Below are 60,948 nucleotides of genomic sequence, written 5' to 3'. Positions count from 1 at the left end.
AATCATTCAAAGATTACCTGGACGTGTCTTTTCATTTTTTCCCTCTAGTTGATAGATTGTGGAAAGCAAATCCCCGCAAAGGGAAAGACTTTTATGTAGTTTATCATCCTTAATATAGTTACCACCAACAATTTGTTGCAAGTTCATACATGGCTTTATCCTTAGTTGTACGTGTTGTGTTATGGTAGTAATGAGGGTCGTACTCACTTATTCTTACGTAGCTTGGTATAAACTATTTGATTTGCTAGGAGAGTGTTGGATATGCCCATATTCTTAAAAAATTTCATGATTTAAAAACTAAGGATGGGTGGGCTACCAATAACCTGTCCAATTCTATATTCCAACTGTTCCCAACATTAGCCATAGTGATCCTAGCCAATTCTATCCTGCTTGCAAAACAAACACACATGGAGTGAAATCTTAATAAACGATCCTTCTTATGTCTATTGATTTGTAAGTCGTAACCCACTAAATACACATGTAATTAATTACAGGACTTAATGGTGCTAAGTGGAACAAAAAAGGATCCCAGTACAATTTTTTAAATTGCAAATGCTTAACATCACAAACCATTTCGTGATCTAATTATTCTCCAGCTACCATGCGAGAGCCTAACCAAATTGGTATCATGCAGACTTGAGCTCTCTCAAACATGAAGAAAATGGATAACTTACCAAAGCTTAACGATGAGAAGAGAAAATAAGTTTAAAACAAGATTTCTGGAAACTCCATCTAATGTCAAAATTGGCAAAACCTTCCGGTCTCCAGTAGTTATTTTGATTTGCTTTTTCTAAGCACTCTTTTTCTCAATGAGCTTCTCAATGAGATCTGCGGCATCTTGAACAGTTGCGATGCTCTGGGCACTCTCCTCTTCCACACTGATACTGAATTCCTCCTCCAGTCCCATCACGATCTCAACCTTAAGGAGCATCATAACATAGAAACATGTCACTCAATATATAACAGCAGCAACAAACCAAGCATGTGACGAAAAAAAAAAAAAAAAAAGGGCCAGGTGAGGAGGTAAAAGGCAAGAGAAAATATACACAAAAAAGAAAAGTTATGAGATTTGCCTTGCTGAGATCCACATGTAACTAGCATACTACAGCATATACAATCCAAGAGCTTCCTTGTTTTCTTTGATTTTCATTTTTAAGTAAAACAAGAATTTTAAATACACATATACACATACATACACATGAATAGTAATCTTGCTCGCTCTCACATCAGCTACCACAGTGCATTGCACATGCCCTTTGTCAGGAGACCCTACATTTGCTTCTCTAAAGTCAATTAAGACCACATTACAACAGAGCTCTTTTTATCCATAAACTTTGCCATCAAGGCACTGCCCGCCAATCCCCAAGGGATAAAGGCGTAAACAATGAGATTTGAAGATGCCAGAAGCATATCCCAGTTCTTCTACAGGTTATGCTAACCATTTAGAAAATAAAACATACTAATTTTAAGTCATGAAACATCACTTTCTGTTCACAAATCAGGAAAACCAGACAAACAATTAAAATGGTTTTGACACACTTATGGCAAAATGAGGAAAAAAAAAACTGATGCATCCCTATGGAGAGCTAAAAATGGTACCATTGCTGTAAGTACAAAATTAGAAGATATAAATGCAAATGATTAGTGAAAATTTGTGTACCGTATCAAGTGAATCAGCACCAAGAGATGCAAATTTTGATTCACCAGTAACTGGCGAGTCATCTGGTAGAGCCAGTTGTTTCCGAACTATTGCGCACACCTTGTCCACTGTCTCTGGTTTGGCCTGCTCAGAAGCATCTATGGTTATGTCACTACTTGATCAAAGGAATATAACACCCAAAAATGGTTTTAGAAAATACAACCATACAAGACGCACAGAAGTTTGAAAAGACAAGGATTGGCAAGTTACATGACTACCCAATACATTTGCACTGAAAAAAAAAATCTTCAAAAAAAATATATAACTACCTTATATGTGCAAGGATCTAAAAACATGATGATAGAGAAGGTTACATTTGTATATCAATCGCTTATATAAGACTAAGTTATAGGGAGTTGTTTATGCCGGTATATACTACTATACTCTTTGAGACAACAATTTATAGCAAGGAGAATACAAACACAGATATAGCACCCCATATCCTAGTCGTCTCTATCAAAAACTGTTGATCAGAGTATCAATCAATTACTGAGACTCCAGAGAATTGCACATGATTATGCCTTCAATCCAACAAACAATATCAGCAACATTAAACTTCTAATAGGCGTATAATTTTGTATTATTAGACTATAGCTTGGTCCACAAAAACTGAATCTGGGAATGGCTTAACAATTAATATCACAGCCCAAAACTTCCAATAGATCTCATTAGTTAGACAGACATCTTAAGTTGGGTATGGATTAATAATATGTATCAGGCTAAAAAAAAATCTATTCTAATGTGCAGTCCAAATGCAAGTAAAGAGGCAAGCAGGAAAAATAACAACTGATACAAGACAAATAAGGGCATATGGACCAAAAACCTCAACAACAGGCAAAAAGTGGAATTAGCCAACATCCCACCCCCACCCCTGCCTCTTCTTCTCATGTTCAAGGGGCCAACACCATTACATGTCGAGAGAAACAAATGTTTTAAAAAATTTAGACTACTGCCTGACTAGGATAGGCGATAGGCGATAGCTGACCTAGTGGTCACTGATGAGCTAGTATTACACAAATGTATATTTATGTATTATATATTGCAGGAAACAAATTTAATATATTTTTAAATATTAATTATAAGTTTAATCAATATTGAAATTTAATTACCTATTCGAATCAATATTTAATATCATGCTTATGTCAAATGAATATCAGCATGATATTATTACAATGTTGTGGGGTGTGCGCATGCATGCATGTGTGCATAGACACAATTACCACACCTACATGAACAGATACATGAAATTTATAAAAATAATGCCTTTACTGACAATTACAAACATAAATTCCAAGAAAATATGTACCCCATGAAATTTAAATAAAAAAAAAAGTAATATGGAACATAAATACATTTTTTAAGAAGACTGAATAAAAAATTTTCTTATTTAATCAATACTTTTGTTGTAAATAACTAATTATAAAGGTATAAATGAATTCTTTATTTATGGTCAAATCTACTATATCAAATGATTAGGGCCCTGTTTGGTATCATTGCAATTTTCTGCTTTCTATTTCTGTTTCTCCAGTGAAGAAACAGATTATAAAAATATGTTTGTTTATGTTGACCGTTTACTGTTTCTGTTGCCAGTTTTCAGCTGTATGCCAAAAAAACTAAAAACCGGATTTTATTGTTTCAGTTGTTTTGGCAACCTATTGCAAAAACTTTTAATATTAAGAAATAGTTTTTTTGGATTAAATTATTCATTTTATACACTTTTAAATTAAAATCAAAATTAAATGATCATAAGAATTTAAATATAATTAAAATAAAAATATAAATAAATTTTAAAAAATAAAAATAAAACCAATTACAAAATATTTTTACTATTTTTCAATTGTCATGTCCAATACAATTTTTATTGTAAAGTAAATTTTGAAAGTAGAATAATTCAGTAAAATAATTATATTAAATTTTATTGTTATTATAGTAATTCTTTTAATGTGTATTAATTGTATTTTATTATTGTAATCATATTTTTATAATATTATTTGATTTAAAGATGAAAATGATTTTTTAATTAAGTTTTTAATTTGTATTAGTATTATAAATGTAAACCAAAGCTGGTTTCTAGTTTTTAACTTCTGTTTCTGGTTTTTGGTTTTTGTTTCTAGTTTTTGTTTCTTTAATTTTTGACAGCGATACCAAATGACCGCATAACTTTTGTTTGAAAGGATATCAAACTGGTTTTGCGTAAACTGCTATTTTCTTTCTAGTTTTTGTTTCTTTAATTTTTGACAGCGATACCAAATGACCGCATAACTTTTGTTTGAAAGGACATCAAACTTTTGCGTAAACTGCTATTTGATTTTCTTTCTATTATTGGAAATCAGCAGGCTTCTATAAAAATATCATTTGTTTGCACATATCACATGTAGTATGCTGGGGGTGGGTCAGGAAGTTGCCCAAATAATGGGTAGCTGTCATTAAAACCAAGCCAAATACTTTATGAAATGGGTGGAGTAACAGAAAATGCCTTCCTTTCCTTTGGGCAATGTTCAAACCTTCCAAAAAGCATATTTGGGAAACAATTTCCATTTTTTCCTGCTAAGCAAGAGAACAATTTCCTTCGAGATGCCCTATTCAACCTGACCCAACCCACTGGGTAAGTCCAGGTTTGACAGAGTCATCCTGTGTTGCCAGGTTGACTCCAATTTAATGAAAATCCGAGTCAACAAACTGATCCAAACCCCTAAGTCACTGGCCTTGTTGAACTTAATCCAACTGCCCTTATAGCCATCAACATTATTCATACTGCATGTAGACCTAAACCCATGCCTCTGCACATTTAGAACCAATCATCTGCGCAACATTTAATAAATCTACTAACTCATTTAATGAAAGGTGCATTTAGGAGTATACTTTTCAGTTCTCATGCCACTTCTAACTTTTTTTCAGAAGAAAATAAGCATATTATTACAAAGCACATGTCTGAATCTTAAAGTGTGAAAACATATTTCCAAAAGATGTTCAGTGTTGTTAAAAGAGCACCTAAGGCATGCCTAGGCAGTAACATGTAGAGGTGAGCATAATTCAGTTAAAACCAAATTAACTGAGTAAATTTAGTCGGTTCAGTCGGTTTTCATTTTTTTCTAATTTCGGTTTTCGGTTTTCAGTACGATTTTTGGTTTCGGTTAATTCGGTTAACCGAATAGGATAAATTAATAATAAATAATTATACATTATATATTAAAATATTTTATATATTATATATACTAAAAATTTATTTATTTTTTATATATTATATATATTAAAATTTTATATATATTATTTCTATTACATATATATATATTAAAAATCTATAATTTATATATATTAAAATATTAAATCAGTTAACGGATTTAACCGAAATTCGGTTCAGTCTATTTTGAGTTTGGTTAAATATGGAATTTTGGTTCGTTCAGTTATTGAGATTTTTAAATTGAATTTTTTTGGCTAATTCAGTTAATTAACCAAATTAATTGAACCAACTAAATGCTCACCCTTAGTAACATGTGAAGCCCCTGTTGCTTCCAAGGCCCAGTGCAAGCTGCATTGACATATAGGCACTAAAGGCACAAGAGGCTTGTGCCTAGACTGGGAGCTTTAGGCAGAGGGGAAAAAAAAAACCATGCCTTTGTTGATCTTTTTCCCCCTTTACCTCACATGTTTGTTTTCCTAGGGAAGTCTCCTTTTTTTCCCTGGATATTTAAAAAGAAAGCAAGAAAGAAATAACATTATGCAATATATAATAAAAGGCACATTAGTCTTCTGTGTCTTTCATTTCATAATAAAGTCTTCTGTCTGTTTTGAGCACTCAAAAATTACTAATGTGAAATCTTTTTTCTAGCATAATTTTCATATCTATTTAATGAACATTACTGTAGTACCATACATTTTATTTCAAAGATATGCCCTAAATTCAGTCACGAGTGAACCTATACTTTTTGCCTTGCAACTTGGATGCAGGATCCCTTGGTGCTTTAGTGCATCTACTGCTTTTAGAAACAGTTTTTTTCAACCATATTTTATCCTTTCTTTGAAATGGAAGGCAACCAAAATAAACCATAACAAGTCAAATTATGGAAACATAAACAAAAACAAACCAACACAATCCCAAATACACAATATCAATGATCCATCTTGAACAATTTCATACCCTTCACATAGATGCAAATAATAATAGTGAAATGTTTGACCGTATAGTACGTCATTAAGTAAATATCAAACTGCAATATACAGATAATTTATCACCATGTATTACTGCAAACATAAATGAAAAAAGTCTGTTTTAACTTCCAATTTACATAACTATCTGAACAATATCCATATCAACAATTGTTCTGTCAAAATAGCATTTTTTTTTTCAAATATATATATTTTTAAAAATCAAACAAACAATTACAGGTTATGCAATATAATCTAATACATTTCAAAATTGAGAAACATACAGCACAAGAAACCCGAAAGCGAGACACAAGTGGGCGCATCCTAAATGACATGCCTCTTCCTTGATTAGAAAATGAAACTGACTTCGAACCAGATACTGTGGTGCTTGCCTGGTCAAGATGTTGAAGCATGAGAACTTGAGTAAGTAATTGACACAAAAACACAACACAAGCATAAAAAATGGACAAGTTTGCAAGCTACACACAGCATTATATCCATATTCAATACCGCAAACAATCATTGCATGCATAAAATCATATACTAATTGGGATAAATCATTTCATGCATCAAATATGGGGGAAAATCATTTCAAGCACAACATCGTATATTTATAGGGGCAATCAATGATTCTTTCAACAAGCTCACGCATTAACAAAATAGGAGGGCAAAATATTTATAAACACTTAATTATGAGAAAAACTAGTTGTAGTGATTCTCTTTAGAGCCTGATTCACTTTGAAAGAGGATTATCCCATAGTAAATATGGACATTTGTAGGAGGGGTGGAAGTTAGTATAGGATTTTAAAGGTAATCATGATAACTAACTATACTAAATATGGATATCAGTCAAGAAAACTCTTGCAAATATGCTTGTCATACTTCTTTTTTTTTTTTCCCCTTAAGAGTAAGATAAAATATTGATAATAGAAAGGGAGTTCATTTTTGGGAGTATTTGCAGATAGGTGAGTCTTTCTCCCTTTTTAATACTGTCTAATCTTCAAAACACACTTCGGTTGTTGTTTTGGTTTTTGTCCGTCTTTGCTTTTCTTTTTTGTTCTTTTAACTTTCCTTGACATAGGAAGAAAAGTGATTTTAATTCTTTTTCAACTAAACTGGATCTTTCACTTTGTTAGGAAGTTGAATATGAAAGAGAATGTCTTAAAAGGCTCAATTGAGGCTGCTTTGAGTTTCAACCGTGGCTCGCCTTGAGGAATGCCCAAGACATCTTGAGACTCAATCTAAAAAACCAAATTCCAGAAATGTTAACACAGTATGTCTAGTGGTTTATGGATTCACACAAAAGGCACGCCTTTTGTGCCTTTTTAGTTGAGGCTTGCGCATTTTGGGTGTGTGATTCTCAAGTTCAATTTAGCACAAAAATTTTAACATGTCCTATAAAAGGAATGTCACAATATGAGTTGACTTGTAAAACTCTTGAACCTCAATCTTTCCAAAATAATTGAGAGTAGCTCTTGCCATGATATACGTGTAATGAATTTAAGTTAGCAATTTTGAATGGCCAACAAATAGTTTACAAATTACAAATAATTTTTTTAACACTTTGTTTGTGATTTTAATTTTTATTTTTTATTCCTAAATATATGTAATTTCATGTAAAAGTTTTTATCTGGCGGAGAAAGATTCATATAGCTGACCCCACATGGTAGGACTTAAGGTTTATTGTTGTTGTTGTTTTATTTTTATCTAAAAATAAATTTTTCTCATAAGGCTTGCGCCACAACACCTTAAGGCTTAGGCCTCACCTCTTAAGGGTTAAAACTCCTCACCTTAACACACTAAAAGAGATTATTGAGCTTATTGTTTTCTTGTTCAATGTTCTAGATTCTTTCTATTTTCTTATGGCACATGATAGAAAGATATTAAATTTTGGATTCTTCAAGAAATTATTCCTATAGATATTTCTCTACTCTTTTTCTTTCTTTCTTTTTTCTTGGAGACAACAGGATTTCATCAAGTGAATAAACCTTACCCATAGGTAAAGGGAGATCTTTCTCTACTCATTTGATTCAAAATCCCAATTTTGATCCTTTGAATTTGAATTCTTTCATGTGAATTTTCAACTTTGATTTCCTTTTTGATTAACTCCTTTTTTTGACATTTTCTTCTCCCATTCTTAAATATTTTCCATACTCTTAATTATTAATAAACTATATACATCTCACATTAACAATAGAATGTCATGTGGCACAGATCAACAATTCATGGGTTTCTAGAAATTTAACAATACGCTAGTTCAACAAATGGGTAGCATATTGCTCTTATGTATTTTAAGATGTCATTTCGTGAATGTTAAATTGCATCAATACGTTAAAATTGTATTTTTTGACTGCAGTGGGGAAAAAGAATAAAACAAAAATAACCAATGTGTACCAAATTGCAAAGCAAATCATAGGCTAGGATCCTAGTCATCTATAGTTCAATATCAAAACAGAATTATGCATCTTTCATAAACATCAAAAAACAAACCACAAAAAAATGAATTTCTATTACTACCTCTTGAACATTAAAAGTTGATTTTTTTTCCAAAATATCCATAGCATAAATTTTAAAAAAAACTAAGAAATAATTTATGTTGATCAGCTTTTTTGGAGATCAAATATGGTGAATAGGTGGCCTCTACGGTGCAGAACAAGGATTATAAAAAATTAAGGGTCTTTTCAATTGTGGAAAATAATTTTCATTATCCATTTTTAGTATTCCATGGAATTATAAAAAGGTTAGCTAATTTTTTAATTGTACAAAATTTGTATAAAAATGAAAAATAATAAAAAATTTTGGCACCATTCGCATGTAGAAAAAGTTTTATTTTTCATTTCTAATTTTAAAAAAGAATTAAATGACTTTGTGTTCCATTTTTCTAAATTAATATAAGAAAATTGGAAAACATCATTTTGTTGGTTCTAAATTTTTAATTTCTTACCTACATTTGAGAGCATGGAATTCGGATTTTCATTTGGATTTGTGCGGATTAGATAAAATATAACATAAAATTGCATTGAGTTTCTTCCAAATCCAAACTCCAAATTCCATAATCATATAATTGTGGAATATTGAAAAACAGCTTGCATTTCTTGTAATTATTTGAATGCTAGAATAAAAATGAACATTTTTTCGCATAAACAAAAATCCCTTTATTTTCTACTTTTCTAATACGAATTTGGAAAACTAAAAACAATCTGAAATTTTTATATATATTTGAAAAAACTAAAAATGGAAAAATGAAAAATGTTTCCACAATTAAATGGGCCCCAAACACTCCTGCATGTACAAAACAAATGCCAATTTTTTTTAAAAAAAAATAAAGAATTAAAAAAAATGAATTTCAATCGACGAAAACCTCTTCTTCTTTTTTTTGGGAAGATTAAACAGTGTACAGGTATTCAGGTAATCTCGCCTAAAAGTTTAAAACCATCACTATTCACTAATAACAGAAGGGTCATCTTGAATGGAATAGGACATTTTCAAAATACCATCAGAAATAAAAGCAGTAGGTATAAACCATCGGTACAAATCGAGAATAAAACATCAACACTAAATCAGGAAAACCTACAAAAATGCTACAAAATAAATCACTAACACCAACATCATATTGTTCGTATATTTCATATCAGTAACGAAAACATCAACACACATTATACGCTCAAGAGCCTCTGTAAAAGCCAAATAAACAAAGAGATAGCATTAATCGGAATCAGAATTCGAGGTCAGATGCAGAGAGAGAGAGAGAGATAGAGAAAGACCAAGCTCTGATGCGAAGGGCGAGGACGGGAGTGCATTGAGATCGACGAAGCTGAAAAACTCGCCATTGCAGAGAGAGAGAGAGAGAGAGAGAGAGAGAGATCACGAGGCGAATGCACGAGCCGGCTTGGAAGATTACGTTTCAATATTTATAGTGGTGAGTTTGTGATATTGACAAGTAGCGATTATTAAAATCCAAGGCAAGGGCCAAGGCGAACGATGTTTGGCTGTTCGTTTGGCTTTTGTTCTTTTGGTTTAACCTATTTGATAATTTGTTAAAAAATAAATTTATGCATACAACTAAAATTAAATTCAGAAAGGAATGAGATAATAGAAAATTCAAAGAATATAATGAAATCAAGTGATTATATTCTATTTATATGTATCAAACATTAAGTTATAGTGTCTTAAAATTTTAGTTACTTTGTTTAGTAGAAGAATATTTTTCCTCAAAGTTGTGAATTGGAGGTCTTTTAAAATAAGTTTATGTATTTTCTCTTTTATTTTCTACAATGGTTTAGGAGGAGTTCTTAACTTTACTAGTACGAGAATGCAATATTCTCAAACAAATAAGCAGACGCATCCTATCGCATCCTATTGTGTTCTCCTTCAAATTAATTTTTTCCCTAAAAATAATCATATATGATTGATCAACAAAAGCATGGATTCTCCTAAGTTTTCTATTAATGAACATGTGGATATGATCCTAGTCTAATTCTTAAAAATCGTTCATGACAACTGATATATTCCAAATATATCAAAGGCATGTGCTTAGCATTAATGAGGGAAATCACCTACAAAGTTAATCACTCGACCAGAGCCATTGATGTCAGTCATATATTGACTAGAATGATCCATGTCTACGCTATAATGATCAAAGTGATCTACGTCAAGCACTATAAATGACAGATCTACCAAAGTCAAACCTAACCAGTATAAAAGGGGTACTATGGAGAAGTTAAGGTATCTCATTTTAACCAAGTTTTATTGTTGCTTACAACCTCTCTTAAAGCACTCCCTTACTTAGGCATTGAAGAGATTCCCCAGAGTACACTCTGGGTCCTCCAAGTCGTGTTTGTTTTCATCATTTTCAGGTGATCGAGATCGGAAAGCTTGTCGGAGGTCAGATCGACATTTTTGGCAGCAACAGTTGGCGTCGTCTGTGGAACGCTTTTGAGAGGTTTTAAATTTTCGATCCTCGATCCCTGCATCATAACAAAAACCACCAATTCCAGGTCCGACCCTCCTGCGGGTGATCAATCACCCTAGTCTGTTCATTTTGCACCCGAAGACCGTTCAGGAGTGACAAGGGAGGAATTCCTTATCTTCCAAAGGAGAATGGAAGCCTCCCAGAAGAAGATGGAGGACATGTTCAATGTGCTCTTATAGCAAATAAGTCATGGAGAACTTGTGGGGCAAGTAGCAGGTTGATCTTGACTCACAAGAGAAAGTGGAAAACCCGAAGGAGAGTAATGGAAAAACCAACCCCACAAAGAAGGTGGATGACGCAAGCAGCATAGGAGTCCATGAAGAACGATCGAACAAATTGAAGGAGAGGATCAAGAAGATTGAGCAAATAGAAAAGATGATGAAGGAGGCTCATTCCAACTCGTGTTGCAAGGAGACCTCATTGAAGTCTTCAAATACATCATTTATCAAAGAAGTGATGGAGGTCCCATTACCAAGTAAGTTCAAAATTCCTACTTAGAAAGGTATGAAGGCTCGACCGACCCGGTTGATCACCTGGATACCTTTAAGGTGTTAATGCAACTACAAGGGGCACCATATGCTATCATGTGTTGTGCATTTGCTGCCACCTTTAAAGAGAATGTCAGGGCATGGTACCGAACTCTAAAACCAAGATCCATCAAATTCTTCTCTAAGATGGAACAACAATTTTCCGGACACTTCATCAACGGCCGCAAGATGGCAAAGATCGCAACTCATCTGTCGAACCTAGTCCAAGGAGAAAGGGAAACGTTGAAAAATTCATACATCGCTTTGTTGCTTCTACCTTAGAATTTCGCAACTTGGATCATGGGATAGTATTGGCAGCCCTAACCACGACCCTCCAACCTGAGGACTTTTTCTACTCTCTGGGGAAAAGACCTCCAGGCGACATGGGGGAACTAATGGTACAAGCACAGAAGTATATCAATCTAGAATAAGTAATGGACACAAGGAGAGACCGAGTTGATTTGAAAAGAAAGAGCTCGAGTGATACGGGGGAGGCCTCCAAACTAGGGAAGAAGCAAGAGAGTAGCAAGTGGCAAAGCAGCCCTATGGGGTTAGGACATACAAGTAAGTTTTAGTCCTATACTCTCGTAAACGTCTCGCGAACCAATGCCCTTAGGGCCTCTGACCCAACCTAGCATGCCCAGAAAGGATATTGTTTCATAAAATTGCACCTCTGTTAGTCATATCTTCGAACATTTTGTGTGCCTCTATTAAATTATCAAACTTTGCGTACATATCTATAAGTGCGTTCTCTGTCACGCTACCCAATCTCAGCACAAAAGATGAGCACAGTTCATTAGGTAAAAAAAAAATCGACCCAATTGACGAGCAACGCTAGTGAACCCAAAAGACTGCCCAAAAAATGAGTACAGCTCATTAGGCAAAATCGGCCCAACTTATGAGCAACGCTCGTGAGGCCAGAAAATGCCCAACAAATTAGCATAGCTCATTACGAAAATCGGCCCAACTGATGAGCAACGTTCGTGAGGCCAGAAGACTGCCAGAAAAATGAGCACAGCTCATTAGGAAAAATCGGCCCAACTGACGAGCAATGCTCGTGAGGCCAGAAGACTGCCCAACAAATGAGCATAACTCATTAGGAAAAATCGACCCAACTGACAAGCAACGGTGAGACCAAAAGACTACCCAAAAAAATGAGCACAACTCATCCGAAAAAATCGGTCCAATTGACGAGCAACACTCGTGAGGCCAAAAGAGCTATTTGACAAGAATTCCCCACGAAGGACAGTTCGGCAAGAATGCCCCACTAAGAATAGCTAGGTAAAAATTCAACCAGAAGAGCAACTCCACAGCTCGGAAAAGAATGCCCATATAGAGCAACTTGGAAAAAATGCCCATGAAGAGAGGCTCGGTAAGAATTCCCATTTAGAGCAGCTCGATAAGAATGCCCATATAGAGCAGTTCGGCAAGAATGCCAATGTAGAGCAGCTTGGCAAGAATACCCATGAAGAGCAACTCGCAAGAATGCCCATGTAGAGCAACTCAGGAAAAATGTCCATGAAGAGCGGCTCGACAAGAATGCGCATGAAGAGCAGCTTGGCAAGAATGTTCATGTATAGTAGTTCGGCAAGAATGCCCATGTAGAGTAGCTCGGCAAGAATGCCCATGTAGAGCAACTCGGCAAGAATGCCCACGAAGAGCAAATCAGTAAGAATGCCCACGAAGAGCATCTCGGTAAGAATGCCCATGAAGAGCAACTCAGCAAGAATGCCCACGAAGAGCAGCTCAGCAACTCGGCAAGAATTCCAAATAAAAAGCAGTTTGATAGCCCGGTAAGAATGCCCATGAAGAGCAGCTCAGCAGCTCGGCAAGAATGTCCATGAAGAACGACTCAACAAGAATGTGCATGAAGAGCAACTCGACAAGAATGCCAATATAGAGCAGCTCGGCAAGAATGTCCATGTAGAGCAACTCGACAAGAATGCCCATGTAGAGCAACTCGGCAAGAATGCCAATGTAGAGCAGCTCGGCAAGAATGCCCATGAAGAGCAGCTTCACAAGAATGCCCACGAAGAGAAGCTCCACAAAAATGTCCACGAAGAGCAGCTCGGCAAGAATGCCCATGAAAAGCAGCTCGGGAGCTTGGCAAAAATCACCATGAAGAGCAGCCCGGCAGCTCGGTAAGAATGCCCATGAAGAGCAGCTTGGAAACTCAGCAAGAATTTCAAATGAAAAGCAACTCGACAGCTCGGTAAGAATCGCCATGAAGAGCAGCTCGGCTGTAACGACCTAAAATTCCATACCACTTTTTTTCCAAATAATATATAAAATATATTGATAATCATTTTACTCTGATACCCCTAAAATCACCTACACAGCAGAAAGCATAAAGTCATACATCCATAATTACAATCATCCCAGCACCTTCTACCCAACACTCATGAATGCTACTCAAAAATACAATCCCTTGATAACACTTACCCTTCAGACAGGGTAGTGTAGACGACCTATCTACCTGCAAGCCTGATCCGCTCGTTTAGTTGGATCACTTGAAAAATGTTAATTTACTAGGATGAGACAACGCTCAGTAAGAATAAATATGCTATTAATAGTGTGTTGCAATTGAGTCTACATAAATAATTTACTGATAAATAACTAAACTGAGATATCATGAAAATATTGTGCAACTCACACCTACATGGCTTAAAATACAATTGTATTATCTGAGTTTTCTATTTATCCATACTGATAATAATATAGTATATATGATGTTCTTCTGTAAATATGTATATATATAAATAACTGAGAAATATCCTTGGGAATATATATGTCATGATTTAACCCCTCATGACAGGGTTGTGCAGCCTGTAGGCTGGACCTAACTCTAGTTGGCCTACCAGGATAAAGTCACCTGAATACTCTACTTGTAACAACCCGAACAATAATGAGATTTAAATAATAAAGAGGAAGCAAAATGGTAACAGAAACAGAAGGAGGAAGTCGACTTCGTTGATGACAATGCATTTTGGAAATAATAACCAAGGGGAAAATATCAGGGCCTCATCGACGAACACAGGGGATTCATCAACGAGGGTATAAGAGGACATCGTCGACGAAGACAGGATTCGTCAACGAGGAAATACCGAGAGAGGTTTTGAGCAGTCTAAATTTCGTTGACGAGAAGTTGCTTTCGTCGATGAAATTATTGAAGGACTCATCGACGAGAAGACGTGGCTCATCGACGAATCCAGTCCGATAAATATCAAAAATCCGAATTTTAACTTCAGAATTAAGAAACCTCTCACTCTCTCTCTCTCTCCTTACGACTTCTCTCTCTTCACTCTTCGATTTCGGGCCGAATTTTTGCCGGTTCGACGATTTGAAGCCACCACGACGCTCCTGGGGAAGTTCTCTCCAAATCTGCGGGAGCGGATCATCGGTGAAAACAAGTTGGAAATCATCCCTGAATTGAGGTAAGGTTTTTTAAGTCAAATTCGATCTTACGGTAGTTATAGGAAATGATATACACGTGAAAATACTGAAGTTTAGTACTGAGAGTTTTCATTTTCAGGGTAATGATTAGGAAATCCTACGGGTGTGAGACCAGAGTTTATAGGGGCTTTTCTCAGGAGTCAGGTAAGGGAATAAACTAAAGTAGTTATTTTCCATTCAAATTATTATTACGTATGAGTAAATTTACTTTCAAAAAAGCATGTATTATATCTATATATTACGAAGGAAATAGTACATCTGGGAAAAATACTGCTAATATGTTGAAATGAATATGTATGTATGAGATGTCAAAAACTATGATTTTAGAATACAATGTATGGTTTTATACAGCAAATGTGTGGCATGAATATTATTTTACGTGGAAAATATCAGGATATGACAATGATATGAATGAAATATGTTTTGAGAAAATATGAAAGAATACAGTACATTATGATGTTGAAAATACATGATAAATTGATTATTTTCAAAATGATATACATACATGAAATGATTTCGGCCCGAGGCCGTATTTATGTATGATTTTGGCGCGAGGTCGTATGTATGATTTTGGCACGAGGTCGTATTTATGAAAAGATCAGCACGAGACCGTATTTATGAAATGTTTGGCGCGAGGCCATATTTATGAAATTATGAAAGATGCTATATTATCATGTATTGTATGCTATCAGAACCCAGATTTTAGTTTAGTTTAGTTCAGGAACTCGGTACCGTAGCTTATAGATCAGATATCTATGATCAGATTGGTGCTAACCACCCCACGAGGGGGTGGGAGATGGATAGTCGATGTAGCTTTCAGTAGAGTGTGGACGTCCACCTGACAGTCCGGATCAGGGTGTGGCGGGCCCATCGTACTTACAGACATTTTTTTTTACTTGGCAGTGGTTGACTAGCCATTGTCGAGTCCCGCCTTCGAGTTGCACAACTCGTCATGGGAGGTAATACATGACATTAGTTAACTATTCATCTTGGGTATGTTTTCAGTATTACCAGTTATAACAGATGTTTTATGTACGATATGAATTATTAGAAAATATGAAAATATATGATTATTCAGTATGATATGACGAATGTTTACAGAAATATGAAATGTATTATATATGTATAATTCTCTTAAATGTTCATCTTGCCACACATCTGTATTTAGTTTATTTTCCCTTACTGAGAAGTGTCTCACCCTTGAACCTAATTAATTTTTCAGGAGACCCTAAGAAACCGGCGGGTCGTGGGCACCATTGAGCTTATTAAGTTACCCCACTGGGAGGGTAAGATTTTGTACTAGGATTATGATTATTTTTGTTGTATGATCCTAGGGTTATTTTGATGTTTTGGAGATTGTATATAAATACAGTATTCTGATGATGTAGTAAACTCTGGTATTATGATTTATGGTTGGATGATTGAGACTTTATACTTACTGCTGCTTAGGTTTCCGCTATGTTTGACAGGTGTCCCTGTTACCCACGGGTTCAGGTTGACTTTTCTATTTATTATATTTCATTTTCTATTAAGATTTTTTTGAAGTCGTTACACTACCAATCCTCAGTCCGGCCTTTACTGTAATCTCTCCAAAGGCACGATACTGGTATCTACCTTGTCGAACCGACCTCCTCAACCCAGAATACTGAGGAGACTGCAATCCCTCCATAGACACAGTTGACGAAATCCCTACACTATCTGAGATATGTGGTTGCACTCTGATCTGAAAATAGCAATGGTACCGTACTCTACTGACTGAATCTGTCTGAAATAATTCATCAGGGATCTAATACTGCATAATACTAATATGTATAATTATCTTATTGTTTCATCAAGATTCCAAAATAACCATAACACTATAAATCTGATCTGAAATGCTAAAATATCTGACTGAAATAAATATAATATCTGACTAAAATATCTGACTAAATAATCTCTAATATCTAACTAAATAGTTTGTAATGTCTGAGTGTTATGGTTTTGGAAATCATGGAATTCTGTAAATGCTGTAAAATATCTGTCTGTAAAATATCTATAAAATATATGTCTGTAAAATATATATCTATATATATATACTGTAATTTATAATTCTGTAAAATCTGGTACAGCATATTTTTGCGCAAAAAAATACTGTAAATCATAGTATTCTGAGAGACTACATAAATTTTAAACTGTCTTGATATTAACTTATGCCACACAACTAAATAAAAACTCCATGTACATATGTATTTTTTTATAATAAAGATAATTTATACCCCATAAAGCATATCCCAAAGACACGCATACATTACTGATAATATTTCTGAAATTTCTAGCATAGCATATTTCCCTTACTTAGTTTCATGAACTACGTCTATAAGGATCCCAAAATTATACTTGTGGCGCTCATCGGAACTCTGAATTCAATAACCCTAATTTAATCAAATCAACCCTAAATAAAATACTATTTTAACATTTCCTACACCCATAAATTCCAAATAAATAAAATAAAATACTATTTTAACATTTCCTATGCCCATAAATTCCAAATAAATAATTAAACTCCCAAAATAACCAATTTTCTTATTTCCCTAAATCCCACTCTCGCTTTGGAGTGGTGCCTAGGACCCTCAAATTGAAAATTTGCTTTGGTCAAAATGTCGACGATCAAGACTAGGACCCCGTGGTGGTGCCTGATCGTCAATTTAACTGAAGATTTAAAAAAAAAATGAAGAAAGGGAGAGAGGCTACCTTACCCCAGGAGTGGTGCCTACGTCGCTCCTACGACAAATCCATTATGGTAGGAATGTCAGAGGCAAAGATAGGAATCCAATGGTATCTTTCATTCTCCGATCGACCGAATATTGGAGAAGAAATTGAGTAGAGAGGGAAGGAGGAACGGAGAAGTGAGACGAAAGCAGGAGAGAGAGAGAGAGAGAGAGAGAGAGAGAGAGAGAGAGAGAGAGAGAGAGAGAAATGATGGAGATAGAGAGCTTTCTGGGAGGTTTGAGAATCCAATTTCAATTGGATTCAAGTGGCTTCTAAAAGAAGCTTTACTAACATATATATATATATATATATAACTTATTTTATATTAATCTTACACACACACACACATATATATATATATATATATATATATCTTTATTCCAAATTTTTTTCTTTCATACTATTCCTTTTATTTTTTTATTTAATTAATTAATTAATTATTAATAATTAATTTTTTCCCTAGTTACTACATCGGCAGCTCGGTAAAAATGCCCATGAACAGTAGTTTGGCAATAATAGGCTGCCCATGAATGAACACAACTCATTAGGTAAAATCGGCCCAACTGAAGCAAAAGCAGACAAAATTACTATAGAACCGGACCTCTGCCCAATAAATAAGTACAACTTATTAGGCAAAATCAGCCCAACTGACAAGCAACGATTGTGAGACTAGAAAACTACCCAACAAATGAGCATAGCTCATCAAGCAAAATCGGCCCAATTGACGAGCAACACTCGTGAGGCCAAAAGAGTTGTTTGGCAAGAATTCCCCATGAAGGGTAGTTTGGCAAGAATGCCCCATGAAGGGTAGTTCGGCAAGAATGCCCCACTAAGGGCAGCTCGGCAAAAATGCCACCAGAAGAGCAACTCGACAAGAATGTCCGTATAGACCAGCTCGGCAAGAATGCCCATGAAGAGCCACTCGGCAAGAATGCCACCGAATTCCCATGTAGAGCAACTTGGCAAGAATGCCCACGTAGAGCAGCTCGGTAAGAATGTCAATGTAGAGCAGTTCGGCAAGAATGCCCATATAGAGCAACTCGGCAAGAATTTGGAAAGAATGCTCATGCGGAGTAGCTTGGCAAGAATGCCCATATAGAGCAGCTCAGCAAGAATGCCAATGTAGAGCAACTCAACAAGAATGCCCATGAAAAACAGTTCGGTAAGAATGCTCACGAATATCCCGTATCACACTTCCATCCCCGTGTGATTAGACTCACTGCCAACATATAGCTACAGTATCGTGCTCACGATATCACATCACATATCCACAGGGTTCCAGAATCATGTATGGCAATTTACATAAAAATAGGGAAATCATAATTCATTTCTATAAATCTATATAAAACATATGTTGTTTATAATTCTGTCATTTTCTCTACACCTCTATTCTGATACTTTAGGCAATCAATGGTCACAACTGAAGCATATCAGGGCACTTACCTTACTCAATAAGCCCTTAGGTGAAAAAGTAATCTCGTACTCACATAGTTCAAACAATGGTTTACCAGCAAAAGCTCCCGAGAATAAGGAAATTTACCTGCCCATACAAGTAATTTCCCTCTACCCTAATACGTTATGCAGTCTATTGCTACATCTGATACCTACTAGGGCACTCACCTTTCTCAGCAAGCCCTTGGGCAAAGAGTTTGCCCCGCCCATATACATACATATCATACTAGCATGAATACTAATACTACAATAATACATTACTTTGTCTGTCATTTATTTTGTATTTCTCATCTGTTCATGTTCTCAACTTTGACATTTCGTAGCATATCACTTTACATGGCTCTTTCACATTTTACGTTATTCACATTTCATATTTCATTTCCATTCCATTTCCCTTTCATTTTGTTCTTTTCATTTCATTTCGTGCATCCGTACTATAGCTCCCTTTAGTTGTACATCAGTTAGTCCATATAGATATGCGCTAGTCTGCTACTACAACTCCTTTCAGTTGTCATCAGTTAGTCTACAGCTCCTTTCAGTTGTTCATCATTTACATGGTTACATTAACAATAACATGCAACATAACTCATATAACATTTTCATTCTCATTACATTCCTTATATAACATGTATCTCATACATATAACATAATTCAACACATAATTTCCATTTTACTCGTGTCACACAATTTAGCAATATATTTCAACCATTTTTTGTAAAATAAGGCAACCCACATTTATCATTTATATACTAAAAATATACCTTTCATTTCTTACACAATTATCCTGAAGAATATTTCACTTTCATCAGTCTATTTTCACATATACATATCTAATAAAATAGCCCTAGGCACGAAAATTATAATTTAAACGGTTGGCACTTTAAACTCATACGGAAACATATACATATATACATAACATAATCCATTTATCCATTTAATTTATAAAAACTTGGTTTAATATATATTTCCCCTCACCCATGTTCTTGAACTATGCTAACAGGAACCCCAAATGATGCCTATGGCTCTCACTCAAACCCTGAATCAAAAACCCTAGTTTAATCATATATACCCCAAATAATCTGTTATTTCTACATTTCCTTAACCTATAAACCTTAAATAAGCATTCAAAACCCCAAAGCTAAGAATCTTTACCCTTACCTCAACTTTGGAGCGTTTCCCGAAAAGCTCAGTTTAGAAATCTGTTCCGCTAGATGTGTAGAGAATCTTCCCTAAAACACCGTAGTAGTCTCTGTTTGTCAATTCAAGTTAAATTCGGGCCGGATTTGAAGAGAGAAGGGAGAGGAAATGTTTTAGAGAGAGAAAAAATGGAGAAAAATGGATTTCTTTGCGAGGAAGCAACTTTTGATCTTTTTATACATGATGTTGCCACGTGGCCTCGCCGACGAGTCACAGAAGGAACTTCGTCGACGAGAGGATGCGTTCATTGACGAAACTTAAAATTCAAAATTCACTCACTCGGGATCTCTTCGTTGACGAGGGACTGAACTTCGTCGACGATTTCTAAAAGAACACTCGTCGACGAGAGAATGCGTTCATTGACGAAACTTAAAATCCAAAATTCACTCACTCGGGATCTCTTCATTGATGAGGGACTGAACTTCATCGACGATTTCTAAAAGAACACTCGTCCCACTTTTAAGTCTTCCTTTTCCCCTTATTCTTTATTTATCTATTCCACTTATTAACTTCCTAATTATTTTAATCATTAAAATTTTCCAGGTCATTACAATACAACCCAACCAAAATAAAAAAATGTAATCGCTAGTGATTCAACAGCTCTGTCTATCACCTCCAAAAGTCTAATCCCTGCCCCATAGTAAGCTAGGCATGGTTTCCTGAAAGACCTGAAAAATGATTTGTATAATGGGATGAGACACTTTTCAGTAAGATGAATTATATTATTATTAGTGTGGGGATAACATGACTTCCTATGTGAATATAAAACTTCTATTATTTAGCTATATATGAAATGACATTTAAATTGTACTAATCAATAGTACTTGAAATACATAAGTTCTCAATCATAAGTTGTCGACTCAATATAGCCCATTTTATAGTAAATTTGCCCATATATGCATAAAAGACACAACCTGGACTGCTAAATTAGCGTTGTCACGCTATCACATACTCATACGACATGTTTCCCCCCATGACGAGTTGTGTGGCTCAAAGGCTGGACTCAACATATAGCCGGTCGACCATATCTGAGTCAAAAAAAGGTTGTAAGTACGATTGTGCCTACCCTAAAGGGTCACCCGGCACTGCATCGAATGGGCCCCCTAACACTTTCCTCAAGGTAGTACTATGCCTAGATCTCCAATCGACTATCCCGCATCACCCTTCCATCCCCGTGTGATTGCACTCACTGCCAACATATATCGTGCTCACAATATCACATCGCATATCCGCAGGGTTCTAGAATCATATATGGCAATTTACATAATAATATAGAAATCATAATTCATTACTATAAATCTGTATAAAACATATGTTGTTCATAATTTTGTCATTTTCTGGCTTGGTATAAAACCCGCATATCAAATCTCGGCTTATAGTCGTCACATCACATCTCAGCTTATAGCTATCACATCATATCTGAGCATATAGCCATCACATCATATCTCGGCATATAGCTGTCACATCACATATCGGCATATAGCCGTCACATCATATATTGGCATGTAGCTGTCATTTCTTATATCGGCTTATAGCCATCAAATCACAGTAGTTTACAAAGTTTGTTTATTTATGTCAGTTAAACCATACTCATGTCACACAATTTTACACCTGATAAATCATAAATAAAGTAAACTGTCTGAGAAAATATACAATTGCTGAAAACAAGGGTATAAGCATCTCCAGAATTTTATTTAACTCAAACTACATATTTTATTGAAAATATGAGATGTTCAAACCATTCATGTTAGTTTTTTCCAAAAATGTATAACAATCAAAACCACCATGTAATAACCCCAAAAAGGGATATAGAAGATTAGTGGAGTGATTCCAAAAAAAAAAATTTTATTAATTAATTAATTAAATTTTTTTAAAAAAAAATAAAATTTATTTTTATTTTTATTAATAAATATATTATTATTAATATTAATTAAATATTATTATTATTATTATTATTATTATTATTATTATGTATAAACATCTTCCTTCAGGATCATTCCTAGAGGAAGGAAAGAGAAAAAAAAAAAAAGATTTGCAGGAGGCTGCGCAGGAGCCCAGGTTCTCTCTCTCTCTCTCTCTCTCTCTCTCTCTCTCTCTCTCTCTCTCTCTCTCTCTCTCTCTCTCTCTCTCTCCTCTCATTCTCTCTCCCTCTCTCCTTAGTTACGTGGCGGATTCTGGCCCGATCGAGAATTAGAAGATATCGTTGAGCTCCATTCTCCGTTGCCGTCATTTCTACCGGAGCAGATCGATGGTAGGAGTGGCGTAGATGTATCTCTTGAGGTAAGTCAATTTCTCCTTTTTCTTTAATTTCTTACAAATTATAAGCCTGATTGACAAACAGACACCACCACGAGAATCTAGGGACGATTCTCTACAAGTCTAGCGAGATGAAATTCTCGTGGGGTCATTGTGGGCAAAATCCCAAATTTGGGGTACAAGAGTTATTAAGGGGCTTATTTTTAATTAATTATAATTAATTTAGAAATGATAAAATGTTGAGCATCTGGAATTGAAGTAGAATTTTCAAAATTTAGGACCCGAGTGAGTGCCACGAGTGTAATTTTGGGACCCGCAGGTAAAATTTAGAAAATTAAGTAGGGGTGTCAGATATTGGTTTAAATGTTAATTTGGAGTACATGGAGTCTAGGGAAGGCTAGATGGGTATTATTTTGGGGAAATGAATTAATTAATTTGGGAAAAATACAAATTGAAGGAGTTGAGTTTCGGGCGCCAAGGGCGTAGGATCTAGGTGTTAACAAGACTCTCAGTAAGTCAGGTAAGTGGAATAAATTATAACAGTATTTTTAGAATTACTGTTTGAATTAATATATGAAAATGAGCATATTGTATTTTGCTTGAAAATTATTAGGATAAAAATATCAAATAAATTGTGTGACATTTGAGTAATATTAATTTGTGATGCTTTGGAGTCTGAAATTAATATATTATGAATATTAGATGAAAACTGTGTGGCACATGACATGTGTTGAAAAATGTGAAATATAACGATAGGTATTTTCTGAGAAAATATTGAAATGAGAATGATTGATGCGATTAGTGAAAAATAATGAAATATGGTATTTATATGTGAGTGAAAATTATTTGCATGAGAAATGAGTTTGTACAAATTACTAGTATGAGTATTTTGTGAAAATGTGAAAATACGTGAAATATGACATATATTATTAAATGTGCACAGAAAATGATGAGAATATTTATATTGAACTGAATTGTAATATACTGGAATATGATTGATGAAATGCCAATACCGCATAATGATTGCGGGTATGTGGTAGTGAACCCTGATGGATGGTTATGATATTGAGCACGATGCCGTTGCTAGTGGTGTTAATGCAACCACACGGACTCTTGGAGCATGTGGCGTGTCAGTTGACTGAGCCATTTTGTAGGGTTGTTGGGCCCCCTGAGTCCGGATCAGGGTTATAGGCTGGTTAGTCGTACTACAGACGCAATATGTGATATGATACTTTGATCTAACCGGGTTGGCCAACCACCATTAGATCCAGCCTTCGGGCTACACAACCTTGACCATGGGGGGAAGCATGGCGTGGAAAGAAAGATCTTCAGGATGGCCATGAGTTACAGACGCGATGTTGGTATTTGATACCAATGATACTCATGAGCTAGAAAGTAAAATGAAAATGGTAAGTGAAAGAATGATAAAATTGGCTAAAATGAGAAATGAAAGAAAGAATGGAAATTGAGAAATAAAGAATGTTAAATATGAGAAATGAACCGTGTGAGTTAATAACATAAATAATTGAGGCGAAGTGAAACTCTCCGCCTGAGGGCTTACTGAGTAAGGTGAGTGCCCTGATAGGTATCAGATGTGGTCATACCTGGCTGCATAACGTGTTAGGGCAGAGGGAAGCTACCTTTATGGGCGGGTAATCTTCCATATTCTCAGGAACTTTGCAGGTAAAAATGTGTTGGAATGATTGATTTTGAGAAATGATTTTAAAGCATATAAAAGCTTGTGTTGTATATCTATATGACTATGAGAATATATTTAATAGTGTATTTTCTCAAGTGAAATGTGATTTTGAAAAGTAAAGCATATTATAACTGAACTCATATGATCACACACTGTAAATAATTTATTCCTTCTTACTGAGATGTGTCTCACCCAATTTATCTAAATTTTTCAGGGAACAGAGACCAACCGAGTTATAAAGCCGGAACCCTGATATATAGGGTGAGTTTGGACTAGGGAGGTGTGATTCCCTAGGGTTGTATCGTTTTTGGGTATGAGATAGTATTGTGTAAGTATGTATATTAGTACTCTGGATATTGTATTTTGAATGATATGAATATACCGTCTTCCATTGTTAAGTTTTATAAATAAAATAACTTTTTACCCAGTACCTAGTGCGGGTCGGGTCGTATGAAAGGTAGTAGGGTTGTTGACGTGGCCGATTTATGGATGTTGTCGATGACGTGTAATTTATTTATTATTGTTTATGAAAAAAAATTGTACGAAAATCGGGGCATCACACACCATTTCCATATCCCTGATTCATTTAGAAAATCATATATACCGTTTCTGTAAACATAAATTGCAATTTAACCGGTCCATAATTCAAAAACAACTGACATCATATAATCTCCTTACCTATTCCCAAAGAAAATGCATAAACCTTCAAAACCATGAAAATCTAATTGCAAGAATCTGCTGAGGATCGACGGCCTACGTGATAGGAGAAGGGAGAGAGAATCGGAGAGCACTAGCGGAGAGTTCCCGAGCTAGAGAGAGAGAAAGAACCAAAACCCTAATTTTTAGAAAGAAAGCAATTGTGAAATATGAAATAAAAAAACATAACTAAGCCTTTAAGTAAGCAAGCTCGCAGGCAAATCGTCACCAATTTTTCTGGGCTTGGAAAAACTGATGACGGTTTAGCCTTAAAACAGCTCTCAGTTGTTTACCTGCAGTAAAAATGTCGATGGTTTTTTTTATCCTCACAAAACCAACGACAGTTTGGTCCTGGCCAAACCCTTTTTTCCCCTCTTTCCTTTTCTTTCTCTTATCTTTTATTTATTTCTTTATTTTCTTGGTTTGGGTTACTACACCTATTATGATGGAAAACGTTGTTGTCTACAAAGTTATCGGAATGGGGAATATCAGAATCAAGATGTATGATGGTGTGGTAAGGACGTTATGTGGTGTAAGCCATATATTTAATCTACAGAAGAATGTGATATCATTGAGCACTTTGGATTGTAATGGGTATAGTTACAAGTTTGAAAGTGGGACAATGAAGGTATGTAAAGGTGTTTTGATGGTGATGAAGGGACAAAAATTAGTAGGGAATCTCTACACGCTCTGGGTAATACAGTTTTAGATGGAGTTGTAGCTGTTTTGAGTCAAATAATATTGTTTTGTATAAAACAACCACACACAAAACGGAGGGTATTCTTAACTACGTTGTTTTGGATGTTTGGGGACTGGTGAGGGTAGCATCACGAGTTAGACATGGGTACTTCATAAGTTTTGTCAGGTTTAACTTGTGGCTGAGGTGGAGTACTAGACCAAAAGGGAGTTTCTCAGGTCAGACATTGGAGCTGAGTACGTTGGTGTTCAAGGAGTTTTGCAAGCATGACATGTTGTATACAGAGCTTGTAAGGAACTTGTTAGTAAAGTCAGCGAGTATGGCGTGTTTCTCGATTAATTGATCGCCAAGGGTATCACTAAATGGGAGAATTATAGGAGAGGTTTGGACAGGTTATACGGTGTACTTCTCTAGTTTTAGAGAGTTTGGAGGTCCAGCCATACACATTTCAAGTGAGGTGGGATCTAAGCTTAGTGCAATTAGACGGTACATCTTTCTGGGATATTAAAAATATGGGTTCAAGCTGGGTTTTCCAATCACAAATAAAGTGGTGATCGATGGAAACATGGCTTTTGGTGTTAAAGTCATGTTGCAATGTACTTAAATAGATGAAGGAAAACATGTGCCAGAAAGCTGTAGCAGCAACGTGCATGTTGTGCTTGTGGAGTTGGAGACTCAGACCAGAACTGCAGGGAGTTCTAGCTCAGGAGATCTACAGTATCATAGTATAAATTGGAGCAGAAAGGAGATTGTGATGAAGGTGGAGTTACAGACTTAGAGCAAAGAAGACATTGGTCATAATGCAATGAGTTCAAGCTCGGGAGACCAGCAGGATCAAAATGGGCTCAGATTCACTATCAGGCCATCGCTCAGGTATAAATTTGATGATCTAATATCTTATGCATTCATTACTACCAGGAAGGATCCTACTACAATTCAAAAGGCAGTGCACGACTAAGAGAGGGTTGGTGGATAGGTGCTATGGTGGAGGAGATGGAGTTACTATATAAGAATCAAACATGGAGGTTGGTAGAGCTCCCAAAGGGGGAGAGGGAGATAGGATGTAAGAGGGCTATTAGTCTGTTGTTTTATGTGAGTGGCATGTGAATTGCTAGGAAGGTTCTGACTGAGGTAAATCAGTTAGAGACTCTATTGAGAAAGAAATTTGACATGAAGGTTTTGGGTGTTGCCAGGAGTGTTCTTGGGTTGGAGATTCGTAAGGATAAAGTTGCAGGGAGATTGAGGTTATCTTAGAGTGGTTGTGTGGACAAAACTATAAGGAGATTGTGGTTATCTTGGGGTGGTTTTGTGGAGCAGGTGTTGGAGAAGTTTAGCATAGTTAATGTTAAACTAGTCACTGGTATATCGTTGGCGAATTAATGTAAATTGTCTACCGCTCAGTGCTCAAGGACGGACGGTGATTGATGTTTGAGACATGTCAAAGGTTTCCTTTACCAGTGCAGTGGGGTACTTCGGCAGGCAATAGAATGACCTCTCGATTGTGAGATTCGAAAATGCAGACTACACTGGGGACTTGGATGATAGGAGGCCTACAACAGGGTATGTTGTGGTAAGGCCTAATTGTTGGAAGTCTAAGGTACAACCTCAAGTTGCACCAGTTACAACTAGATCAGAGTACGTACTTAGCAGTGGCTGAGGCTATCGAGGTAGCATTGTAATTTAAAATATTGTTTAAGGAGTTGGCACTCAGTTAGGTGGAGTTCCTATTACCATGGACAAGTTCAAGCGTTGCTTGGACTTGGTTTACGTCTCCAGGTGTTAGACGAAAGGCGTTCCCAATCTACTGACCTAGGTGGAGCAGCGGGTTATGCTTTCAGATTTCTCCCAAGTGGTGAATATTCGCCAAGGTGGAGATTGTTGGGTTTGTGGTTCATATTTTGAGTGGAACACATGCACCAAGAAAACATCGTGAAACGAGGAACAAAAGAGAAGTTTGCATGATGAAGGAAACCATCATTGGTTTACTCAACGGTTTAAGGGATACCGTCGATGGTTTGAGTGCAACTGTTGACGATTTCAGGAAGAATGCAAAGGAAGTCTCTTAGCTTCAAACCTTCAACGATTTGCCCTAAACCATCGATGGTTACATTCGGTGTACGTCACAGAATTCAATCAGGAGATCAGTAGATTGGGAGATTTTTTAGGATTTTCCACCAAGAGATTGCTACATAAGTGTTTTAGTTATAGTATAAGTCTTCTGTACGCATAGGATTAGTATATAATCATATTTTGAAACCCTAATTTGATTGATAAGCTTCTTGTAAGCTTCATTGTGATAGTGAAAAACAATCACTACTCCCGTGGACGTAAACAAATTGGCGAATCGCATAAATCTTGTATCTTTGATTATTACTTTCTTTTATTCTCATTGTTAAGTGATTACTTGTTCTGTATTATTCATCATTGAATGCTTGCATTGCTTATTTCCGTGATTGATTTGTGAGTTTGTGTGAGGTTTTCCGCTGCGCATTCGCATCAACACAATCTCCAGTGGCTACAGTATAATAGAGCCAAGTTTGTTTATAAATCAAATAAGTCATACATATACACCTCCTCCATCTCCTTATTTTTTTTCCCAAAATGACCAAAAAAATAGTTTCTAATTGATAACCACAAGGGGGATCAAACTGGCAATATACATGCATTAATTAAGAATGTTCATTGTTCACTTCCTTTCTTCATTCTTTTAATACATATAGATTTAATGTGAATATATTGAAACATAAAGAGAGTGAAAACAAATTGAGATGTGGTGATGATTTTGAACCCACTTTTCATATAGATACTCATCGGTTACACGTTAAATAATGAGAAAGGGCATTTGCTTTATTCAATTATTTATAAAATAGATTTACTTATATTTGGATCCATTTATTTAGCATTCATTAGCTAGCTACCTAATTTATTGATTGATTTTGCCACTCTTACGAGTGAGCAACATTTTAAAGGGGCAAAACTACATAGAAAGTTCTAATTAAAATACAATATAAACATATTAAAATAGATCAAAGAGAGTAAAAAAAAAAAAAATGGCATGGCACAATTACAAGGTAGAATTCAACTCACTTTTTTTTTATGTCTATGCATATTGGCAATGCAGCTCTGGATGAAGATACATATTTTCGGGAGTCCAACAATGGAGTACTAGCTGGATCCATACATCATTATTTTGAAAAGCACATATCTTTGAGCTCCTTAATTAGATTAACATTATTATTGGTATAAAAATATAAACCACAAATTATATATATTTGAATTTTCAGCTTGTCTTCTCCCACACAGCATAGTCTTGCCCCGAGGTTGCAACCTTGTAATTTGCAGGAAGGAGATTGCCAAGGTCCTGTTTGGGTCCAATCTTCATAATGACTTTGTCATCAATGGCGGCCATGTACAAATCTGCTTCTGCTGCCAAAATCTTTACGCTGCTCGTAGCACTAATCCCATGCTTCGACCTAATCGTAGCAACCGCAGTTATTGGCTCCTTCAATCCCCACTCTATCAGATGATCATAGAACTGCACCACAAACCCCAAAATTACACATTAATTATATTCCTCTCTTCTTCGTTTTGTCAATTACGTCGAAGATGATAACCACTAACTAGAGATGGAGATGAAGAAATTTACGTACAATGCATGGGGTCCCTGGATGGGTGAGAATGTAAACGTAGCCGAGCATGACCTTGTCGGACGGGAATGGCGATAGTCTCTGAGACCAAGTGTCGTGATTGTCAATGAAAGTCACAGCCTTTTCTGGCGTTATTCCGATCAGCCCCGGCGGCTTCCCGTTCGCGTCCTTCAGCCTCGACAACTCCCCTTGCACCGCAACGTTTAGAATCTCTTTCGTCGTGAAATCAAACGCCGTGACGCGGCCACCAGCTGCCTCAATCCAACTCGCGATCGCGCTCCGGTGCGCGCTCTGGTCGGCGGCGAGCTTCCCGTCGGCACCCTTGGTCAGGTTCATGTCCCACTTCTCGGCGACGGCGAAATCCGGCGACGTGTTCTGCACGTACGCGCCAACGAACCGCGGCGCGTAGCCCTTAACGAAATCGAAGCGCCAGCCGACGAAGCCGACGTCGGTTTTGAGCCAGTTCATCCAGTCGGAGAGGTCTTTTTGGACCTGGGGGTTGACATGGTCGATGTCGGGGACGCCGCCCCAGGGCTCGCCGGTGTCGGGGTTGCCGGTGCCGTCGGAGAACTCAGTGTCGTCGCTGCATATGAAGTGTGGGCCCCAGTCGAGGCGGCCGTCGGGAGTGCCGCCTTCGAAGAGGCAGAGGATTCCGCTGGCATCTTTACGCTCGGCGCTGCGGTGGTTGAGGACCATGTCGCCTAGGGCTTTGATTCCTCTCTGGTTCAGGGCGGCGATTAATGACTTCAGCTCATCCTTGGTTCCATATTTTGATGCATCTAGATCATACAGCCTTCCGGGCAAGTACCCTGAAATTGGATTTAGATAAAAATAAAATACAAAATTAAAACTACACGCACTTTTCAGTGGTTAGCTTGGACCTAAATTGATAATTAAACAATATAGAAAATGTTAAATATATTAAACGTAGCCGATAATTATATCATCAATTTATAAAATTTATAAATATATAATATTTTAGTTAACTCAGCACATAATAAATCAAGGAAAAAAGAAGAAGAAGAAGAAGAAGAAGAAGAAAATGAAAATCAAGTACTTAGTGAATAGGGGTGCATATATACATACAGCTAGGTACGTACCTTGAGGGGCGGCAGAATGAGAGGGAGGAGGAAGCCAAACATGGGTGATACCAGCGTTGGCGAGGTCAGGAATGTGATTCTTCAGTGAATTGTACCATCCTCCTTTGTCACTTGATGCCCAATTAAAACCCTACGCACATCAATCCAGGTCTCATGGATTAAAATCTCTCTATTATAGAATAATTAATAACTAGATAGTAATGGCAAATACAGTATTTACATCTTAATGTAGAGTTTAAATATATACCAAATCAAAAGGTACATGAGAATAAAAATAAAAAGTTAGGGTTCTTGATATTTTTAAAATCTTGCCGTAAGTTCTTAAGAAAGAGTATTATTACTCACCCACACTTAAAATGTGTGGTGATTTGCAAACCCTTTTACCCGAGAGAGAGAGAGAGAGAGAGAGTACCTGGAAGAGAAGAGCAGGAGTTGCGAAGGAAGGGAAGAGGGAAATCATGGAGAGAGAGAGGAAGCAGCAGAGGGTGCAGGTTAGCAGATTCAAGCCTCCCATGGCTTTGATGATTTTCATCAAGTTTAATTGGATGTGCCTGGCTGGCTACCTCCCCCACTACTGCATGGCCCTTTTATAGCCACGTTAATTTGACTGTAAACAGTACTTGTACACGTATATGACTCCACCTTTTTATGTTTCTTTCTTTTTTCCTTCTTTCTTGCTTGCTGCACGCGGGAGTACGAAGAAGTTAACATGAAGAAAAAAATATCAGAGAGAGAGAGAGCGACAGCGCAGATGAATAGTCTTATTAATCTAGAGATTGCGTGAAAGAGAGATTTTCAAAAATTAGTCTTAGCTGGGAATTTATCAGTTAGGTATGTGTCTCAAGAAAAATCAAAGGATACATAATAATTATCCGCTTCAAATAAGATTCATTTATTTCTATATATATTTGTGTGTAAATTTATGCATGGTTTTATTTATAACTTTTATTAACCAATTATTTTTAAATTTTTTTATTTTAAAATTAAACATTCTTTCTGGGTTTATTAATTTTGAATGATTCAAAAATTTCTCTTCTTATTGTTGAAAATTAAACTTAACTGCAGATGGCCGACAATCCACCTCTGTTGAATTTGGGCTGGAGTCGGCAGCAACCTCACCAAAATCTCACCAACTTCAGCCCACCATTATTGATTATAATTTTCACCTATTGTCAGATGCTTTGCTATAAATAGATGTGTGTGTGTGTGTGTAATGTAATATGTGGTGTAAAGAGAGACATTAACCAATGAGAAAAGAGATTTGTATATTTTGAATTCCTCTGTAATTTTTTAGATTGAAATTAATTGAGTGTTGATTTTGCAAATTAAGTGTAACCCTCACTAAGTTTCAATCTCAACCAGTGATTGAGTGAGTCACCTCCACCCATCAATGATATCAGAGCATCAGGTTTGCTGGAATTCACCAAACAGAGGCGAACTGAGGGGAAATTTAATTTTTTCCTAGATTTGAAGTTACTCTAAATCCAAAATTGAGCATACTATTGTGAAATTCTCGTTGATACAAGTTCAATGGTAAAAATCATGCTTCAAACGAAGTCTGAGAGCCTCCACACGCACTCTCACATGCCACCAGTGAATTCAGCGTCAGCAACACATGCCTCACGTGCCGGCAAGATTACTGACCGGTGAAGTCACACGCTCCACGCGTCCTCACACGTCTTCTCCGCCCGACTGACGTGATGCTACTTATAAAACCCGATCCATGACCCCACCTAGCAACCTGGAACCGGCCCCGCGAGCACGACCTGACCCCGCTGACCGACCCTCGCCCAGTCGCCGACACGTGGCACACGCAAAATCCACCACATGTCCTAACAGTAATATTTGACGCTGTTAAACTCCATTAAGTCAAGCAATTTAAAAAAAAAATGGTTCAAAACTTCTTTTAGCCGGTTCAGTGATTTTTAAACCGGTTTGTTGTAACCTAAAACTGATTTTAAGGTTTTTTGACCTTTTGAACACATTGGTGGCATCAGATTTTCCAAAATCAATCTCTATCACTCTCTTTTTTGATATATTAAACCCCATGGCGAATGGTGCTACCCAAGCGGTCATTCCAAAGTTGACACAAGAGAATTATGACAACTGGTCTATTCAAATGGGAACCCTACTAGGTTCTCAGGATGTCATGGATATCATTGAAGATAGCTATAGAGAAGTCCTATAAAAAAAAAAGATGAAACAACTATGTCTGATGCTCAAAGAACAATCTTGTGGACCGATCGAAAGAAGGATTGCAAGACAAAGTCCATAATCTACTAAGGCCTTGATAAGGCCATGTTTGAAATCATCGCCTCCGCCAAGACGTCTAAAGAAGTTTGGGACTCTCTTCATTGAACACACAAAGGTGTAGACAAAGTGAAAAAAATTCGTTTTCAAACATTGCGACGTGATTTCGAATCTTTAAGAATGAAATCTAGTAAATCAATTGCTGACTACTATACACGAGTTATAGTAGTATCAAATCAATTGAAAATAAATGGAGAGACTCTTAACGACGAGAGAATTTGTGAGAAAATTTTGCGATCTTTGGATCCACAGTTTGATTATATAGCTGTGACCACGGAAGAAATAAAAGATCTAGAAACCATGTTCGTAGAAGAACTTGTGGGCTCACTCCAAACCCATGAACAAAAAATCAACAGAAGGAATGAAGATAAAGCACTTGAGCAAGCCCTCCAAACGAAGTTGTACGTCCCTCACTATAGATAAACATGACAAAGGGGGACGTCACAACGAGGAAAAGGACAAGGTCGAGGATCTCGTGGAAGAAATATTGAAAATTTTGAATCTAGAGAAGACAGCAGAGGGGAAAGAGGTCCCACTAGAGAAGGACGCAATCAAAAGAACTATGTCCTATGAGGCAGAGTACAAGGAAGAAGAGTGGGATACAATAACAGCCCAAACGTAGACAAGAGATACGTCCAGTGCTACAATTTCCACAAGTACGGACACTATAGTAATGAGTATAGAGGTAATCCCCAAAATCATGAAGTAAATGAAAATGCAAACTTTGTAGAAAAAGAGAAAGCTGAAGGAGAATCGTTGATGCTGATGGCACACAATTCAACCCACCAGGACCAAAATGTTTGGTACCTTGACTCTGGAACCAATAATCACATGATTGGAAGAAAGAACCTATTTACTGAACTTGATGAGAAAGTTTAGGAAGAGATATCATTTGGTGATCTTTCTAAAGTCCCAGTTTGAGGAAAAGGAAATGTCCTAATCAAGAGGAAGGATGGAGACCATGCTTTTATCTCAAACGTGCACTATGTGCCAGCTGTAGAGATCAAGAAATTACAATAATTAAATAATAGAGAGAAGGAAATATTTTTATAGGACAAAGCATGGTTCGTCGACGAAGCTCAGTGTTTCATAAATGAAGAAATACCGAGAGGGGGGTAATTCAAACCCATTGGTTCGTTGATGAGTACACATGGCTTGTCGATGAAGCCACGTGTCAAGCCACCTATAAATACATGGAAATTGGGTTTTTAGTGAAGGATTCAACCTTTATCTCATTTTCTCTCTCTAGAAATGGATTCTATGACTTCTCTCTAAGATTACGACCTCGTTTCTCCCCGGTTCGACGATCAGAAGCTACCACGATGATCCAAGAGAGATTCTCTACAACTTAACCGGAACAGAATTTTGATTTGAGAAGTTTGGGCGTCATCCCAAAATTAGGGTAAGTAGTTTGTTTAGGGGTTTTGTAGTTATCAGGATTTTCTGAACCCAGATTTTGGGTTTAATGGATCCCAGCATGTGTTTTCCTAGGAACTCAAGTAATATTGGTAAATAATTAGTAGTTCATAAATTTTATGGATAAAAGATGAATGTGAGTCTGGGGAAAAGGTAGATATGGTTATTTTTCAGAGTTTGGGATAACTGAACTAGGAAACGTATATTATTTCAGGATTTTGTATTTGGCACAGCGGGCGTAGGAATAAAATTGGAGTCAAATCTTCTAGCCAGTTAGGTAAAAAAAATATGTTATGCTAGTAAATTTAAAAATTTTATCAGTAAATTATAGTATTTGATTATGAGATACAAAGTATAAATTATACAGTTATACAAATTTCAGTATATGAGTTTTATTTATTAATTGTGTGGCTTGAGTAAGTATTTGTTCAGTATAGTATTTATATAATTTTCAAAATATCATGATCTACAATATTTATGTACAGAAAGGTATTTTACCAGATTTATAGAATCATGATTTACAGTGTATACACAGACAGATATTTTACAGTATTTAAAGAATACCATGATTCCTAGAATTACAAAACCATAACACTCAAATATTATAGTTTATTCAATTCAAAGATTAAAGATCAGATATTACAGATATTTTAGCTCAGATAATATAGTTTATTCAGATCAGTTTTACAGTGTTATGGTTTTAGAGAATCATGATGAAACATTAGGATATACATATATATATATATATATATATATATATATATATATAATAGTATTATACAGTATCAGACCCTAATGAATCAGATCAGTTATCAGAACATGGTACTGTAGCTATTCAGATCAGAGTGCAACCATATATTTCAGATAGTGTGTGGATTTTATGAGTAGTCGACCATGCCTTGGGAGAGATTGCAGGCTCTCCAATAGGGTAAGTGGTTTTGGGGAGATGTATTTATCAGTAGCTTATAGGAGATCTGGTGGGGGATTTTTAGAAAGATATGTATGTATTGATGTTTCGAGAAGGTACTAAATTCTAGTATTGTAAATATGGGTGTATGGCTTTATGTTTTCCGCTGCATAGGAATGTTATCTTGTGAACAAGAATTTCCTCAATGTTCACCTAGGGCGTGAGATGTTATTATAGATAATACAGGTGTATTAGAGTAATTTTAATTTCTTTTAATATATATTAAGGATGGTATGAATTTTGAGGTCGTTACATTTTGATATCAGAGCCTAAGTTGCTACGTTCTGTAGATTATAGAGTATAGCGGAAAACAATACCAGAATATAGAAATGGATTTTGAGAAGGATAGAAATTGTGCTAGAACAGAATTCAGTGATTTAATGTTGGAAAACTAGGATAAGAATTTAGGGTTTTGTTCTGCTTTTTGGAAGCAGGAATCTCGGGATGGTTTCTGTGATTTTCTTGGGGTGACGATTTCAAGAAAACCATAATAAATTATCTTCGATTTCTATTTTCATATAGTAGGACTAGACCTTAAATTAGTAATAGGAGGAATGAGGGTATCTTAGTTGGATTAATGTAAGAATAGCATTGTGAGGTTTGGATTCTCAAAATAATTTGGTATTAATGCAGGATGGACCCTGAAGGTAGTAGTGCTCACGCTAGCGGCAATGATGGAGTAGGGCCTTCTGGCATTGGAGCAGGGCCTTCTGGCATAAGAGGCAGGGATTCAGATGTTGTATTACGCAGCGTAGCTCAGAAGGTTATGGCTGAAAATGCATGGAACTCCATGGAGCAGGGAGGCCCATCTGTAGTTCAAGGGTGTGCAATAGAAAAGTTTACGAAGATGAATCCTTCAGCATTTTCAGGAGGAGCTGACCCCCCAATTGTAGAGAACTAGATGCAAGAGATTGAGAAAATACTGATGGTGCCTTACTGCATTGATGAGGAGAGAGTTCGCTATGCCATGTACAAGTTGACAGGTGAGGCCGAGAGATGGTGGAGAACCACAAGATTATTAGAAGAGCAGAGGTCTATACCAGTGGCTATGACTTGGAGCCGGTTTAGGAATGTTCTCTTGTGAACAGGAATTTCCTTAATATTCACCTAGGGCCTAAGACGTTATAATAGATAATACAGGCGCATTATAGTAATTTTAATTGATTTTAATATAAAAAAAATGGTATGAATTTTGTGGCCGTTACATGTAACGACCTAGAAAATTTTAACTATTTAAAATAGTAAGGAAGATAATAAAAGGAAAAGGGGGGAATAGAACAAAAGGGAAAAGAAATTTTAAAAAAGGAAACAAGCGAGCACTAGTCGACGAACTTGTTTTTCTCGTCGACAAGCTATCTTTTGAGTCTCGTCGCCAAGTATGCATGTCTCGTCGACGAGGAAAAATCGAGAGAGGTTCTTATATTTCTAAATTTTGTTGACGAGCTCTTGGTTTCATCCATGAACGATGTTCTTGGGTTCGTCTATGAGTCCACGTGTCTCATCGACGAATTCCTGCCTATAAATAACAATTCTTTTCATTTTTCAGCAATATAACGTTGCATGTACTCTCTGTCTCTCTCTCTCTCTCTCTCTCTCTCTCTCTCTCTCTCTCTCTCTCTCTCTCCCTAGAAAACGGCCCTCTCACCTTCTCTCTAGGTTTCTGACCCCGTTTCTCTTTGGCTCGACAATCAGAAGCTACCATGAGACTCTTTAGAAGATTCTCTGCAACATAGGCGTAACAGAATTTCGATTTGGGAAGTTTGGGAAACATCCCAAAGTCAGGGTAAGTGAGATATTTTATGGTTTTATTATTATTTTGAGATATGTGGAACCTAGGATGTAATAAATGAGAGTTTTTCTGAGATTTGAGAAAGTTGCGATTTTTGGAATATAGGGTCTCGTTTTTGTTTGATTTTAGGCAGAATCCCGATGAGCAAGTAAGGGGAAATACTTTATAACAGTCTTTTAATAATTTTAAACTGGTTAATTTTTGGGTATAAAATTCTATATATTTTTTGGTATAATTTTCTGAACCGTGTAGGTAGTGAAAATATTGTTTTTGATTATATATTATATTTGAAAAAAATCGTGTGGTATGAAAACAACTTTGATAATTAAATGGTTGCGAGTACTGCGGAATTATGATTTATTGTGTGATTATGAATACTGTTTGGGTTGCGAATTATGCTTGGTTGAAAATACTTAATGGTTGTGGATACTTTCTAATTGTGTATACTGTGGTAGATGCGTGACATGTTTGACTGATTAGTTTTGATATTGATTTGTGTTGTGGTTCATGTAAATTGCGATATAACGTTGGCAGTGGTATGAGGAGGTCGTTATATTGCACCTGATATAACTGTCATATAACTTTGGCAGTGGTTTGAGGAGGTCGTTATATAGGCATTTATATTGGAGGGTAAACCATTGGCAGTGGTATGAGGAGTTTGTTTTACCTATTTACCATGAATAGGGTGGTATGTGTTGCAATCTGTGTGATGATTAGTCCTATGTGGACCGTGTAACCTATGTGGTTGATAGTCCTGTGTGGACGTGTATGTTGTACGTATGATAGTCCTGTGTGGACGTTGCCTTCTATGTGGATATGGACCCTGTGTGAGTGAGAATGAAGAATGTGTATATCCTATGTGGAATGATTGTGGTATGCATGTATGTGTGGAACTCTGTGAAATGACGACATTGGATATGTGTGACTTTAATTACATGAGTATTTATGGTAAAATTGAACTCTCACCCGAGGGTTTGCTGAGGAAGGCAAGTGCTCTGGTAATTATCTGTGGATACCAGAACAAAGGGGAGCCACTTGTATGGGCGAGTGACCTTCCCTATTCTCAGAGACTTTACCTGGATACATAACTCGAGGGCTTATTGAGAAAGGTGAGTGTAACGACCTTAAAATTTACATCATCATCATCATCATTTTTTCCCTATTTTATATATATATATATTAACTGTTCTGATACCCTTTGCTATGAAACTCGGGCCTTAGCAGGCACTGGGGTAATCCTATATACAATATTTATACCTACGCAGTGGAAACATAAATCATATAACCATATATACAATACAATACCAGAATCTAGTATATGCAGACCATAGTTATACAAAATAATTCCCTCCAGCATCATCTATCCCAAAAATACAAAACTCTGTCAAAAACTCACCCTACAACTAGGGTAATCAAATAAACTCCTTATCCGCAAGCCTAATCTGCTCGCCTATTTGACTCACCTGAAAAATGATAAAGTAATAGGGTGAGACGACGCTCAGTAAGTGGAATTATGCTATTACTAGTGTGTGGCGACCAAGTCGTAAAACTATAATAATAGTATGTAAAACTGCATGATCTGGTAAATCTATAAAACTCATATATCACATGTACAGTAGCTTAAAATATATGTATCATCTGAACTTTCTATCATTCATACTGCTAATATTATACTATATACAACAAAAGCTGTAGAACTGTATACATACACATAACTATGCTTTATCCCTAGAACTTTGTATGTCATGATTTGACCCTTCATGATAGGGTTGTGCGGCCCGTAGGCGGGACTTAACCTGGTCGGCCCTCCAGAAAAGTCATTATACTCTATACTACCTCAGTCCGGCAAAACTGCATACTCTCCTAGGCGCGGGACTGGCTGCTACCTCGTCAAATCAGCCCCCTCAACCTAGCGAACTGGGGAGCTGCATACTCTCCAAGCACGGTTGACAGTACCCACACACTATCTGAGATATGTGGTTGCACTCTATTATGTATATAGTAATGGTATTGTGCTCTGTATTCTTTATCTGTATCTATCTGTAATCATTCCTCAAGGATCTAATACTATATATATACATATATACTCTTTTACTATTTTTCATCATGTTTTCAAAATTACCATAACGCTATCTTTTGTACTATAAATACTGTAATCTCTGAATTTTGTATCTGTAGCATCTTGATGCTATCTATGTATATATGTCTATATACTTAGTCTATATACTCTGTCTGTATACTCTAAATGTTATGGTAATAGGAAACATGACATACTATAAATATTGTATATGTTGTTCTGAATAAAGATGTAATATACTGATCTGAGTAAAACTGTAATATACTATTCTAGATAAATATTTGTGATATACTGATTTGTATAAAACTATAACATACTGATCTGAGTAAAACTGTAATATATTGTTCTGGATAAATATCTGTGATATACCGTAACGACCTGCTATTTATCTGGGTTTTTTTTTATACTATGATATTTAACATGCTCTGATACCATATTGGATTGAACCCAATTATTAACCTAAGCAGCAAGAAGCGGAAATCAAATAAACATATTTATATATAATTATACACAATACCAGAGTGCTAATAGATTTCCCAAAATACACATATTTGATTGTTCCCCCAATATCCTCAACCGGTGAGAGCTATACAAAAATACTCTCAAAAATATACTCACTCTCTCTGACAGGGCAGTACTGTGACCTCTCTATCTACGAGCCTGGTCCGCTCGCCTAACTGGCTCACCTGAAAAATAATTCAACATTGGGATGAGCCAAAGCTCAGTAAGACGAAATATGCTATTACTAGTGTGTGGCAATTGAGCTACAATACTGTGAAAATCTACTACTATATAGTCATGTATCACTAAATCTATAAAGAACAATACTAGAAATATAGTCTTCATCTTTTACTTGTTGCTTAACATTTTTGTACTTTAGGTTTCTATTCAAAATACTGCTAATATATGTATATATTTTCTATTTCTGTAAAGCTGTATAAACATAATAATAACTGTAAACTTCCATGTGGATAACTGTATGTCATGATTTAACCCCTCATGACAGGGTTGTGCAGCTCATAGGCGGGATTTACCCTGACTGGCCAACTAAGAATAAATCACTATACTCCATAATCTGATCGGCCCTCCTCAACCCATATGTGATGGGGAGCTTGTCCACTCGTGGGCTCTATGCGATCGACCTTTATACCACGTATTATCTGAATAGGTGGTTGCACTCTATAAACTGTATGTAGCTACGGTACCGTGCTCTATAACTATATGGTCTAATAGGGTCTGATACTATATAATACATTTCTATATATACAACTATCTGTTTTACCATGATTATGTAATAACTGTATAAACCATGACGTTGTAGAAAACTGTATCTATATCAACTGTATCTCTGTAATTAACTGTAAATCTGTATGTCATGGTACTGTAAAATTGTATAATCATGGTATTTTTGTAATTGCTGTATAATACATTCACTGTATATATGTTCTGTAAAACACATCTCTAAAAATACTGTAAAGCATGTTTCTATACTATATCTATATTCTCAAGCCACACAGTAATTTTAAAACATATTAGTCACATTTGATAAATTGTATAAATCTCTGCTGTAAACAATACTTTGGTGGAACATTTATAATTTCATACTGAAAACATATTCATATATCCTAGCATAGCATATTTCCCTTACTTGTTTCCTGCTAAAAATCTCCTACTATAACGGGTCCAACACCCGCAGGGTTCTCCACTCAACACCCCGAAAACAACGTTTTCTAGAACAAAATATCAGTATTTTTTCACTTACATCATTTCCTATAACTGTCAGAAGGCCAAAAATGGACTAAAAGACCTTACCCTGAATTTGGGATGAAATCCAACTTCGTTTCACCAACGATCCGCTCTGACAGACTTGCAGAGAACTTCACCAGGAGTGTCGTGGTGGCTTCGGATCGTCGATCCGGTGACTGGTGAGGCCGAAATTGAAGAGAAAAAGGAGAGAGATCGTAAGAGAGAGAGAGTGCACTGAAATTTGTTAAAAAATCTGAGTTTGCACTATTTATAGGGCCAGATTCGTCGACGAGACACGTCACCTCATCGATGAGATTCAAAGTAGCTCAAAATCCTCGCTCGGTATTTTCTCGTGGACGAAACAGGACCTCGTCGACGAGATCCTGAAGACATTCGTCAACGAATCCATGTATTCGTTGAAGAACCTCGGAAATTCTTGAGATTATATTCTCAAAAATGCAATGTCGTCGACGATGTCTACTACCTCCTTCTATCTATATTTGTGTATTCTGTATAGTATGATATACTGTAAAAAACTATATAAGCTCTTCAACACATTAATATCTACTCAGGCCACACAAGCTTTTAAAACTCATATTCCGTAAAACTGGATAATAAGCTGGTATATACATATGTGTAAAATCTCTAATAACATTATAAAAATTCCTAGCATAGCATATTTTCCTTACCTTATCTCTGAAAAGTCCCTACTGTACTCTAGCCCTATACCCGTAGGGTTCTTTACTTAACACCCTAAAAACAACATCCCCCAAAACAAAATATCAGTATTTTCTTACCTACAACATTTTCTATAACTACAAAGATGACATAATCTGAATAAAATACCTTACCCTGAATTTGGGACGAATTTCAAACCTCTTCCATCGATGATCCGCTCTGGTAGACTTGCAGAGAACTTCGCCAGGAGCATCGTGGTAGCCTCAGATCTTCAATCCGGCGAGGAACGGAGCGAGGATCAAAGAGAGAAGGAGTGAGGTGCGCTTTAGTGAGAGAAAGGGAGAGTTTGCACTGAAAATTCGTCTAAAAATTTGAGTTTTCACTATTTATAGAGCCGGATTCATCGACAGGACACGTCATCTCGTCGACGAGTCCTTAAGTAATTTCGCTGATGAACTCCCTCCCTTGTCGACGAATTTCAGACTGCCCCAAGAACCCCTCTCGGTACTTTCTCGTCGACGAAACCAGCCCTCGTCGACGAGCTCCTCTTATATCCTCGTTGACGAATCCCCTATGTTTGTCGATGAGGACCCTTCTAATTTTTTCCTAATTATTACATCCAAAGTGCAATGTCATTGACGAACGCTTCGTATTTATCGACAAAGTCTGCTGCCTCCTTCTGTTTCAGTTTCCATTTCCCTCTCTCTTTATTATTTAAATACCATTGTTATTTGGGTCGTTACAATGAGTGCCCTGATGTTAGCACTAGAGGAAAGGGAATCTACTTGTATGGGAGGGAGACTTTCCTATTCTCGAGAATTATCAATAAAAATAATTATGTATGTGTGTATATGATTAGGAGATAGAGAAGTCGACAATGATATGATTATGAATGTGTTTTCGTGGCTGCTATGGCTAGTGAAACACAATTGTATGTATATTTTGTAGTTATATATATATTAAACACTTCAGCCACACACTGTTGTAATTTATTTCTTCCTTACTAAGAGGTGTCTTACCCCGACGAATATTTAATCTTTTCAGGTCTTCCAAGTGATCAAGCTTAGATAGCTCGAGGGTGTGGTTAGTTTTTGTGAGTGGATACTAGAACGGTTATGTGTATAGTTTTATGTTTAATATATTTTATCCTGGTTATGTAATATGAAGATTGAGATTGTATTTTGTAAGTCTGCATATGTAAATATAGAACTCTGGTATTTTATTTGAGGTTATTTAATTAATTCTGCTACATGAATGGTATCGGAGACGTATGATTGGTCTTATAACACTCTAGGCCCCACGTGACGTGTGACGACTTGCTTAATTTCCACATTTTTTTCTATTACAAAATCACAAAATTCTCAATTCAGCAGATCATAATCCACCTGGACCCGTGGGTACCAGGGATACATCAGAACATATAACGGAGCCTAAGTAGTAGGAAACATACAATCACAATATTATAAATACGAAAACATCCATCACATTACCATAAATACCAGAGTCACTATATCCACTATATTTTAGAATATACATCCCAAAAATAAGATTTAGGGACATTTCCCACCAAAATCCAACTGTCCCAACTAAAACTTACCCTTCAAGAGGGCAGATAAATAGCACTAAATCAGCGGGGCTTTTCCCGCTCTCCTATCAGGGGTTCTTGAAAAGTTTATAAAGTTTTGGGGTGAGCACCTCTCAATAAGGGAAATAAACTAATACCAGTATGTGGCAACATGAGTATTCCGTGTTATACATATACCATACAGAATATATTCAGTAACTGTTACGTCAAATCTGGGAAAACATTTATATCATCAAAACATGGCAGAACATACTGCATTTTCATAAACATATTTCATCTTATATAATAATAATACAAAAACATTCCTGGTAGGTTAGCTGTTTGTTGTCATGTATTACCCCCACATGACTGGGTTGTGTGACCCGAAGGCGGGACCTGACAATGGTTGGCCGACCACTGTCAAGTCAAAAGTACAGTTTGTAAATCTGATGGGTCTGCCAGACCTGGTCCGTATACCAGGGGCGCTCACACACTTCTTATAAACCAAATTGACCATTCAATCTCACAACACTCCGTACAGCGGCGTTAACACAAATATCATGATCATGATGACCATGAACACATAGCAACGGTACTGTGCAAGTGCTAGCCTAGACCAAGCCAACCAGTTTCTAATATCATATAATATATACTGAAACTATGATACATGAATATCTCATATCATTAATTATCACATCAATCATATCATTTTGCATATTTACGTATATCATGAAAAATCATCGCCCCGTACACCGATATTTCACATTTTACCATAGCTCGGCCCGTACGCCGGCAAATCATAGCACAACCTCGTACGCTGACAAATCATTTCCATAGCTTAGCCCGTACGCCAGCAAACATATCCATAACTCAACCTGTACGCTGGCAAATCATACACATAACTCGGCCCGTACACCAGAAAATATATCAAAATCTCGGCCCATACGCCGGTTTTTCCATTATAAAAATCCATATCATTCACACATTCCCAGAAAACAGTATTTCATAACAATTTCTACTCATGCCACGTCACCTCGTCGACGAACTTCAACCCTCGTCGACGAATTTCAGGCTTCCAAAAATCCTCTCTCGGTATCTTCTCGTCGACAAACCCTAGCCTCGTCGACGAGTCCCCTGTATTCGTTGATGAGGAATTGAAAAATTCCTCAGAATTTTCCTTTCCAAAATGCAACGTCGTCGACTGCCTCCTTTTGTTTTCGGTTTTCATTTCTCTTTCTTTTTATTATTTAAATACCATTATTCTTCGGGTTGTTACATGGTGGATCCAGGGCGTTACATTACACTAGTTATAAAGACTAATATACTTAGTCTCGGATAGCTTGTGGAGAAAGGCTACCAAATTAGCCTTAAAGATAAGCATATGGTGATAACAGATGCTTGAGCTAAGCTCGTTACTCGAGTACAAATGGCAAAGAATTGAATGTTTCCGCTCACCATTCAACATGATACGCTAAGGTGTTTGAGCGCTATCATCAAAGACTGGCTCTGGCATCTTAGGTATAGACATCTAAATTTTGAAAGTTTGAAACAGTTGGGAAGCAAGAAGATGGTGAAAGGCTTACCCAACATCCACTATACATATATGATATGTGAAAGTTGTGTTCTGAGCAAGCAACACAGAAATAGCTTTGGAAAGTAAGCCGACTGGAGATCTTCCATGCCGCTCTAGCTAGTACACACAAACGTGTGTGGTCCATTGAGGCTATTTTCAAATGGACAGAACCGATACTTCCTCACTTTATTGACAATTACAGCCAGAAGACTTTGGTCTACTTCCTGAAAAGGAAGTCAAAGGTGTTTAACAAGTTCAAAGAGTTCAAAGCTCTTATGGAGAAACAAAATGTCTATCACATCAAGTCACTCCGATCAGACCAAGGAGGAGAGTACAAGGACGAAACTTTCCTGGAATTCCTTAGGCAACAAGGGATTCAAAAATAGTTCACACCGACCTACACTCCCCAATTGAAAGGTGTAGCTGAGAGGAAGAACCGCACAAACTTAACATGGTCAAGAGCATGTTAAAGGATAAGAATGTGCCCAAGGATTTTGGGAACAAGCAGTATCATGTGCAGTTTATCTACTTAATAGGTGCCTTACGAAGATTCTTGATACAAGGACGCCGCATGAAGCCTAGAGTACTCACAAGCCCAATGTGAGTCATCTTAGAGTATTTAGCTCCATTGCCTAAGCCAAGATCCTAGAGGCAAGAAGGACAAAGTTGGAAGATAAAGGAGAGAAATATATCCTTGTTGGATACGGTGACAGCACCATGGGATATCGACTATACAATCCCATCAACAAAAAAGTTATTCACAGTATGGATGTCATTTTTTAAGAAAATGAATCATGGAAGTGGGATCATGTTGAATCTTCCAAAGATGCGGAATTGTCACATGAAAGAGAAGAACCCACACAGACAAGAGAAGTGGCTATCGAGTTACAAGTTCCCGAGCTGCAGACACTTCCACACGGTTCACCACAAAGGAATGAATCTTCATCACCAATTGAGCATTAAATCTCAGACATGAGGCCTAGAGGAGCCCGTAATCTAACTTATTTGGATGAAACTATAGAACCTATAGAAGAGTATGTTACTCTATACTGTCCGTTGTTGACTAGCGACCCATTTAGCTTTGAGGAGTATAATAAAGAAGACAAATGGAGAAAAACGATGGATGAGGAGATTCAATCCATCAAGAAGAACAAAACTTGGGAGTTGAAAAATCTCTCGAAGGGCCCGAAAACTATTGGTGTGAAATTGGTCTACAAGACCAAGAAGAACACTCAAGGAGAAGTTCAGAGATACAAAGTAAGACTTGTCACCAAGGGCTAAAGCAGAAAGAAGGGATTGATTATGGAGAAATCTTTACCCCAGTTGCCAGAATTGAAACCATCAGATTACTAATTTCACTATCAGCATAAAATGGATGTGAAATTAGCATTTTTGAACGGTTTTCTGGAAGAAAAGATCTATATTGATTAGCCACCTAGATATGTAAAGAAGGGCAAAGAAGATAACGTGTACAAACTAAACAAAGTACTCTATGGCTTGAAGCAGACACCTCGTGCGTGGAACATGAGGATTGATGACTATTTCTAGAATAATGGATTTTAGAAGTGTCCCTACGAGCATACGCTATGCATGAAAATGGAGACAGATGTAAGCATGCTGATAGCCTGCCTATATGTTGATGATATGATCTTCACTGGCAACAATCCAAAGATGTTTACCGCTTTCAAAAGGAGCATGGTCAAAAAGTTCGAAATGACGAATATTGGCCAAATAGCTCATTTCCTTGGCATAGAAGATCATGCAAAGTGAGAAGGGAATCTTCATCTCCGAGAGCCACTATGCAAAAGAAATACTGAAGAAATTTGGGATGGACAAATGCAACCATGTGACAACTCCGGTTGAAATAGATTGGAGTTGAGAAAGAATAAGCAAAGAGATGTTGAACCCACATATTTCAAGAATCTAGATGGACGCTTGAGGTATTTAACGTGCAATAGACCAGACATATTCTATGGAGTTGGACTTGTCAGCAAGTACATGGAGACTCCTAACCAGTACCATTTGAATGCAGCGAAGAGGATACTCCGCTATGTCAAGGGTACCATCACTGATGGTATGTTTTATTCATCAAGAGGTGATTACATACTTATTGGCTATTCAGATATCGATTGGGGAAGAGATCTTGATGTAAGAAAGAGCATGACTGGATTCACATTCTTCATGGAAAATACAGCGTTTACATGGTCATCAAAGAAACAACCCATTGTAATGCTATCATCATGTGAAGCCGAGTATGTTGCTGTCAACTCAACTATTTGTTATGATATATGGATCAGGAATGTACTAAAGTATTTGGGATTTCTTCAAAATGACCCCACAAAAGTCTACATCGACAATCGATCAGCGATTGCACTTGCGAAGAATCTAATATTTAATGAAAGAAGTAAGCATATTGATACTCGGTATCATTTTATCAGGGAGCATGTCAAGAAGAAAGAAGTGGAGATGATATCTTGCAGAACGTATGATTAGATTACTGACATTTTTACGAAACCACTCAGGCATGATATTTTTGCAAAATTGAAGACAATACTCAGAATGACAAAACCAGAAGAGTCAAGTTTAAGGGGGGATGTTGAAAATTAAACTTGACTGATGATAGCCGGCAGCCCACCTCTGTTGAATTTGGGCTGGAGTCGGCAGCAACCTTACCAAATCTCACCAATTATTGATTATAATCTTCACTTATCGTCAAATGTTTTGCTATAAATATATATGTGTGTGTGTATGTGCTGTAATGTGTGGTGTAGAGAGAGATATTAACCAGTGAGAAGAGAGATTTGTGTATTTTGAATTCTTCTGTAATTTTTCAAATTGAAATCAATTGAGTGTTTATTTTGCAAATTAAGTGTAATGCTCACTAAGTTTCAATTACAACCAGTGATTGAGTGAGTCACCTCCACCCATCACTTATTCTTTTATTTTTTAGGTGGCTAGCAATATTTAATATTTAATTAGCAATGAAAGAACGTAGTGCAATCGATAATAATCGGTGATTCATGGTTGGAAGTGGCTGGTAGATGGTGGTCATTCTTGGTGTTTGGTGGTAGTGGCCGAGATAGCGAGCGGTGGTTGCTGTATGGTACGGTGGTGATAGATAGAGGTGGAACGATTTAAAACTATCACATAATATACAAAAATATCTCATTTAAAAGGGTCCCGCATAACTTAGTTGTCATGTTAGAATTAGAAGAACAATAACTAAAGGATGCAAAATTAAACATGCTATGCATAAATATATATAATGGAGTAGTGGGACACAAAACATGTGGATGATAAAATATAAAAATGTTAAAAAACTTTAAGATATGATTTTAAAAATAGTTTTATTCAAATAATTAATCAAAAGCATGTGTATGTGAAAATGTAATGCAAACATTATTAATTTTGTCCAAATCCACCCAAATTTATAGTTAAGGTTTGAAATCTATGCCCCTACTGTAGCATTAAGGGTATGTTTGGATCAACGAATTTGGTTTAAAAAAGGAAAGGAAAAAAAACATAAGAATGAAACTTATTTTCACTATATTCTCCTTTTATACTGAACACCGCTAAAAAACAAAAAATTTATTTTAATATGATTAAAATTTAAGAAAAATCAAATGTAAATGACATGTAAAATTATATTTACATTCATTGATTTGGTATATTTCTTGTTTTCTTTCTTAGTTTTCTTAGTAACTAGAAAAAACAAAAAAAAAAACAAAAAAGTAGATTCTTTTATATTTTCCTTTTACTTAAAAATTTTTCAAATTTCAAACAGGACCTAACAAAAATTGAAATAATAGAACCCAAAAAAATAGGATAAAGAGAGGAGCTCATAAAATTTTTAGAAATTAATTCATGAAATACAATATTATGCATTTAACCTTATTCTGAATAAAAATATGTAAATATAAAATATATTGAAACAAATTTTAATAGAAATAATTAAAAATTATTGAATCTGATCTTAATTAATAATAGAAAAAAACATCTTTCCGAACCGTACAAAACTTAACCAAACAGCCTCCAATTACAACCCTACTGCTGCTTTTTAATTTTCAGAATTTGGAATTGACAAGAAATGAATCCGTTAGAAGTCCACCTAAATTAGCGGGATAGTAGACAAATTCAAAATGGAGACTTTAGCATTCACAGGATAATGCCGACGAGGGTCCAACTCACTAGCCGCCCTTGTTTCCCGATAAATGCGCCATTATTATCATACACAGTCAATTTATTAAATTTGAAAAAAAAAAAATAATGACTTTGATTTTAAAAAATTTAAAGACTTTTTTAGAAATTTTAAAAATTTTAAGGACCTTTCCTAAAATTTAATAAAAAAACGATGACATTTCCTAAAGTTTCAAAAAATATCAGAAACTTTTCCTAAGATTTTAAGAATTTTAAGAATCGTTTCTAAAGTTTGACAAAAAGATAAATATATTTTTCTAAAATATAAATTTTTTAAGGGAAGATTTTATTACTTTTTGACAAGTTTGAGAGAAGGTTTGTGATATTTTTGAAATCTTATGAGTGGTTCATGACTATTTTAAAACCTCGAAGACGTCTCTATCTTTTTGTCAAATCTCAAAAGAGGTGAATATTTTTTATCTAATTATATATATAAGCAAATCGAACAACCTTTTATGAAGAATTGTTGGTATTCAAGATTTTTATTAATTTTTCACAACTTTGTTAGAGGCATGAGTTAATTGACTTGACAACTTTTAAGCAAGCATGAGACTTTCTTATCAATTGAATACATAGGTTTTGCGAGAGTCACATATTTATTTTAGATGAAAGACTTATATCGAATGGGCACGTGGCTTTTGAACTTATCAATTGAGCCTTTAAGCTTTACTTTTTTGTACTTGACTCTACTATTTGTAGTAAAACATTTTCTATTGTACTTCAGATAATTTAGAAAAATCAATTTCATAATAACGACCTTCATTGCAATTTTGAATAATTTGTCATGATATCTTTTGGAGTTTATAATATATTTTCGTGAATGTTTATAGTAGTATGGTCATGAGGCTTGAATCTGGGCCTTAACTCATCAAAAATCTTTACTCATCTAAATCTCACCTAAGTTTTAATTCGAGATTTGAAATTTACACTCTGAATATAATATTAAAAAAATAGGGATTAGTCTAAATTCATAGAAAAATTGGAATCTTAATTAAGATAACCATTTATGTTATGTTTTTTTTCTAGATTTATTGGCAAGATCCATGCCACTACAACATAACTGCTCTAGCATTCTAAAATACAAAATTTTGTGCCACTTAATTTTCTTTGCCCTAATTTCGTATTCTAACTTTTAGATCTATATTAATCTAAATAAGTTGTAAAAAAAAAATAAATAAATAAAGAACGTAACGTAGCCTTTGTTGATTTTTTGTTATCTTAAAAAATTTGAAAAAACAAGTTTTCAATTGGTCCATATTTGGACCGACATCTATATACTACCCGTTTGATGAAAAATCAAACAATTTTTTAAGAGATGATGTGGTTATAGATAGGTAGATGGTGAATTGCTTGAGAATGGACTCGTTATATCAATTCTCATAAAAAGTACAAGGATGTCATCAGTAGTAGCCATAGAAATCCTAGAAAAAGATAGAAAAGAGAGAGGTGAAAAGATTCAAATTATAAGACGCAAGGAAAGATAAAGAGGGAAGAGACTAAAGGGAAAAGAAAGTGAGAGAGAAAGAGATAAAGATAAAAGATAAAAGGGAAAAGGCACTATAATTTATTTAGTGCTAGGCTATTGCATAATGTTTGTTAAGTTGAATTGAAGATCCCCTTACAATAACCATTACACGTATTTATACCCTTCTGAGGTCAAACTGGCATTAATTCTACGGCTACAAGCATAAATTCAAAATAATAAATCTTAATGACAAAGGAAAGTTTATAAAACACTTATAAATTAATTATAAATTAGGATTGTTTCATAACATTAAAGGTCCAATTTATTATAGTTGACATCCTTGTCCAATGCTTATCCGCTTTGTCATTTAATTATATATGACCTTCACCTGCTAACTTTGGCAACCATCATCACTAATATATGAAGGGCGAACTTTAATATGTGATAATCCAAAAAATAAAAATAAAATAAAATAAATAATAATAATAATAAATAAATAAATAAAGTACAAAAATTTGAGAGAATTTTTGGGCTAATCTGAATTCCTAATTATGCTTATGAGAGGGGTATTTATAGAAACCTAAAAAAATTTGATCGCTAGGGACACTCTGGGTATTTTTTTAAATTGTTCAATAAAAAATTTAATCACGTTTAAGAGCTGAAAATGGTCAGACCTGAGAGGTTCCGTTGAATGGAGAAGGTGTCGGTCGGCTGGCTTTTATTAAAATTCAAATTTTCAAAGAGTGTCAGTCGACCGCAGAAGGCCCTGGTCGGCTGGCCATTGGCGATTTCCAAACCTTCGTAGGTTCGGTCGACTAGCCTAATGATCTAGTGGGCCGAGTGAACAGCACCGGTCAACTAGGCCTTTTTAAAGTATATAGCTCAGTCGGCTGGGCTTTGGATTTCAGGCCTGAAAGGTATAGCCAGTCGGCTGGGTGTTAATGCATTTCAACAGGTCGGTCGACTGATGCTTTGTAAAATAGGCGAAAGTGTGTGGCCGGTCAGCTAGACCTATGTTTTCTAGCCAAACAAGCTATGGTCAGTCGACTGAGGTGAATAATATGTTCAAGGGCCGATCGACCGAGGTTAATAGAAATTTTAAGTTTAGCCATATTTTTGGCCATAAAAACCTTTATATGAATTTTAAGTTTTATGAAAAAGGTTTTTGATGTAGGTGTTGGTTGTCCTAAGGTCCGTCTATAGTCATTTGAGCTTTTAAATCATATCATGCAAGACATGCATTATTACAAACAGATCTAAATGCAATTACAAATAAAACACATATCTTCTTCTTCTTTTACTCTTCATTATCCCATGAAATATGCCAGGAATATGAGCTTTAAGTCCTCCATTGGCTCCCATTTTCAGTCTCCTTATGTGTGTGTTGAATTTTAAACCTGTCCACATACTAAATATACACATAAAATACTTGTACTTTATCAGCATCAAAATAGGGATTGAACTCAAAAAGTCAACAAATATTAGTTATGGATAATGTGATTTAGTGTATGAATGGTTAATTTTAGAATTAAAATAGTTTATTTAAAATTATGAATTTTAATTTGAATTTGGCATAATTAAATTTTTTTGTATGCAACAAGTTTAATTTATTATTTTAAAAAATTAGCTTGAAATTAAAAAAAAAAAAAAGACATGACTTTAGCAATGTCAAGACAACGATGTTTCTAAAACTAGTTTTCTTGCAACATTTAATAATTAAAACAAACATTTAAACAAGTTTATGGTAACATTAGTTTGACATTACTAAAGGTAAACTTTTAATAATGTCAGGGCCAGATGTTACTAAAAACAACCTATATAAACATCACAACACCTTAAGAAATTAGAAGAGAATGCAAAAAGAATAAAACTCCCAAATTTTAACTAGGGCAGTTAATTGTCCCTAAATAGTCGGTCAATTGTCTATGGGCTTACTCTTACTATATTAAAATTTTCATGCAATTTTTTATTGAATCCATAATACAATCCTACTTTAGATTGATCTTAGATGACACGTTATTACTCAAATTCACAATGTGCATGCATAAGAATTATGTAAAATCAATCATATTAACCCACATTTTCAAATATATAAGAGGGCAAAATGACATGCTAATGAATATAAAATGAAAGATGTAGGACTCGCTTGAAGATTGCTTTTCAATGTAAATCATAGGGGAAGAATTCTCACTCAAAAGTACTGTTAAAAGATGGAATTAATGAGGCCCTCACGGGCATGGCGCGGTGGAAAGGCATCAGCAAGTAAGAAGGAGTATCAGGGGTTCAATTCCAAGTAGATACACTCACGGAGCCAGCAGTAACTATGGATGGTGAGAGTTTACTCTGTGAGTCAGCGGGACCGTAGATGGTGAGAGTTCGCTCTATGAGCCAGGGGGGACTGTGGATGGTGAGAGTTTTCTGTGAGTCGGCAGATATCATGGATAGTAATGGAGATGTGTCCCGGGGGTTGGGTTGGTCGAACGTCCAACTGATGCACATAAGTTGTGTCCGCATTTCAAGTTTTACCCTAATCTGTCACTCCCTAAACCCAGAAATGGGACTCAGGGGTGAAAATGTATAATAACATGTCTCTATATCATACAAATCATCCACGAATACAGTACAAAGGATGAGGGTCCGACCCCCGTGGAGTTCCCAAGCACCCTATACACATCAAAACACAACCATATACGCAGTGGAAAAAGGTCATTCTATATATATGCAGTACCATACCAGAGTCTATACAAGAGCAGAAACAGGTTCTAACATACAACGTACATTTGGGTGCCCAACACATCCCAAAAAGGCAACCCACCAAAACACAGTCCTAGCACTTACCCAAGCACTAACTGCAATACACCGGCCACTACGCTCCCTATACCAGGACGCTAGTTCTGGTTACTCGAAGGACTTGTAAAAATGTACGTACAGTAGGGGTGAGACACCTCTCAGTAAAGAATAACACAGATTATATCGGTGTGTGACATTTGAGTGTTATCATGATACAACATACACGCAGTTAAATGCAGTTCCAGTATTAGTTTTCATAACAGTGCATACATGCACACACACACATGATTAACAATCTCGATGTCGTCACACCCATTAGCTCAAAGCTGGTCCGCGACATACGGCGTTGGCCCGTAGCCAACTCGCGAACACGACGCCACTGACACATGGCTAGTCCCCAACTCCCATGGCATCGTACCGACATTAACTGGTGGATCCACACCCTTCGGCCTATTCTGCCAGAATAGGCTCACGCCCTTGGATATAGAGCTGAACCTCTACCAATCTATGACCAACGATTTCATACGCCCTCGGATATAGAACCGGACACTCTCAGTACCTGGAACAATTCGGAACTGCATTCTTACTAGCATTTAAACCAATCACACACACATATGCATGCTCATATAATCAAACAAACCACACCCATTTGGTAATCTAAAATCATGGTTTTCCAAACACATATAGTTTAAACAAGTCAAGGCATGACCATCCCTATAACAAAGTATAAATCAGCATATACGCTCGGTTTTTCAACAAAACTAGGGATGCAGCTCGTCGCCCCATTTTTCCCAAAACTGTAATAATGAAAAACTCATAATTTTTCCTGTTAGATCCCCCCAAATGAGTAACCAAAACACACAAAGGACCATGAACCACAGTTCAACCTAGTACGATTTCAAAAATAACTAATATAAACACAGTTCCCCTTACCTTTCCCCAAATAGCAAATCCCAAACTCTAAGTCCCCTAAACAGCGAACTGAGTTCCAAAACCTACAATCAACAGTTGTAAGAACCCAAACCGTGATGACTTAGTTTGAATACATAAGAGAGGGGCAAATTGGGAAATTAGCATATTTCGTCGATGAAGCTAGAATTTGTCGACGAAGCCTTTATTCTTCTCTTCGATGAAATTCAAAGACTCGTCGACGAGGAGAAGCCAAGGAGTTTCGGAGATCGGGAATATCATGACTCATCGACGAAGCCATCTATTCGTCGACGAAGTCAGTGAAGGATTCGTAGACGAGAACACCATTTCGTCGACGAAATTGCCTGGGTCAAAGAGCTATAAATAGAAACTTCCTTCACTTCTTCATTAAGAAAACTTCAAATATATATATCTCCCTCTCTCTAACCTCTCCCTACTCTCTCTCTCTAGTTTTCTTCACCGATCGTTGATGGAATCAGGAATCTGAGTTACCACAAGGATCGTGGAAGGATTCTCTACAACTTCTACAGATCGGAATCTCGTTTCAGATATTTTTGGGTTTTGACGCAAAATCGAGGTAAGGCTTAGTTTTCAATTCTGATTCGGTAGTTTTGTAGGTTACAGTTTTGTGAGTATATTCTACACTGTGATTTGTAGGTCTTGGAACTCGGTTCGCTGTTTAGGGACCTTGGAGTTCGATTTTTGTTATTCGGGGAAAAGGTAAGGGGAACTATGTTTATATTGGTTATTTTTGAAATCGGACTCGGTGGAACTGTGGTCCACGGTCCTGTGTATGTTTTGGCTACTCATTTGGAGGGATCTAATGGGAAAAACTAAGGGTTTTTCATTATTACAGTTTTGGGAAAATAGGGTGACGGGCTGCATCCCTGGTTTTGTTGAAAACCGTAGGTATATGTTGATTTATACTATGATATTGGGATGACTGTGCCTTGACTTGTTTAAACTGTATTTCTTTGGAAAACCATGATTTAGATTACCAAATGGGTGTGGTTTATTTGGTTATATGAGCATGCATATTTTGTATTTTGGTGAAATAGGAACGGGGTTCCGAATTGTTCCAGGTTTGAAAATCCGGCTTTTGCCGAAGAGTACGCAATACCACTAGATTGGCCGGCTTTCGAGCCGAAGGGTGTGCGTACACCAGATTTGCACCGGTTCAATGCTGATGCTATGCTAGGTTACTAGGGGCACCGGCGTTTGCCGAAGGGTGTGAAATATCACTAGACTGCCGGCGTTGGCTGAAGAGTGTGAAATACCACGAGATCGCTGATTTTTACTAAAGGGTGTGAAATACCACTAGATAGTCCAGCTTCGAGCCGAAAGGTGTGACGACACCAGATTGTATTGCTTGGTTTGTGAAAATACTAGAACTATTTTGATTGTTTTGACTATGGATCCATGTGTGTTAGTGTATCATGATAACACTCAAATGCCACACACCGATATAACTTGTGTTCTTCCTTACTGAGAGGTGTCTCACCCCTGCTGTACGTACATTTTTATAGGTCCTTCGAGTAACCGGAACTAGCGTCCTGGTGTAGGGAGTGTAGTGGCCGGTGTACTGCGTTTAGCGCTTGGGTAAGTGCTAGGACTGTAATTTTTGGTGGGTTGCCATTTTGAGATGTGTTTGGGCACCCGTTTGTACATTTTGTTAGAGTCATGTTCTGCTCTTGTATAGACTTTGATATGGTACTGTATATGTGTATATAGATGACCTTTTTCCGTTGCGTATATGGTGTGATTGGATGTGTTTAGGGTGCTTGGGAACCTCACGGGGTCGGACCCTCATCTATTGTACTGTATCTTTGGATGTTTTATCGGATACAGGGACATGTTAGATTATATTTTCACCCTTGGGTCCCATTTCGGGGTTTGGGGTGTGACAGCTTAGTATCAAAGCTAACTAGGTTACTAGATCTTGTAGACTTGGTTAGACTTAGCTATGAATACATACCAGAGTATAGGATGTTGGATATGGGTAGAGTTAGTTAAGGATTGTTTGGTTGCTAGACCGGGTTAGTTAAGGATTGTTTGGTTGCTAGACCGGGATTTGTTGATGGTATTCTGTGTTTTTCCTGGGATGACGATTCCAGTAAAAGCAGGGCAGATCATTGATGACTTTCATGTCGGTGTAATAGGATAGACCTAGACCTGGCAAGGAGTAGTTAACACGATTAGTGTAGATCATTGTGTTAACTGTATGTGCTGTAGGGATACTGATAGATTCCTATTGTACTGTAGAATGGAGCCCAAGGATAATAACTTGGGAAGTGGCTTCGAGGAGACTGCGAGTGATGAGTCTCCTTCTATGCCTCGAGGTTTGACGAGGCAAGTGTTACGAGAGATTGGGCTGAGTGTGAGGAGACGCAAGCACTCTCCTACTGCTACGGGGTGCACCATTGAGAGGTTCACATGCATGCATCCTCTGACGTTCTCGCACCTGACCCGATGATAATAGAGGATTGGGTGGAGAAGACTGGGAGGATCTTGGAGGTCCTGCACTGCACGGATAGGCAGCGAGTCCTTTATGCCCCCTTCCAGCTTTCTGGGGAGGCGGGACGATGGTGGACTGCGGTGAGTCTACTAGAGAAGTAGAGATTCGGTCCTGAGGAAATGACGTGGAGCCGTTTCAAGGAAGTGTTCTTTGACAGATACTTCTCGGCTTCTGTACGTGATGCGAAGGCAGATGAGTTTTCTGCGCTGACTCAGGGGAGTTTGACAGTGCAAGGTTATGCGGCTCGGTACATAGAACTATCACGCTTTGCACCATGTATGATCTCAAGCGAGTATGAGAAGACTCGAAGGCTCGAGAAGGGTTTAAGGAAGGATATCCGCAGACTGGTGGGTATGCTTCAGATCCCTGAGTTCTTGGTGTTGGTGGATAAAGTCATGATGATTGAGACTGGTATCCGAGAGGATGAGGTGGATCAGGAATCGAGAAAGAGGACAGTACCTTCTGGTTCTCAGACAGAATCTCGTCAGGGATCGTGGAAGAAGAAGAGCAAGGGCTCAGGTTATCACCAGAATACTGAGCACCAGGATTCTCAGGGGAGCCAGACTCATTGACGTTGTGCTAGATGCCACAAATGGCACGAGGGTGAGTGCCAGTCATTTGGAGGTAACTGCTATAACTGTGGCCAGCTATGTCACATGTTTTGTGATTGTCGTGCACCGAAGCGAGATGTGTCTGCAATTAGTGGGAGCCTAGGGAGCAATCATATACCTCAGAGGACCGTTTAGGTGAATACAACTCCGGCCAGAGTATACTCTCTTACTCCAGCGGACGTTGAGCATGCAGGTAACGTTGTGACATGTACCTTATTATTGCTTTTGAATAAAGCTTCTGTTTTATTTGATTCGGGTGCAACCCATTCCTTTGTGTCTATGAATTTGTGGGACGATGTGGGGTTGAGACCCGAGACATGAATGAGGTGTTATCTATTGCTATACCATCTAGGAGTGTATCTTTTTGTAGGAAGATGTTGGTAGACTGCCTAGTGGAAATTCGGGGAAAGCTGCTACCAGCGAATCTTGTGATATACGACATGTCGGGGTTTGATGTCATTTTGGGGATGGATTGGTTGTTTTTCAGTTATACTATGATTGACTGTCGTAGGAAGGTGGTAGTTTTCAGACCTCCTGGGGAGCAGGAGCACGAATTCGTGGGATCGTGTGTGCGTCCAGCGCCACAAATTTTGTTGGAACTATAGGCAAGGAGGCTACTCTTGGATGGATGTTAGGGGTACCTTGCTTGTATGAAGGAACTGCCGCGGGATGAGTTGAGACTCGAGGACATTCGGGTAGTCAGCGAATTTTCGGATGTGTTTCCCAATGAATTACGTGGTTTACCTCCAGATCGTGAGGTGGATTTTGCGATAGAGTTACTGCCTGGTAAGGCACCGATCTCTAAAGCTCCATACTGGATGGCTCCAGTAGATCTTCGGGAGTTGAATGAGCAGTTACAGGAATTACTGGACAGGGGATTCATTTGACCTAATGTTTCGCCCTGGGGAGCTCCAGTATTATTTATAAAGAAGAAGGACGGGTCGATGCAGATGTGCATTGATTACCGTGAGATTAACAAGGTGACTGTGAAAAATCGTTATCCTTTACCGCGTATAGATGATCTCTTCGACCAATTGCAGGGCATGCGGGTCTTTTCAAAGATTGATTTGCAATTAGGATATCATTAGGTGAGGGTTAGAGTAGAGGATATAGTGAAGACTGCTTTCCGAACCAGATACGACCACTATGAATTCTTGGTTATGCCATTTGGGTTTACCAATGCGTCGGCAGTGTTCATGGATCTGATGAAGAAGGTTTTCCAGGAGTACCTAGACCGATTTGTGGTAGTATTCATTAATGACATTCTGGTATACTCAAGGAGTACGGAAGAGCATGTGGAATATTTGAGGTTAGTGTTACAGATTCTGCTGGAGAAGAAGTTGTATGCTAAACTGAAGAAATGTGAATTATGGTTGAGTCAGATAGCGTTCTTAGGCCATGTGGTTACTGGGGATGGTATATCAGTTGATCCTAGCAAGATTGAATTTGTAGTCGACTGGGTAAGGCCGAAGAATGTGCAGGAGGTTCAAAATTTTCTTGGACTGGCGGGTTACTATCGTCGATTCGTAGAGGGTTTCTCTAAATTATCTGGACCTCTGACACAATTGACGAAGAAAGGAGTCCAGTTTGAGTGGACCAGTGATTGTGAGTAGTGCTTTCAGGAGTTGAAGCACCGGCTGGTTACTGCTCTAGTATTGACCATTCCTTGGGGGGATGGTGGGTTTGTGATTTATAGCGACGCGTATCTAAAAGGCTTGGGATGTGTGCTTATGCAGTAAGGTAAAGTAGTGGCGTATGCTTCTCGGCAATTGAAAGATTTTGAGAAGAATTACCTTACGCATGATCTAGAATTGGCTGCTGTCGTATATGCACTAAAGATCTGGTGACACTATCTGTATGGGGTACAGTGTGAGATCTTCACTGACCATAAGAGCCTCAGGTATTTCTTCACCCAGAAGAAGTTGAATATGAGGCAGAGATGGTACTAGAGTTGATTAAGGACTACGATTGTACAATCAGTTATCACCTGCGGAAGGCTAATGTGGTAGCTGATGCGTTGAGTCGAAAGTCAAGGCTTACGGCTGTATCTGCGATTATAACTCAGTATCACATTAGACAGGATTTGGAAAGCTCTGGTATAGGGTTGGTGGTGGGTGATTATCAGGCTTATTTTGTTGGTTTGGTGGTCCAACCGACCTTGTTTGAGCGTATAAAAGCCACGCAGGCTAGTGATACAGAGTTGGCAGAGGTTAGGGAAAAGGTACAACAAAGATTGACTACGGAGTTTAACATCTCCGAGGGATGTGTGTTGAGGTTTGGGACCAGATTGTGTGCTTCGAACGACGATGAGATCAGAAGGACTGTTGACCCTATGGGTCATACCCTATTTTGATTATGACAAATACTCAGTTATTTAATGATTGCCAAGTTGATGTGCAGGTTTATCTTGGCAGTATCCTATGATGGCACTCGGAGACCCGGAGGAAAATGAAGACTCTGAAGACCCTTGATATAATTGAGTTGTTGTAATTTATATTCGGGTCTGTAATAGTTAAGTAGGAAAGGTCTGTAATAGTAAATAGGTCTTTGGTTTGTGATAAGCTCACACACATCACATGAATGATTTACTTTGTAAGCTCAAACCGAACCATAGAAAGACCTTAGAGTGTACCTTCGGGCGACCGAAGGTCGACCGACACCGGACTTTTTCGGTGTCTTCAAAATTGGACCCCAAGTGGCCTTAGGACACACACATATACACATATGTTTATTAGGCACTTGAAATTGATTGAGTTGGGTCAATTCGGGACCGAAATGCACACTTGGTGCACTTTCGGTCGACCGAGCCAAACAGTTCAAATTGGCCCGGTCGACCGACCCCTTACAGGTCATTTGACCTCGGTCGACCGAACCACCTGGGAGTCAACTATTTGACCCCCCGGTCGACCGACCACTTTTGTACTCCAACAATTCGGTCGACCGAAGCGCCTCGGGAGAATTCCCAACAACTCGGTCGACCGAGCCGTGCAGTTCAAAAAGGCCTCGGTCGACCGAAACTCGGAGATTTCAAAATCGCCCTTGCCCGGTCGACCGACCCCTTAGTTCAAAATGCCCTCAGTCGACCGAACTACTTGAGTGCCGGTCGACCGAGCTACTTTTGGTCGACCGGACCTCTCGAGTTGCCCTATTTTTTTTACCGCAATTAAATGGTTTAAGCAGGGTTAAAATATTTGAAAGGTCATTAAACTTTCCTAATTATTCCCAATAGGTCCCCAACGGTTATATTTCAAGGGTTGTCTATAAATACCCCCTCATTTGGGATAATTAGCATGAGATTAAAAATATTGATTAAGAGAAATTCTCTGAAAATCCCAAATCCTATAATATTCATATCCAATCCCCATTCACTCATGCTTACCTTCTTCGATCTCTTAAATCCTCTGTAAGTCGATTGAGTGTTTATATTTAATAGGTTTGCTCTCCCATTCATATTTGATTGATTTATTTTCATTGAGAGCTAAACCTAAGTATTCTTAGGAGACTTTGTTAATAAGTCTATCCTAAGAAGACTTTGATAGATCTTCTAAGATTTGCACCTTCATTGCAACATCTTAAGAAGATTGTATTTGTTTTTGATTGCAAAACATTTTCAAAATACATTCAAATATCTAGCGTGCTTTGTCTTGATAAAGCTTTAAAGAGATATTTGTTTGTGTGAGAAAAATCTTTGTTGCAATATTCATTGATTTATATCCATAGTTGAATACAAAGATTAAACTCCTTTTGCAAACCAAATTTATACATTGCTAGAGCTTCATATACATATATATATTGAGAAAACTTGTTGATTGAAATATATGAAGTTTGGATAATATCTTTGTTTGAACACTTAGATTGAATAGCCTGTGATACAAAGATCATTTAGGTTTGCACTCTCACGTACTCATTACAACGATAGTAAATCTATTTGAGAGTTGACATCTTAGACCACATTGAGCTTACATATTGAATCATACTGTGGTGTTTGTAATTGCGCGTATTTGGGTACACATCCGCTTTACTTAAAAGCC

At 36.9% G+C, this 60,948-nt stretch overlaps 2 protein-coding genes across 2 annotated transcripts; both read right to left on the bottom strand.

Annotated features, from left to right (window-relative positions):
- Positions 1 to 420: 420 nt before the first annotated feature.
- Positions 421 to 9,869, bottom strand: LOC131153032 (acyl carrier protein 1, chloroplastic-like). Its single transcript, XM_058105050.1, has 4 exons — positions 9,610 to 9,869; positions 6,130 to 6,237; positions 1,661 to 1,783; positions 421 to 919 (listed from the first exon to the last, which is right to left on the bottom strand). Exons 1-4 carry the CDS (start codon positions 9,673 to 9,675, stop codon positions 791 to 793), a joined length of 426 nt encoding a protein of 141 aa, XP_057961033.1. The 5' UTR covers positions 9,676 to 9,869; the 3' UTR covers positions 421 to 790.
- An 18,747-nt stretch (positions 9,870 to 28,616) lies between these two features.
- Positions 28,617 to 30,844, bottom strand: LOC131153180 (alpha-amylase-like). The gene is made up of 4 exons (XM_058105310.1): positions 30,702 to 30,844; positions 30,290 to 30,419; positions 29,193 to 29,998; positions 28,617 to 29,077 (listed from the first exon to the last, which is right to left on the bottom strand). The coding sequence occupies exons 1-4, from the start codon at positions 30,819 to 30,821 to the stop codon at positions 28,823 to 28,825; spliced, it is 1,311 nt and encodes a 436-aa protein (XP_057961293.1). The 5' UTR covers positions 30,822 to 30,844; the 3' UTR covers positions 28,617 to 28,822.
- Between the last annotated feature and the right edge of the window lie 30,104 nt (positions 30,845 to 60,948).

The sequence above is a fragment of the Malania oleifera genome, chromosome 4, assembly GCF_029873635.1.
Source record: "Malania oleifera isolate guangnan ecotype guangnan chromosome 4, ASM2987363v1, whole genome shotgun sequence".
Taxonomy (NCBI): domain Eukaryota; kingdom Viridiplantae; phylum Streptophyta; class Magnoliopsida; order Santalales; family Ximeniaceae; genus Malania; species Malania oleifera.
The sequence above is the reverse complement of the archived record's forward strand: the minus strand, read 5'-3'. Positions and strand labels throughout refer to the sequence as shown.

Excerpts from the sequence above, each read along its gene's own strand:
- LOC131153180 (XM_058105310.1), bottom strand. The coding sequence starts at position 30,821 with ATGAAAATCATCAAAGCCATGGGAGGCTTGAATCTGCTAACCTGCACC. Across the intron at positions 29,999-30,289 it reads TCATTCTGCCGCCCCTCAAG|GGTACTTGCCCGGAAGGCTG; the intron begins GTACGTACCTAG and ends ATCCAATTTCAG. Across the intron at positions 29,078-29,192 it reads ATCCAGGGACCCCATGCATT|TTCTATGATCATCTGATAGA; the intron begins GTACGTAAATTT and ends TTTGTGGTGCAG.
- LOC131153032 (XM_058105050.1), bottom strand. The coding sequence starts at position 9,675 with ATGGCGAGTTTTTCAGCTTCGTCGATCTCAATGCACTCCCGTCCTCGC. Across the intron at positions 6,238-9,609 it reads GCCCTTCGCATCAGAGCTTG|GCAAGCACCACAGTATCTGG; the intron begins GTCTTTCTCTAT and ends CATCTTGACCAG. Across the intron at positions 920-1,660 it reads GTGCTGATTCACTTGATACG|GTTGAGATCGTGATGGGACT; the intron begins GTACACAAATTT and ends ATGCTCCTTAAG.